General features: G+C 37.2%; 4 protein-coding genes across 4 annotated transcripts; 1 reads left to right on the plus strand and 3 right to left on the minus strand.

Annotated features, from left to right (window-relative positions):
* Positions 1-413: 413 nt before the first annotated feature.
* LOC108987200 (probable pectate lyase 12) lies at positions 414-5,212 on the minus strand. Its single transcript, XM_018960079.2, has 5 exons — positions 5,010-5,212; positions 4,448-4,911; positions 2,406-2,848; positions 1,310-1,518; positions 414-638 (listed from the first exon to the last, which is right to left on the minus strand). Exons 1-5 carry the CDS (start codon positions 5,138-5,140, stop codon positions 449-451), a joined length of 1,437 nt encoding a protein of 478 aa, XP_018815624.2. The 5' UTR covers positions 5,141-5,212; the 3' UTR covers positions 414-448.
* A 13,432-nt stretch (positions 5,213-18,644) lies between these two features.
* Positions 18,645-22,221, minus strand: LOC109011995. Its single transcript, XM_018993412.2, has 4 exons — positions 21,895-22,221; positions 21,629-21,739; positions 19,368-19,436; positions 18,645-18,902 (listed from the first exon to the last, which is right to left on the minus strand). The coding sequence occupies exons 1-4, from the start codon at positions 22,063-22,065 to the stop codon at positions 18,852-18,854; spliced, it is 402 nt and encodes a 133-aa protein (XP_018848957.1). The 5' UTR covers positions 22,066-22,221; the 3' UTR covers positions 18,645-18,851.
* Positions 22,222-27,690: 5,469 nt separating this feature from the next.
* LOC118348020 lies at positions 27,691-35,198 on the plus strand. Its single transcript, XM_035688743.1, has 3 exons — positions 27,691-28,089; positions 28,201-31,073; positions 34,967-35,198. Exons 1-3 carry the CDS (start codon positions 27,691-27,693, stop codon positions 35,196-35,198), a joined length of 3,504 nt encoding a protein of 1,167 aa, XP_035544636.1.
* A 1,929-nt stretch (positions 35,199-37,127) lies between these two features.
* LOC109011996 (serine/threonine protein phosphatase 2A 57 kDa regulatory subunit B' beta isoform-like) lies at positions 37,128-41,962 on the minus strand. The gene is made up of 3 exons (XM_018993415.2): positions 41,812-41,962; positions 40,344-41,717; positions 37,128-37,692 (listed from the first exon to the last, which is right to left on the minus strand). Exons 2-3 carry the CDS (start codon positions 41,520-41,522, stop codon positions 37,369-37,371), a joined length of 1,503 nt encoding a protein of 500 aa, XP_018848960.2. The 5' UTR covers positions 41,523-41,717; positions 41,812-41,962; the 3' UTR covers positions 37,128-37,368.
* Positions 41,963-72,089: the final 30,127 nt, after the last annotated feature.

Here is a 72,089-nt window from a genome sequence, read left to right on the forward strand (position 1 = left end):
CTTAGAGTAATTATATTGGAGTAGTTTTGAACCAATAAGATATATGTTTTATAGAGACTTTAGGTATATATATTATGTTCTTGGGAGATTATTTTTAAATAATAGGAAGTAACTCTTTGAACCTCTGAGTATGGGGCATTACAGCCATACTTATATTAGCATGATGTATTATCTCAATTATTAGCACCATATTGTGCCATTGGGTCTTGAAACTTCTGCCCGCATTTTTGTTTTCAATCAATATCACCTTTCATTTTTTCTAACTAATTCTATTTATGAATTCACCATGAGTTTTTATTCTTTCTTTGTAAACCATGAGTTGTTGGATATATTATTCAGGTCTTTTTGGTGGTGCGAGGGGCTATTTCTTTTTCCTTTTCCTTTCCTTACTTCTTTTCTAAGGGATATATATATCAAGAAAAGAAAATCACTGCGTAATTTTTCATTATTACAAAAATGATGGATGTACTTTATAAAATAACAAGCATGAAAATGCAATCAAAGGAGATACGAGAACAAAAGTAAAAGGTGACAATAGCACGCTGCTCCTTGAAAAATCATCTGTATAATCTGGGTCTGACCCAAAACCGTTGCCACCACCCTCGCTTCCTTTGGTCCACATTCCCAAATTGTTCTCCCTGCATCAACCATATACTACACATTTGATAAGAAAAAAAAAATTATGTGTGGTATGTGATGTGAGGACGATAAGTATAATTTTTCTATATAAACTATTTGTTAGCTTCTGCATCGTATGCATTTTATCACATACCATAACTAGGTCTACCCAAGTTCAAGATTGTGAACAACATGAAAAAAAAAACATGTATGCAGGCTAGCCCAAACTTGAGTTTGGAAATAGCATTGTAATTCACACACGGTTCCGTTTGGATTCGAAACTTACCTCAACTCATTTTATTTTATCATTATAATTTTCTTAAATTTTTACATAAAATATAATAAAAAATTTAATTTTTTTAAATTTTAAAATAATAATAATATTAAAAATAATATTTTATTTAACTCATTTAAAATTATTTAACTCACCTTAATTCTTCTTATGAATCCAAAAGGGCACCTAAATCTTAAAAGTTCAATAAGTGGTAAAAGGGACCGCTATTTGTGACAATTTAATAGTCAAGGGAGCCCACAAAAAAAATGATTATAAAAGTAAAAGGAAACGGGTAAAACAGAGACAAAAAGAAAAGAGAGGGAACAAAAAAGGAAATATAACAAAATAGATGAAATAGATAAATAAATAACATAAAGAAATCAAGGAAAGGATAAGGAAGGAAATTGACAAATTAACCTGCCACCAACGCCAAGTACACCGGCGTGCATGATGAGCTGATCAATGAGAACAGCAGATTTGGGCTCAACGCTATAGGCCTTCTCGTACTTAACCTCAACACCCTCACCCGACGCCACAAAGAATGCTCCATTTACCATTATATCCCCTTCAGACCTCCAATTCCATCCCCTCCATTCCCCTTCAGCTGTATCAACTCGCTTCGTTACCTGGCCATGTGAAGCAACACACCATCATTGCACACTAAGGAGTTATTGAGATTTAAAAATGAGTTTAGATGGTTTGAAATGATTTATAAATAGTAAAATAAAAATTAAATTATTTATTATATTTTATGTAAAAAGTTAAAAAAATTATTTTGAAATTTAAAAAAATTGAATTGTTTATTATATTTTGTGTGAGAATTTGAAAAAGTTATAATGATGAGATGAGATGAGTTGAGATGGGTTGAGATGTGTTACGAATACAAACGAGGCCTAAGGACATGTTTGAAAGGTGAGATGAGAATTTTATATTTTGTTTGAGAGTTTAAAATATTGTATTTTAATATTATTATTATTTTAAGATTTAAAAAATGTGAATTAAGATTTGAAAAAATTAAATTATTTATTATATTTTATATAGGAATTTGAAAAATGTATAATGATGAAATGATATGAGAATTTTGTATCTCATCCCACCTCACAAACCTACACTAATAATTACTTGCCAAGTCCTATGTTTGGAGATTTCGTTCTGAGCAATGTGTAAGTATTTTACAGTTATTTTAAAAAATAAAACTTATTATTAAAAAATTAATTTTTTTATACGAATTTTATATTTTTTTATCTTTTTTAAAATGATTGCGTGTAAAAACACGTGTATGTATTTTATGTAGAAAAAATCTACACAATCTCTTATTAAAATATACAACCTCTACACATTATATTTTTTTAAAATTTTATTATATTTTTTTATCAAATATTTAATATATGAATAATGAATAAAAGAATTGAATTAATTTAGAAAAAATAAATTCAAAAAAAATTTTAAAAAAATATAATGTGTAGAGATTGAGAAGTAGTCTAATATTACTATTTTATGTAAGCTTAATTACCTCTTTGGCATTGTGGTTGGAAGGAGCAGTGTAGCGGTTGCCTTGGCTATTGATGGTTGGGTTACCGCTACCACCAATAGCATACATCTCCCACTGCGTGAAATCGTTGTTGACGACGTGGATATAGCCGCGCCTGCACCTGGGCATCCTCTGCACCAGCTTCTCACCAAAATGATTGAAGGCAATAGTCACCTGCATTCCCGAGTCAGGCAAGTAGTCGTCGCTGGCGCCCAGCAGCATCACCTCGTCGTGATTCGAGAAATAGTTATTCGATATCGTGATCCCAGTGGACCCCTCCACAGCGTCAATCAAGCCGTCCTTGCAGTGCGACAGAGAGCAATGGTCTATCCATATGTCTTTCGACCCAAATATCGATATCCCATCACCGTCGGATTTTGTGCGCCAACCATAGTGGGTTGGACTCGACCGCACATTAGTCTCACCTGGACATTATTGGAACAACAATTTCAAACTTTGGATTCTGCTTTCTGAATAATTAATATTGATACCCAAAAATCAAATTTAAAGATAAAAACATCTAATGATTCCTTTATCACTTTGTTGACGAATTGAGAAGTTGCTTTAATGCCTGTATCAGACTTCTTCTAATGGGACCCAGCTTGCGCATCACAGGCCCCAATGTTTGATTATGTGCACAAGCGTGGTGATGTTATTATGACATACGAATAAAACCTCTTCTTTTCCCCGGCAATACACTCGGATTACGGGCTCTTTCCACACTCTCAAACCTGTGACTTTTAAATAAAACCCTTAATGGCGTCCCAGTCATTAAATTACTACTTAATAATAAAAAAAAAAGTTATTTTTAATTGTTTCCTTTAACTTTTGATTTAATTTTGATATATTTAAATTTTTAGAAAATATTATTTTATTGCAAAGTAGTAGAATAATTGTGAGCCAGTTTTTAGTGTATCAGTTCTCTATTGATAGTACTTCTCATCAATTACTACTTATCACTCTAAACTTTATATTCTATAAAAAATACATTCACGATCTATAAAAAACACTCACATACTTTAAGAAAAAATTATAAATATAGAGTATAAGAATAAATAATGACTAATACATAACATTTCTCATATATATATATATTATATATAAGCAGTGCTAGGCTACCACCTAGCATTGACCGTTCGGCGTGCCGTCTAACATAAATTTATCTTCTATTTTTTTCTAATTTTTGTATTCATATTTTTTTTTAAACATTTTTAAAAAATATAAAAATATATTAATACACTAATAATTACTTACTTAGCTATTAAATAAAGAAAAAAAATTAAAAAAAAATTAAAATATATGAGGTGTCAAAGTAATATATTCCATATTATATATATAATATATGAGAAATAATTTGTACAAGTCTCAAATAGACAAGTCTCATACAAGCCATTATAAAAAGTGAACCCCACTTTTAAAAAATGTAAAAAAAAATTATTATTTATTAGTGAGACCTATTTTTTTACAAAATGCTTGTATGTGATTTCTCTATTTAAGTTTGTATATAGCATTACTTATAATATATATGTTGGGTAAAAATCAAAAGTTCACCATTTTCGTAAATTTTTAAATTTAGAGATATCACATTTTACTCAAACTTAATTTGCAGTAACATTGAAATATTTGAATCCAAAACCATCAAAAATTGATAATTTAAAGTAATTATTGTTACGATTATATAATTATGAAGATACGATTATATAATTATGAAGATTGTATCACATGATATCCTTTTTAGTTAATATTAACAACTAGATCTTAATCAATGGTACTGAAATTATTAAAATTTAGTATTTTAAGGTATAAATTGACATTCAAATTAATTTACAATAGAAATTAGAAAAACAATGGATATTTTGGGTAGTTATTGATACTAATTAATTAAGGACATAAGATTTTATGTGAGCGCTTGTAACAGAATCAATACAAAATGTGGATATTGTAGATCAACATTTTATTTTTCATACTCAAAAAAAAAAGAAAAAAAAAGAAAAGAAAAGAAAAGTTAGAATATTCTTTCTCACCTGAGGGATGACAATGGTGGATATGTATGTTGTGAATGATGACATTGCTTATGAACTGAAGAGTAATGCAGCCTCCACCCACGATGTGAACATTAGCCCCACGCCCGTCGAGAGTTTTATAGCTATTAAAGATGAGCTCCTGGGAGAGTTTTATGAGCATGTTGCTGGGGAACACGATCCACAAAGGTTCAGTTTGGATCACAGCATAACGTAGAGTCCCTGGCCTAGGATTGACAGGATCATCGTCTGTGGAGTCGGTGACAATATAGAATTCTCCATTTTTGCCCCCCATAGAGTACTGTCCGAACCCAATGGCGCAATCTGCTAGTCTCTGTCGGTTGTTGGGCCAGTCTGGGTCACATTTCCAGCAGTCATCTATGGGGTTTCCAGTTAGGCATGAAGACTGGTCTTGCTGGGATACTTGTAGCATGCTCCTTCTATAATTTACAGAAGCATTTACCCTCCTGCAACAAAAGAAATAAATTAAGGTACAGACCAACCCCAAAAAATGCAAAATGAGCCGGATTAGGGTAATAAAAATAGGTCGTGAAAATGTAGGTACCTGTGAACTTCTTGGACAACAGCTTCGGGGTTGGGATGCTGGCCGGGAAGAGTGAAGTTGAGCTTCGCTCTACCAAACCGAGAAAATGTGCACATAAGAGAGATCAGGACAATGCAGGTACTTTGCAGCATTGTTTGATGAAGAACAAAGTGGGATCGATTCACTCTCACCAAGTTTTAAACGATTTCGGTCCTAAAATTTGATCTGTTAAGTGTTAGTAAAAGGTACATTATTGATATGGAAAATATATTAATAATTTAATTAATTTATAAAAATTCTTTTCGTCAGTCACTATTCACTACTCCATACTCCATATACGCTTTATGAAAAACATCATCATATCCTATAAAAATACCCTCACACTCTATGAAAAAGTTGTTGGTACGAAGTGTGAGAGTGAACAGTAGTGATGCATAGTAAATCTCAATTAATTATATCTAATAGTTACTAATTACTAATTATGATGTATCTTCTGCCTGGCCTTCTCTGTCTCACAGTATCCATTATATTCCCATTTGAGCGGCCTCCTTTTATAATGGCTGCCTGGAGTTCACTCATGGAGGTAAAAGTGAAAGAAACGTTAGGAGCGTCTATTTCCAATTCAGGAAGTAGTAATTTATATTTTAATTATTTGAAAGGAGAAATGATAGATAAAATTGCAAATGTGCAAATGTCATGTAATTATTTAAAAAAAAAAAAATAAATACGAGATTTATATAAAAAAAATTAATTTTTTAATATTAAATTTTTTTTTTTAAAACGACTGTATAATATTTATACATTTTACGATTAGATATAATATTACTAATTTGAAAGATAGATCTTTTAATATATATCTTTTGACAACAAAAGGAGAGATCATGATTGAAAGTAGAGAAATGCTGGGCATCAGCCGGAAGCCGCAGCAGACCCTTAAGAATTTTTCTTTTTTTTTTTTTTTTTTGTTTCAACTCAACACGGTGTGTTGAGGATGTAGGCTGATATTTTTCATTTCTCTTGAAAGTAAATGAATACTAGGGACTAGGGAAGCGGCACGGTGGCATGCACCTGTCTTGCTCACTCACTTAACTTGAATAAAATCCGTCTTTATAATGTTGATCACATGGAATGAGGGACGTATAAATGCATAAAGATAAAAGGGGAAAAAAAAAAAAAAAAAAAAAGAGACAACCAGACAACACATATATATAGAAAGAAATACATCTAAATTAATTATAATTAAGCGAATAAACGTACTGTCACGTACATTCTAATCAAATGAATAAGAAATAGAACTTCATCTTATGAGCTATGTTGAGAGTAGTGTACAACATATTTTAAAAAAAAACTTACATGAAATGCACTAACAGGAGATGGCTCATACAACATATTTTTCCAATTGTACAAGCAAAATATCTTATACATATCCAATCTTTTGTTTAGATATTATCACACCATCGTTTGATTGCTTTTTTCATTAAGTATCATCGCATTATTAATTATTTGTTTGGTGTTTGCATTAGTTGGAACTTAATATTGTTATAATGAACTCAAGTCTTTTTTCTTTTTTCTTTTTTTATTTTTTTATTTAATGAACTCAAGTCTTATACATACATGAGATTGGTTAATCTATTTGAATAATGCTAGAGCTCTCGTTAAGAATTTTTGTTAAAATTATAGCATATGTTTTTATACGTATTTTTTTAATAATTTTAAATATTTTAAAAAAATAAAAAATATTTTTTTAATCATAAAATAAAATAAAAAATATTTTTAACTTTTTATATACTGTAAGGTTGACGCACCAGGCTTTTTGACTTTTTGGACGTAGCAGGCTTTTTGTATACTGCAAGGTGGATGCACCAGGCTTTTTGACCTTTTGGACGACACCCCGCTGGAAAACAATAATTTGATTTTGGTCATAATGGTTTAGTGTTTCCATTTAATATTTCGGGTAAATAACAAATTGGTACATCTTTTGTATTTTGCATTTTTCTAAGAACAATCTAAATTTCACAAAATATCATAAATGGTATTGAAATTTTACAATTTTATCAAAATAACCTTCCCTTTATTTGTCAACCAAAAAAATCAATATTTTGCCACCCATTAAAACTTGGAAAATTTTCCTCAATCAAGCAACTTTATAGCCCACAATTGAGTATGGTAACGTTGTATTTCAATACGCTTGAAGAAGTACTGCAACAAATCTAAGTTTTTGGGACAAAATTATTTAGCAACGAATAAAATTTTATCCCTAAAAATCATTTTTTGGGATGAAATTTATATTGATAACTTCACAAAATCATTTGAATGGTAAAATAATTGTTTAAACAGTATTTTCTGTGACGAATTAAATCGTCTCAAAAATTTTTTTCCATTCAAACAGAAAAAAAATACATTCGAACAGTAAAATCTTAGCAGAGAAGTAATTTATTATGGTAAGAAAAGTTCAAAATCGTTCAAATGGAAAATATTTGGTGGCAAAACCTAGCGGAAATGTTTCTAAACCGTTCGAACGGAATATATTTAGTTTGAACATATATAAACACCACATTTATACATTCGAAGGTATAATATTAATCTCGGTACGAAACTCAAAATATAAAAAATATATATCATATATACAAATTCATTAATTAATTTTATGTCATTAATTTAAAAATATTTTAATGATTTCTTTTATGTTAAATAAAATTTTTAGTTAAATAAATATTATCAACCATATACCACATAATATAAATCAATAATTACTCCAGAAAAGACAAAATATTTAATTTACAACTTAAGCAAATTATCAAAACACCATATATATTGTTCATAACTATAACAAAAAAAAAATATAAATAAAAAATAGAAACTACTGTGTTGCGATGTCTCTACACACATCTTCGACTGCAGCTAATTGTCTCTCTACCTATGTCAGTCGAGTACTGAGCATGACCTGATTTGCATTATTGGTATTAATCTTTGTACGTAACTCATTAACCTCTGTACGTAACCCAGAGACGCTAGCCAAAATCTCTGTATGCAACTCAGACATGGCAGTATGCACTACATCGATCACTGCTGATGTGTGTATGCCGATCTCAGCATGCATTATGTCGGCCATCTCCTCGCGAGTAGATGTGCGTGATGCCTCGGCCTATGTAGATGTTTCACCAGCCGATACTCCAGTATCTCTTAGCTGTGCATCTTTCTGAATATCAACCCTGTCAGGAACAGCTCCACAAAAACGAAATCTCGAGTGTCCCGTGCTCTGTGACAGGTTGGTGCTATTGATCGGTCTCATCGGCTACCGGGAACGCTCGGCAGCTTCTGGCACGACCTCGGCATGTAGAAAAAATCGAGTGATGAGAATTCCAAATGGCAGTATATCTGTCGTAATGAACTGAGCCTTTGATCGAATCCTCTTAAATTTATAACCCACGAGGTCGATCGGAATGCCATGAGCGACCCGTATCATAAATCTCACTTGATCCATGCCTACCTAGGTCTTGTGCTGCTGAGAGTCAATATGGTTGGCCGCTGAGAGTCAATATTGTTGGCCATGATCAAATTCATGATTTTGAAGAAAGAAGATAAACATGACTGCCTAATACTCTTCGTCCCATCATACACTGGAGCATCTAGACCAACAATCAAGTCTCTGACCTTATGATCAGCAAGTGTATCGATCTCATTTGCGTAAACTGGTCCCTCGTCCTGAGACATCTCTGCATCACCTGAATGATTAGACTCTCTAGGCAGCAGGTTCAGATAGGCATCGACAAGTCTAGGAATACCGAGATATGAAGCGAGTTCATCTTCTGAAAATATAACAACAGCTCCTTGGACACAGATCCTGTATGCCCCTCCATCGTCCAAGCTAGCACCACCGAGCTTTTTATAGAACTCAGTAACGATCTCAATGTAGGAAATGAGCTATATTCATTCTTCTCGCTGATCTAAGATTGTGTCCAGCCACGATCATTGAATACTGATCGGAGGGAATGACCCTTCTATATAAGAGCCACAAAATCAGACAGTTTTACCTATCGCTCAAGTAAAACAGTCGGCTCTCAAACTGTTTGGATGGAAGGTTCCCTAGATCTATCACGTTTACGGCCCCTATAAGACATTATTATAAACCTGAAATTTTAAAAATAAAATATATATTCAAAATTAGTGATAAAATCTAATTACGACGAAAAGATTTACAAAATTATATACTAATAGCAATTTAATAAATTAATTGATAAAAAAATTCAATGAAACGATGAAAACAATTTAATAAGCTAATACAAAGTAAATAGTTCAAACGTAATATAACGCGTTTGAACGATAAAATATATGGTCGAACGAAAAACTGCAAACCTTTCGAACGTTTTAAAACTGTTCGAAGGTCAAGGTTAAATCGTTCGAACGCGTTTGAACGAAAACTAGATCGAGCTCGGCCATGGCTGAGTTAACTCAGCGGCCATGAAAACACCAAAAAATGCATCGATTTCGTGGTTTCTTCGACAAAACACATACTACTCTTCATTTCTAAACATCCTACAGTGGATTTGTGGTGTTCTACGGTCATTATTGATGAAAAAATATAATTTTTCTAAAAAAACAAATGAAATCATAAAATCATAAAATAAACGACAAAATAACTTTTAAAATGCATACCTTCACTTGGGAGGAAGAGTGTTTGATGTAGGTGTTGATTACGGCGGCAGACGACGGCGATTGATGGGTGTTCAAACGTTTTCTGTCGTTTTCAAACGATGGGGACGGCGGCATGAGTGACAGTTCTGCCTGCGATAACTTATATATGCATAACTGTTCAAACACTATATTTGACCATTCAAATGGTTTTAAATAACGGTTCGAACGTTAATATTTACCGTTTGAACGGTATTTGGTTTATGTTTAGTAAAAATTTATATTAAATGTATATTATATTTATAATCCTATAATTTAATATAATATATATACTATTATAGTAGATTATATATACTGTTATATTATAATATATATATTATGATAGTATAATACTTTAAATGAAAACATAATAACTTATATATATATATATATATTTTTTATTATAGTATAATAGTAATATATCATAATACTTTACTATCAAGGTGTTATATATGATAATATATATATATATATATGATAGTATATAGTACTATATATTATGAGTTTATACTTAACTAATATATATCATATTATATATTCTATTATACTTTACTATATATATTATGAGTAATGCTATATACCATACTATCATCCCACTTTCATCCTATTAAGTATGATGTGGCACATTCATCACCATTAGATGATAAAGAAGCATGTAATAAATGATCATTTAATGGTAATAAATATGTCACATCATATTTAATAGGATGAAAGTGAGATAATAATATGATGTATAGAATTTTCCTTTTATATATGATACTATATAACATATATATAGAGTATAGATTACTAATACATATGGTCTTATATCATACTTTACTATGTGATCTTAATATATATGAGGCTATATATATATATATATATATGAGTATATATTACTAATACATATGATTTTATATTTTCCACTCTACTTTAGTATAGTATAATATATATGATACTAAATATATGATATATAGTATAGATTACTATATATCATATAGTATATATTACTAATATATATGATACTAAATATATGATATATAATATAGATTACTATATATATGATACTATGTATTACTACTATATATGATAGTATATATTACTAATAGATATCATCTTACATTTTTAGAGTATACTTTAGTATAGTATAATATATACTATACTATATCTATGATATTTAGTATAGATTACTATATATATATGATAGTATATATTACTAATAGATATCATCTTACATTTTTATAGTATCTTTTAGTATAGTATAATATATACTATACTATATCTATGATATTTAGTATAGATTACTATATATATATGATAATATATCTTACTAATACATATGATCTTATGGTACTTTTCAGTTAATGATGAAAACAAATATATTTAAACATTAAGGTGATGTGTTCGAACGATATTAGTAAACCGTTCGAAGGCTTTATTTGAGTTTGAACTTATGAAAAAAAAATTCGAACGGTTTATTGCAGTGGTGGGAAAATATTCTGTCAATTAATGACTCTGGATTATCGTTCTAATGTTCTTTGTCATCATTCGAATAGATTATTGCAGTGGTGGGAAAATACCCCTCCAATTAATGACTCTGGATTACCATTCGAATGTCCTTTGTCAGAGTTTGAACGGTTTATTGCAGTGGTGGAAAAATATCCCGCCAATTAAAGACTCCTGGATTACCGTTCGAACGACATTTTTCGTTGATCGAACGGCCTTGAAGAAAATTGTGCGGGCAGGAAAATTGCCGCGCTGAAATTATTTCGCGTTCGACCGCACTTTATTTACGTTCAAACGGTTGGTTAGAACTTATAATCTTCCCGCACGCCGTCAGTCCCTCATTTTTCACTCATTTTTTTTCTCTCTTCTCCGTTTTCTCTCCAAAATCTTTCATTTTCTTCAACAATCCTTCATTCTATCATCTTACAAAGAGGATTGCTTAGTATATTTTGCTTAAAGGTATGACTTTCTTTATCATTTTACTTCTAAATCTATCATTTTTTTATTGACTTTGTAGTTTATATATATATATATATATATATATTGTGTAGGTGTTTGTTAGATTAAACACAAAATATGTTTGTTAGAGGGTTGTTATTTGAAGTATATATGTTGTATGTTTGTAGTGTTTTCTGAATATGAGTTTGTGATGTTATGTGAGATTGTGTCTTGTTTGAACTGGTTCGTGTTTGGAATCTGGATTGAGATCGTTCGAACCCGGTAATATACCATTCGAATGGATAAACATATTCGAATAGTATATTACCGTGTTCGAACAATTGTAAAAATTATCTTAAACTATCATATAAATATGTAATATTATAATAGATTATATATAGTATATATATATAAGAATTAATAATACTTAAATTCATATTAATATTTAAAAGATAATAGTTGTAAAAACTATCTTATAACTAACTTAAAAGGGGCTAAAATTATATTATAAAAACATAAGAATTAATAATACTTAAAGTCATATTAATATTTAAAAGATAATAATTGTAAAAACTATCTTATAACTAACTTAAAAGGGGCTAAAATTATATTATAAAAACATAATGTATAATTAATACTTAAACTCATATTAATAGTTAAAAGATAATAGTTGTAAAACTATCTTACAACTATCTTACAAGGGCTTAAAATTATATTATAAAAACCTAAGAATTATTAATACTTAAACTCATATTAATACTTAAAATATAATAGTTGTAAAATCTATTTTCGAACTAACTTAAAAAATAATAAAATTAAATTATAAATAACTTAAAAATAATAAACATAAGAATTAATAATACTTAAATTCATATAAATAACTCGCATTTTTTATTATTGTTGTGTTTTAATATCGTATCTTTTACTTAGTATTGAAATAAAGGTTGAAAAGTGATGCCCGATACAATTAGGAATTATCCCAATTCAAAATCCCTTGAGCGTTATTCTCCCAAAAGTCCTCATCTTGAACTTGCATTTGGGCCTTTAAAATCTAGAGGTTGTCCATGGCTTTGCATCTTTCTTCTAATGGGCTTTGGTTCTCATTTGACTAGGCTATGGCCTCCTCTCTTATGGATTTTAAAATTAAACATAAAAATGTGTTTAAGAATATCTCAAAGTAAATAGAAACTAAATTCATGAATATAAAATAATTCATATGATTTCTATTCACATTTTAACATTCTAGTCCAATAATAGGGTATGTAGAGTGCACTTTCCTACACTCATAAGATATCGACCTCTTGTGCTTCCCTATGAGGGATTTCTTTGTATCTTGTTACAACTTCTACCATTCCAGGTGGGGACACTGCCACAATTAGATTTTAAGAAATCTCAGCAAGTAAACACACAACATACAACAGATAACATAAGTATACAATGATAAACCATGAGATGAATGCATGGACATGTACTTGACATAAGACTTGACTTATGCAACTTGACCTTTTTCAAAACATGAGACAGAGATCCTTATACGTTTTAGAAAAACATCTTTCGACGTCATTTACACGTTGATCATTACACATTCATATCATATCATATCATATCATATCATATGAGCTCATGGCCTTATTCGTTTCATATAACACATGGATGGACACATCATGACTCCCTATGCATTGTGTGTTCCTGATAGTTACCTCATCGCCAACGGTCCGTACACCGTGGTGAATATGTCATGTTCATTTCATTATAACACGACAATACTTTGTCGAGTTATTTGCCTTATTCTTGGCACCCCACTAGCATTAGGTGTTACCTTACCTCAGCACTCTCTCCCAAAAGATCCATTGGAGGTACGCCAATGCTTTGTCGACCCCAGGGTTACCACTCTATTCTTATGCACTCCAGAGTGGACAGAAGAGTTCCACCAAGACATTCTCTCATCCTAGCATTTAGGGTCGTGATAAAAGCATGTACTGACTTCTCTTTTAAAAAATATCATTTACCCAAATGCATGTGACATGAGATATGACACATTCTTTTCTTATCATAAAACATGTAACATATGACACGCCGTGTATGCATGGAAACAAGCATAGAACATTTCAGGTTATTGCTTGACCACAATAGAACTTTCATATTCATAACATGTTAGGTAGGAAAACATTTAAAACATATCAGAAACGAAACAACAATGACCAATCCATATGCACATAGACATGGCCGAAACTTCCAAGGTTCACAAAGCATGTAAAAATCTTCTTTTGACATTAGCAAATCCGAATCACTTATAGACTATAGATCATGGCAAAACTATCATACAAACCAAAGCAATATATATTCATGACAAGTATATACAATAGCAACCAAGATGCAAAGTTTATGCAACCATATACAAATATTAACCGAGTAGGTTGAGAGTCTACTAACCACAAATCCGTCATAAGTTAATATAAGCAAGCCGAAATAGAGTTGATGTAATTCATTAGAACAAAGGACCAAACCCTAATCCAACATGTGTGTGGGTGTAGTTGTTAGGGTTCGTCGTTTTGCTCATGGTGGTGCTTCAAACAATCGGTCTAGAGGTTTTAGAAAATAAAACCATTGAGTTCATTCCTTAGCTAGGTCATGAACAAGTGGGTGGTGTAAATGTGATATGGCCGAATGGCTTGAAGAAGAAATTAGGATTTGGGTCCTCAAACTTTCGGTCACCCCCTTGCCTAGAGTATTTCAATGTTTGAAACAACCCTTCATGTGTGTATGTTCTTGGTGATCTCAAATCCCTTTGAGATTCCCATCACATTTGAGTCAGGAGTGTATGGGTGTTTGGGGAAAAGAGATGATGAAAGTGTGATTCTCACCGTGGGATTCTTCCTTGCTTGGAGTCGTGACTTCTTGCTTGTGGGAAGAAATTAGTGTTTGTTTTCTTGAGGAGAAAGTGTAAGAAAATGGTGTTTGAATCTTGGAAGAGAGAAATCTACTAAGAGGCATGTAGGGGTGTGTGGAGAGGAAGAGAGGCAAGAGCAAGGAGATCCAAAAATGACAAAGGAAAGCCTTTGAGCGTGGCCTCTTCCCTTTTTATATACCTCTTCAACTCCCAACTAATTTTTCCCCATTGGATGCTAGACCACCTATGCATGTGTGCCATGTGGCAGATTCTTCTCCCCTTGGCCAAAACTCTCCCACTTCCTTGTGCATCATTGCCTTGCTTTGAGAAGACCAAGAGTCCCTTGGATAAGTGGCGTGAGCCTTGCCCAAACCGAAACCCTAATGTCCTTTGGAGTCCCTTTAATGAGTCCAGGTTCAATGAACCTTAGGTGCAAAGGTGTCTGTTCATAAAAAACCCTTCCATCTCTGTAGAGCGTTGGCGTGTGCATGCATGCCAAGTGGCATAGGCTTGTGGGTGTGTGTGTGCCACCCCTATCTTTTCCTATAAGGATTCTTCACCTTCTTGTGTTGCCCCTTCCCTAGGTGATCCTTCCACTGCCTAAGGCCTTCTTGAAACCCTAAAGAGTGACAAGTGGCGTGTGAGCATGTGTGTGTGTGTGTGTGTGAGTATGGTGGCTGAAAACCCTAGGGTTAGAGTTGCCTTCTCCTAGGTGCCTCTTCCACTTCCAAGTCATTGCCCTTTTCTAGAATGGAGGCCCCATCCATTGCATGAGTGACACTTGGCGATACCTAGGTAGGTGTGTGTGTTCCCTAGGCGTGTGGCACGTGGCATGTGGGTCTTGCCCTAGCCATCCACTCCTTCCTCTTCCTCTCACAAAAATCCTTCTAGAACCTAGGTACTTGTGTGGCGTGCAAGTCCCCATGCAACTCTTCCAATTCCCAAGAAAGTCTTCTTCTAGAATCCCTCATGCACTCACTACATGTGTGACAAGTGGCAAAAGTAGGTTGAAACCCTATGATGGGCGTGCAAGTCCCCATGGCCAAAACCCTAAAAGTCTCTTGGAGACTTGTGCCTTTGATTTGTAGGATTCCCATGTGTCCCTTCTTCTTCTTCAAATCATTGCAAGCCTTAGAACTCACCAAAATCCTAAGGTGGCGTGTGGGGCTCTTAGGGTTACAAGATCCTAAGGTCTCTCACCCCCTTTCCCCATATTGCATCTAGATTCATAATGTTTTTGCATGTGTGACAAGTGTCAATGAGTAAATGGGTTGGGTGTGCCCCTTGGTCCTTGAGACAGTTGGGCTGGCTGAAATTCTAAGGCTTAGGTGGCCTATCTCATTGGCTAGGGTGTGCCTAGTGCACTGAAGAAATAATGAGGGTCAAGCCTTCTAAACATTCTATACCTAATTCATGGCCCAAAATAAATAATAAATTGGCGACGAAATAAAGACGAAGACTTGGCTAAGTCTGGGTTATCACACAAGGCCAAATAGAGAAGGCCTTGTAGGGTTTTTATGATTTACCTTTGGAGATCCCTATTGTTTTTGGGATATTTTACAATATTTTCTATTTTGAAGTAATTTGAACAGAATGAAATCTTTTGGGATAATTAGTTCATGGTACCATGCTATTTTACAAATTGCTTTAAATCTTACTTAGATTTACATGAATTTTCGCTACGATTTATTGCATACTGCTAGAATATAATAGGTGCATTACATCTTAACTATCATGTATGGGGGTATGTAGCCTTGAGTTATATGTCTCGATGCTTTAGTCACCGTCTAATTCCAAACGGGAGCTGCGGGCGTCACAGAAACCAACCTTGGTTATTTTATGCACTACTCTTTGTTTATGAAAAATAAAAATGTGACATTTTTTCATGACTGGTGTAGACATGAACAATTTTTTGTACTCTATTTCTCTATTGTATAAGATTGAATTTGAAGTTTGAAATTTTATTTGATTACGATATTATTTGTAAGTATACTCTTTTATTATTGCATTGTATCTAAAAAACTTGAAGTATAAGATTCTGTTCTGTTTTGGTTACGCGCCCAACCATAAGTTATAATTGTGGCCTACGTTCTAACCTTATCACAAGTGTAAAATTGTGGCCTCTGTTCTGATCTTGCCACGAGTATAAAATTGTGACATCTATTATAGCCTTGTTGCAGGTATATAATCTAGTCTCTATTCTGACCTTGCCACGATTGTAAAATTGCTGTCTTTATTTTGAGTACACTCACTTTGGAGACAAAGTGGTATATGTTCTACTTGGCTAACTGCAATTATGCACAACCTTGCCATAAGGTAAACATGGTCTATGTTTTAATTTTTTATTTTATTCTAGTTCACTTGTACGTGAGGTCTTTTGGTCTATATTATTATTATAATAAAATGCTTCTTAAATACCACTATTATTTTTATACTATTTTGTTTTGCATTCTGTATGTTATTCATATTTACACATTAGTATATTATTAGTTACTTACTGAGTTGGACTCACCCGTTTATCTCAAATATTTTTTTCAAAGGAATTTGATAGTTGTGATAGTTAAAACAGATTACAAGTGACAGTATTAGATGAGGAAGGTGAGTTTAAGTACAGGTGGCATAAGTGAATTTATGAGATTTTAGAGAATATACAGTAGCATTGAGTTCACTCTTTTCTTAAGAATTTGATTTTTTGGAAGGATTATTGTATCTAAATTGTATATTTTGTAAATTTCAAATTAAAAGGTACACACCCGATCCGGGGTGTGACAGTTATATTCCAGGAGTTTGACATCCACTAAATATTTGGGTTAAGGAGGAAAAGCAACAGGACAAGGATGCTGTTTTGCAAGCTAGCAATGAAAACCAAATATCATCCTGGAGATGGGAAAGATACGGACTCGAACTGGCTCCAAGAAATGCTAGCTTGGACTGTATCTACCAACTCATGTATTGAGCCATGGGACCATATTTAAGGAAGTCCATTTTACTGCTGCATCAGGAGCAACAACAGATTTTCCCACACACACACACAAGCATGCGCACGCAGCTTTGGTACTTCTATATTTTTCTTGTCTATCATCCAGATCAAGTATGGTGAAATGAGAGGTCACGAGGCACTTTCAAGTCGAGCAGAGAGCAATAAATCAATGATCTTACTGTTTGAAGATAGGCGGGGAAACGTCATGTATCAGGTTACTCGATGAGACAGGATTATGGGCTCCAACACTTTACATAACTAATGATTTTCATCTACTACAGGCGTAAAAGTTTTAATTTTTAAAGGGCAGTGGGTTCACAAAAGGAAGAAAGAGATGCGAAAACCAGGGTGGAACATAAGTCTGGGCTGCTTGAAACGGGACACCGTGTTTTGTCCATTTTGAATGAAAATGTTCGTTTCATTTTTGTCTACATGGGCACCGACTACGCAGCGGTTCCCCACCCGACTGCAATAAGAGTTTCTCATGGGTTAAAAAGGAAAAGCAACAGGACAAGGATGTTGTTTTGAAAGCTAGCAATGAAAACCCCACACACACACACACACACACACACACACACACACACACACAAGCATGCGCACGCAGCTTTGGTACTTCTATATTTTTCTTGTCTATCATCCAGATCATACTTCCAGATCAAGTATGGTGAAATGAGCAACAATAGCTGAAGGTCACAAGGCACTTCAAGTCGAGCAAAGATCGAATCAATGATCTTACTGTTTGAAGATGGGAGGGGCAACGTAATGTATCAGGTTACTCGATGAGACGGGATTACGGGCTCCAACACTTGACATAACTAGAACTGCACTTTCGTTATGGAATGCTTAGAATATTGCTCTTCCGTATTCAGAATGAAACATTTTCATAGACTATACGTTGCCCATAAATGAAATGGAAAGCATAGTTTTAAAAATTAACCAAGACACTTTTAAGGCTTTCAAAAATAATAAAACTAAATAAATACTACACACCAAAATAAACTATATACGAATTTCAGAAAAAACTAGTTGCATCAAGTGGTTTGGATTCGAAGATGAGTTGAGATAGGTTGTGAATAGTAGTGAGATGAGTTGTGAATAGTAGTGAGATTTGTGAATTAAATTTGTTGAATAGTAGTGAATAGTAGTGAGATGAGTTGAGATGAATTGAGATGGGCTATGAATACAAAGGTAATATCAGACCAAGGAAAAAAATCCTGCAAGTTATATAGCCAAGAAAACATTGAACAATAAAAAATTCTCCGGCTTCTGACATACAAATTATTTGAGATCTTATTTTACAGTCACATTACCTGGCTAAGCCTCTGGCTCATTGCAACAATTAGTACAAAAAACATTCAAGCGAAAAATTGCAGCTAACTGTGGTTTGAATCAAATGCTACTAGCGATCTATAAATGATTTGTTCATGAGGTTGACAGCATCATCCAGGAACTGCATCAAAGAAACCGGCAACCAGATCAATCATGATAAAGTTATAAGCCATAAATGAAGATTTTCATGTTTGATGTGTGAAAGCTTAATAATATTCCTTCTCCTGATAGACTACTGCTTCAAACTAGAATAAAAGCAGAAACAACAAAAAATTAAAGCCCACACTATAACTGTAACAACGGATTATTTTCCGAGTATCTGTTGCACTTATCCACCTACCACCGAATCAAGGAACAAATAACTGCAATAAAGGCTGCTAGTAGTGTGGAACTATTGACCCTTCACAGCAGATCTAAAGTAATTTCAGTTTTGACATCCTTCATTGAAATGTCCTCATAGGGTAGTCACCAACTATTCAATATCCGAATGGTTTGTCAACATGTGCACATTATAACAGGTACCTAACACACACAAAGATAAGTTGGAGAATATAAATAAACTACTTCTCAAAACATGAAGTTTTACCTTTCCAAGTGACTTGAGTTCTCGTCCAACTGGTTCTAAAAATTTTATGTTAACATTTATAGGCCATACCTGTCCATATGCAAAAGCAGATCAACAAAAGGGAATATAACCAATATTGCAATGTCATTGAGAACAATATCAGAAATAAAACTCAAATGAAATATATAAAAATTAAGAAACAAAGTCCACAAAAAAGCAAACCCTAATCAACAACTATACCAATTAATTAACGACTTTGAATGCTCTCTCTTAGAGATTATCCTTGTTAGGTTAGCATCACAAAATCAGAATAAGCAAGTACGTTTAAATGCCACAAAATAATTCACAATTTAATCTAGAGATAGATAAAGGGTGAGAGAGAGAGCATCTACCAGTAGCCACAAGCAATGCGTAGCTAGTTCAGATGTGCCACCTAGCTTGGTAACAACATATAAATGAAATCATAGCCAGAAGTTTTATACAATGGCAAAAACTAATGAAATCGAGGGGTCCGTGTGCCTTGGCATTCAACTATTTTTAAATCCTCTAACATTACCAAACCAAATCATCCAAATCATTCTGAAAAAAAATAACACATCTTGTAGGAGACAAGCTTCTATTCCACACTAAGCACCTCTTAAATTCAGGATGGCACCAAATTTGGATGAAAATTGTGTTGGTTACACAATCTGGATAGCCTGTTATGTTTAATGTGTGGGATGTGCTGGTTTGAATATATTTAACAGCAAATAAATCAGACTAACAAAAAATAAAATTCTATATTACAATCAGTTCAGATCTATGATAGTTTTTTGTACGTGTATTTAAATTCTAGTTTCCATATCCAACATCTCATATCAGTCTTGAAACCAAAAACTTGTATCTGCTTCTAATATATAGTCTTTTACAGTAATAAGCTCACCAATAGCACCATTTGCACTTTTTAGTAAAGATTTCTTACAAAAATTTTAATAAGCTCACCTATAGCCTGTGGTGCTTTTTAATAAGTATTTCCTATATATAGAATAAATTAATAAGCTCACCAACACCTCACAAACAACTTGATCCTTGAGGTCAGGGCCAGAAGGGGGTCAGTCTTCTTGGTGCCCTCAAGATTTTGAAATAACTTTCTTAGCTTCCTAAAAAAAAATATTTATAATACACATCGTTTGTGTTTCAAAAATTTTAAAAATAATGTATTTTCGTTTTCCAAACCTCAAAATTTAGCCCAAAGCCTAAAATTATTTTTTTTTCCCAAACTTTGAAAGTTTGGATCCAAAATTTTCTAAAAGCTAAAGAATACCTATTCTTTCACTTTTAAACTCTTAAAGCACACAACTCTTTTCTTCCTCCATTACTCTCTTCAACCTCTTGCTTGTTCTAATTTTCTTCCTTTCTTTCCCAAAATCACAAGTTCAAAGGGAATGCAAAATATACTAAGTTTTCAGTTGAAGATGGAAAACCTTTATTTACATTTTGTAATCTTCCATTATCACATTCGTATGTTACTGTATATCAGAAAACATCCAAATAAAAAATTATTTCATTATTATAATATCAATTACACCCTCCAATAAAAAAGTTGTTGGCTCTTCCACTGCATGAGGTTGCAGTATGATTTCCTTTCACAAATTCCTGCCATGACAAAGGGAAGCAAATAGGACAAAACAACCAATAAATTCTTCACTGAAGAATTAACAAATGGGCTTTCCATTCATTTGTAGCCTTGAACTCCTTCTGCTTGATGCAATGTGTCTATGTGTGTTACATTAGTTAAGGTGACATTACCATACACCCGTGTTATAGATCCTTAACATATAAACATTTTGACGATTTGTTGTATCCTACGTATATAGTTTTTTGTACAATTATGAGTAGCAGAATTCAGCTTTAAAAAATATTTCATTATTATAATATCAGTTAGCTCCCAAAGAAATTTTTTTCACTCCGCCACTGCTTGGCGTTGTAGTATGATATACCTTCCACAAATTCCATCGCAACTCCTACCCTTAACAAGATAAAGCTGCCACACCTAAAGGAATCTAGTAGGACAAAACAATCGATGAATTGTCCACTGAAGACATAACAAGTAGATTTTCCATTCATTTGTAACACTGAAGCACTACTACTGTATGTCACACAGATGCCCATCGAAATCTCCAAAAGATAAATATGATAACGATAGGTCGACTAACAATTCCTCGAATTTACAATTCAAACATTAAAAATAATAAAATAAAATATGACTCTTTCTGATAATAATGAAGATAGAAAAGAAGAACCTTGACACCGAGTAATTTGATGGGTGTAATCTGTCCTGGGACAATGCATTCTGGCCCTGCCACTTCCACTATTGCTTCCATTGCCATCCCACTTCCTATCGGATTCTGATGCTGCGCCCAAAACCCAGAAACATGAGAATCAATTTGAGTCTTGACAAATAGTATAACTAACCGTACAATTATATACATGTAAACAAACCAGTATTACAACGTGTCTAGTGTCACAGAGAGAGAGAGAGAGAGAGAGAGAGAGAGAGAGCGCTAACCTTCATGACGTGGAGGGCGTAACTGGAAGTGGGAGTTTGGGGAAGACGGAGCGAAGGGGACTGGTGAATTTTGGGTATAGGCTTTGCAGAGGGTGCTGCCCTCCATGGGGCGTCCTTTTGAAGAGAAGCAGCTGGTGTTCCCTTTCTGGACATACTGTTATTTTGTGGCATGAGAGTGTGATGCTAATGAATATGGAGGGGAAGTGATGAGTGAGTGTTTCGTGTACCAAGGACGGGATGGGAACGCAGAGGAGGAAGAGGAGCTGGAGCTGTGGAAGGAGGGTTTCGGATTTCCTGACTTTTGGTAAGAGGAAGATCATGTTAAATGTTGTCTTGTAGCCGGGGGGTTGGTTTTGCGAACACCCACGTTATAGTAAGGGCATGTTTGGAATTTCATCTTATCTCAAAATTTTTATTTCATCTATTTCATTTTATTCCATGTCATTTCCAAAAAAATAATTTAAATTCAAAATTTTCAAACTAATCAATACAATTTTTTTTTAAAAAAATCATTACAATTTTTTATCCCAATTAACCGAACACCACGACTTCTCAAAAAGTTCGTATGCACATTAGAGCTCTTTTAATCACACCTTTGAGTAAAGTTTATCGATGTGACTTCAACTCAAGAATACTTAAGACTTTACGGAACATCCTTCATCCTAGATATTCTCTAGCCTCCACCAGCAAGAGGCAACCTTACATTTCGTGACTCTTACTTTCTTGTTCGAGATCATTGATTGTTCATCATCAATCCAGAAGATACCACTTTATTATTAAATACTTCAGAATTGACAAAAGAGTTCCACTAAAATAGTTTCACATTCTAACTTGGGGTCGTGACACTTTTCTTATGACTATTCTTTATAAAACAATGATATGTTCATAAAACATGTTACATGTAAACAATGACAGATAACATAGGTGCAATTAAATAAAGCAGTCCATGGATCATATAAGGCGTAAACTTTCATGATGTAACTATTAATATATAATCATAAATCATATGATCAATGAGTATGGTTAGAGGGTAACTTAATAACTTATTTTCCCTTACACACGTTATTTACCTTGTTTTTTGCGTAATATATAACTGTGTTAGAACTTGGTATAAAAGAGCTTTTGCTTAAAAATCTTGCTAAAATGACCAACAATAATCGTTGTAACAACCAGGCCCAACACCAAGCCTAAGCCAATTGCAGGTTCTATAAACTTCTTTTTATGGTTAATATGTATGAAAGCTCACTCGAGGTTTAACGAGTAATTTTGGAATAGGCTAAAAGTCCAAAATTATTTTGATAGATTATGAATTTTATTGGGCTTGATAATTAGGTTAAAATCTTTTGATAGACTATGTGCGAATTGGCCCGAAAGTTTATGGGACAAGTTGGATTATTTTTGGAAGTTGAGTCGAGGTCCATAACTCACGGAAAGGCCCAAGCCACATACGCCCAAAATCCAAGCCCATGAGAACCAAGTCTAGACTCCACGCCATGCACGTCTCCCTCCCACTATGTTCATGGCAACAGTCCGTATATATATTCACGTATAAGTTGGATGTTCATTTTTTTCCCAAACTAGGGTTGCCGCACATAATTTTTCAACAACCAAACCCTAGGACGCCACCACCTTAACACACTGCTGCTTAGCCACCGTGAACCATGACCACCATGTTACTGGCTGGAGACTTCACAGTGCTGCCCCTACACGCACCAATAGCCCTTCATTCCACGCTCCAGGAGTAGATTAGCCACCACCAACACTTCCTTCACATCCAACAACCAGCCCTTGGCTCGCCTAGCCGTGACCACCAAACCGCAGCACTTGGACAGGTTGAGAGAAAGGAAACTAGCCCACGTCTCAATCCCACGTCGCAACTTCTCATCACGGCCAAAGAAGTTTGCATGTCTCAGTCCCACATCTCCACGTCCAGGAAGCAATCGTAACCATATTAATAACCAATAGCTTCCCCCTCGGCCCCCGTCGCATGAAACAACAGCAAGCCGCTGCATCACGATAAGATGCCACTATCATAGTCCATCTAGGGTAGAACCTCCACACCGAGAGTCCTTCCTCCACATAAAACCGATGTCATTGCTCGAGCACGAGCCACCCAATCACTGCCTTGCACCACCACAACCCAATTGTCATCCACACTTCCAACCCACAGGGCAAGCTCTATTTTATAAAACAAAAACAAAACAAGGCTCTCCCATTAAGCACTTCTCCGCTGCAAGCTGCCAAGCCACTTGCCGCCAGTGCACCGTAGTCCAGCCATGAGACACTGCCCCAGCTCGATCACTATTACACCGTAAGCCTCTATCTCTTCCTCTCTCAATCTCTCTTTCTCTCACTACGTTCGCTCTCTCTCTCTCTCTCTCTCTCTCTCTCTCTCTTTCTCTCTCTCTTTATGATGTGAGTAATGGTTTCCTCTTTCTCCCTCTTCTAGTGCTCTGCCACTGCGCCCAACCACCTACTTGACGCTTGTTGCTTCTCACACGGTGAGTTTGTCGCATGGCCATGGAGTCCACGATTGTCATGTTGCTCTTTCTTTTTGTTTTGTTTGTTTTTATTTTCAGCCTTTCCACTTCTGCTCCTCATAAATTGTGTTAATACCAATATGATTCTAAACTTTTATGCTAGTGGGCTCTTTGGTTTAATTTGGGCCAGGCTTGGTGAAAGTTTTGGCTTGTGTTTGAGTTGGGATTATGTTGAGTGAATATTAAGTGGAGATTTATTTTATGTGGGCTTAGTTTTACACTTTATTTTATAGAAATAATTTAGAATTTTATGTAAGTCGGAAGAACTAAGTAGATATCGATGAATTTGGGAAGTGATGGTATTTTATTGTTACGAGAATTTTAGGTTTTTAGATAAAAAAAAAAAAGAAAAAAAAAGGAAAAAAAAAAGAAGAAGAGAAAAGGTTATTGTAGTGCTTAAATATCAAGATATGTGTGTAATTGGAGATTTAAGTAAGTTACGTGTTTATGTTATAGGTGACAATTGATATTTGTTCGGCACTGTTGTGGAAAAATTTTAAAAAGTTAAAAGCCCATGTAAGCGAGATTCTTATGCTAAACTTTGTATAAAAAGAAATGGATTGAGGTTGATTTATGAAAAGTATGCATATTTTGTTATGAAAAAAATACTTGAAACAACCTTGGTTACTTGATCTGCATTATTCATGAAATCTGTATGAAAGTATTTTTTGTCATGACTGGTGTAGACATGAGCATATTTTTGGCATTTTGTTTCTTAACTGTGCAAAAAGAATGAGTATGAAATCTGAAAATTTGTGCATGTTATGTGAAGATGCTCTGAATCTATTTTGAATATGTGAAAATGATCTAAATCTGTCCAGTACTCTATTATGATATGATTTGGTATTTGAAAACCTTTGGCATGATATTCTGATTTTGTATCTGATTTTGTTTGTAGTTATGATCTGATGTTCTGAATCCACATCGTGACGTTACTATCTAGTTGACCGCCTGCAGTCGATCATCTGCCACGTCTCCTTATCTTGGCACATGATCTACCATTCCAAGGGGAATGCTTGTAACACCTATCCTTATGGTGGGACTTTAGAAAATAGTTTTAGAAATTGAGACAGGAATTACAGACCCTTTTAAAACCTTTTCTCTTTCCTTCTCAGGATATAAAAGACTATATGTTTTAAATTAAAACATACTTTATAAATCTAAGAGAGAGTTTTGCAGGCTCTGCAGGTAGTTGATAATTCTTCTCTCTATTCTCGGGAGGGAGTATGAGGTGAAGCTAAGGGGGGACCACTTAGAGTTCCTAACGGCTAGATAGTGGGTGGCAGGCGGTACGTAGCTGTGGTGTAACAAATAGTACGATGGTCACGGTGGCTGTAGCAGGAGGAAAGGTACGGGGATAGCTCTGCAACTAGAAACGAGGTGGAAGAAAGGAAAATATCGGAGGCTCTGACAGTAGTGTATCGGAGGAGCAGGGTGGAAATGGATGAGGTAGAGGAGAAATGGGAGAGACTCTGTTTGACGGAAGAGGAAGGGATAGAAATAGCCATTGATGAATCGGTTACAGAGGAAATACAATATAGAGGGGCATGTAGTTTGGTTGGTAAAATCTGTATGGAGCGAAGCATTAGGAAGGATGTGGTTGAATCAACAATGATGAAAGTATGGAGAATCAGCAAACCAACAAAGTTCACTGAGGTGGGGAATAACTTGTTCACCCTCACGTTTGCAAATCAGGCAGATAAGCAAAGAGTATGGAGTGGGAGACCGTGGTTATTTGATTCGCACCTACTTGTACTGAAGACGTTCGAGGAATTTACACCACCACAGAGCCTGAAGTTTGAGCAAGAAAGCTTTTGGGTACAAATGCATGATATGCCTCTTGGCTGTATGAATGAGGATCATGGGAAGAAAATAGGGAAAACTATTGGTGAGGTGGAGGGAATGGATGTGAATTCAGATGGCAGTGGTTGGGGCAGATTCCTGAGAGTTCAAATCAGGTTAGATATATACAAACCTTTGGCTCGAGGTAGATTTATTAATGTTAAAGGAGAAAAAATGTGGATTCCTTTAAAGTATGAAAAACTGCCTAGAATATGTCTAGCTTGTGGATGTATGGTTCATGGTAAATTAGGATGTGGAGGAGAAGGGAAACAAAAGGAGCAATATGGGTCGTGGCTGAGGGCTGAGATTAAATCTAGTTCTAGAGTGAAGGACAGAGAAGATTGGCAGGACAGAAGGAGGGGGGAAAGTAGTGCTAATTCAAATGTGGGAGACGAGGGGCTTGGGAAGGAATATAGAAAAGATAGAGGGGAGGAAGTCAATGAGGATCTGCTACCTGGGTTGGGAGAAGGGGATATAGGTGTAAGGAATGGGAGAGAGGGTAGTGTAGGAGAAGAGATAGAAGTGGTAAAAGAAACTCAGGTGGTAGAGGGGGAAATAGAGCAGGGGCTAAAAGTTGTGGGGGTCGGGGGTGGACCAAAACTGTTAGCTGGGAAACCATTGACAAAAGGAGGGTGGAAGAGGAAAGCTAGAGAGAAGAAACTGGTAGTTGATAAAAAGGATGTTGTTATAACTAGAAAAAGATCAAAAGTAGAGATAGAAGCTGGAGAAGGGGAGAGTGGGAACCATAAGAAAGGCAGAATAGACCTTGAAGGAAGAGGAATGGAACTTTACCATGAGTTGGCAGAGGCTGTTCAACAGCCCTGCCAATCCCAATGAAAATCTTAAGTTGGAACTGTCGAGGGCTTGGGAACCCTCGGACAGTTCAGGACCTTTACCACTTGGTGGAGGATAAGAGACCCGATTTAGTCTTTTTGATGGAGACTAAACTAAGAGCAGCAAGATTTGATCATCTGAAGGGTGTTTTGTTGTGGAGTCAGTAGGAAGAAAGGGGGGTTTAGCTTTATTATGGAACAATGTGGTTAAGGTTGAAGTCATTAACTACACACAAAGACATATAAATGTGAAGATAGTTGAGGAAAAAGATAAGGATAGTTGGATTCTCACTTGTTATCATGGGCAGCCAGAAGCTTTTAAAAGAGCCGAAGCATGGGATTTTTTTGAGTCCTTAAAGCCTAAGGATAACCAAGGATGGTGTGTAATTAGGGACTTTAATGAAATTGTGACTAATGATGAGAAGGTGGGGGGAAATCCAAGACAGGAAAAACTGATGGAGAGATTTAGGTTAGCCTTAGAGAGAGGAAATCTTTCTGATCTTGGGTGGAAGGGGAACAAGTTCACATGGAGTAATAAACATGAGGATGACACCTTTACAAAAGAAAGGTTGGATAGGGCAATGGCAAATCCAAGGTGGGCACACTTGTACAAAGAATACTGGGTGGAGGTATTAGTAGGGAGATGCTCAGATCATAGGCCTTTGCTACTGGTTTTGAGTAAGAAAGACAGAAATATTTGGAGAGGCAAGAAAGTATTTAGATACGAAGCTGGTTGGGCCAAAGATGAAGAATGTGAAGGGGTTATTAGAAGAGAGTGGGATAAAGGGGAGGAGAGGGGTGAGAAGTCCTTAAACTTTATGAATCTGTTGGATAATTGCAGCAAGGCTCTCGGGCAGTGGAATAACCAGAACAAGTTTAACAGGGTGAGAGCTATTAAGGAAAAAACAGAAGTCCTTAAGAAGCTACAAGAAGATGAGGGGAGGCATAACTCAGCAGAGATTAAAAGGGTGCAAAGAGAGGTTGGGAGTTTGTTGGAAAAGGAAGACCTGAAGTGGAGGCAAAGGGCCAAAAGGAATTGGTATGCCTCGGGTGATAGGAATACAAAGTTTTTTCATGCTTGTGCAAACCAGAGAAGAAGAAAAAATAGCATTAGCCAAGTGTTGGATGATCGAGGTAGAGTTTTTAGGGGTCAGGTGGAAGTTGATGAAGCCTTTAGATCCTATTTTGAGAGGTTGTTTTCTACCTCAAATCCTAACACAGCTGCTATGGAGAAGTGCCTACAGAATATAGTACCTCGGGTGACAAGTGAGATGAATGAAAAATTAAGTAGACCTTTTAGCAAGTTGGAAATTGAAGTTGTTATCAAAAGTATGGCCCCTTTGAAGTCTCCAGGCCCTGATGGTTTTGGTGCTTGTTTCTACCAAAATCATTGGGCAACAGTGGGGGATAAGGTATGCTCGACAGTCTTAGATTTGCTAAATGGTAAAACCTCTTTCTCTTCAGTTAACCACACGTACATTGTCTTGATTCCCAAGTCTAAGGACCCTAAGTTGGTAACTGAATATAGGCCTATTAGCCTATGTAATGTGATTTACAAAGTGGCGTCCAAAGTGATAGCAAACAGACTCAAAGAAGTGTTGTCTGCATCTATTTCAGCCAATCAAAGTGCCTTTATTCCTGGGAGGATTATAACGGATAATGTTATGGTAGCTTATGAGGTATTACATTCGATGAAGGTGAGCAAGAAAGGTAAAAAAGGTAGCATGGCTATCAAACTTGATATGTCTAAGGCCTACGACAGAATTGAGTGGCCTTATGTGATTGCTGTTATGAAAAGGCTGGGGTTCTGTGAGGGGTGGACAAGTTTAATTTTGAAATGTATTAGTTCAGTCTCCTTTTCTGTGTTAATTAATGGTACACCAGGTGAGGTGTTACTGCCCTCAAGGGGTCTTAGACAAGGGGATCCTCTATCCCCTTATCTATTCATCTTGTGTGCAGAGGGTTTGAGTTCTTTACTCAACAACTCAGATCTAAGGGGGAACACAAAGGGTATTTCAGTAGCTAGACACGGCTTAAGAGTAAATCATCTGCTCTTTGCAGATGATTGTATTCTGTTCTGTAGAGCCTCGGTGGAAGAATGGAGGAAGATGCAGGATTTGTTGCTCATTTATGAAAAAGCCTCGGGTCAATTTCTTAATAAGGAGAAGACAGCAGTGTTTTTCAGTTCTAATACCTCTGTGGAAGTTAAAAGGAAGATTCTTGTGGAAGGTGGAGCTATTGTGCAAGGCAGTTATGATAAGTACTTGGGTCTACCCACTATGGTAGGTAGATCAAAGTATAACACTTTTAGAAGCTTAAAAGAAAGAGTTTGGCAAAAGATTAGCAATTGGAAGAATTTCTTTCTGTCTGGGGCAGGAAAGGAAGTCATGATAAAAGCTGTCCTACAAGCAATTCCATCTTATACTATGAGTGTCTTCATGCTGCCTAAAAGGTTGTGTAAAGAGATCAATGTGATGTTGTCCAGATTTTGGTGGAAAAGTCAGAAAAATTCCAGTGGTATTATCTGGAGGAGTTGGGAGAGAATGAGTCAGTCAAAAGAGGGTGGAGGTCTGGGCTTTAGAAATCTGTCCAGTTTTAATTCAGCACTTCTAGCTAAGCAAGCAAGGAGAATACTTCAAAACCCTTCCTCTATGGTTGCCACCATATTCAAACAAAAATATTTTAGAAGCTCATCCCTGCTGGAAGCTAAGTTAAGGAGAGCTCCATCTCAAATTTGGAGAAGCATATGGAGTTCTTTGGATCTGCTAAAGGAAGGACTAAGGTGGAGGGTGGGGGATGGCCAAAATATTAATATCTGGGGCCAGAGGTGGTTGCCAACACCATCTTCTTTCAGGGTGCAATCTCCTAATCCTTTACTGAATACTTGTGTTTTAGTTAAGGACCTAATGTTTGAGGGAAGGAAGGTATGGAATGAGGGTTTCATAAAATCTATTTTTTCTGAGGAAGAGGCTGATTTGATAATCAGTATCCCTTTAAGTAAGAGGGACGTGGATGATAGAATGATTTGGGGACCCTCTAAGAAAGGTATTTTTAGTGTCAAATCTGCCTACCACTTGGAGGAATCTAGATCAAGAGTCTCAAAAGGAGAATCCTCGGAACAGAATGGCTTAGGAAAGCTTTGGAAGAGTATTTGGAGACTAAACATTCCTGGCAGCACAAAAAATTTCCTTTGGAAGGCAGGGAATAATCTATTAGCTACCAGGAAAAATCTGAGGTCTAAGAGGATTGTGGAAGACTCTAGATGCCCTATTTGTTTGCAAGAGGAAGAAACAGTCATGCATGTTCTTTGGCAATGTCCTGCTGCAAATGATGTATGGTCAGGATCTGTCATTTCAGTTCAGAAATGGAGGGTGGGAGAAGGGGATCTACTTGGTTTGCTGGAAGAACTAACAGAGAAGCTCTCAATTGGTGATATGGAGGAAGTTGCTGTAGTGTTGAGAGGGTTATGGCTTCGGAGAAATACCTTTGTGTTTGATAGCAAGCTTCTAAGTCACACTTATGTGATTAGTACAGCTAGAGAGAGCCTAGAAGAGTATCAGTCTTCATGTGGGAAGATAACTGAAATCAGACAGCAAGCAAACACAGGGGGTTTGGTTCATAGTTGGAATCCACTTGATGTGGATTGGTTTAAGGCCAATTGGGATGCAGCTTTAGATGTGAAACAAAGGAAGGTGGGTTTAGGGGTGGTAATCAGAAATGATAAGGGGGAGGTGATGGCAGCTTGCTGTGAGTCGAAAAGCTTTGTGGATCAACCTGCTATAGCTGAGGGCTGGGCATTAAGGAAAGCAATGGAGTTATGTGAAGATCTAAGATTCAACAAAGTGATAATGGAAGGAGATGCACAGGTCGTTGTTAATGCAGTAAACAGCCAGATTGAAGATTTATCTTATTTTGGCAGCATTATTGAAGATTTGAAGGTTCAGATGAAAGAATGGCCTAACTGGTCAGTGAAGTTTGCAAATAGAAATACAAATACAGTAGCACATACTCTTGCTAAAGAAGCATTACACATAGAATTAGAAAAGATATGGATAGAAGATATACCAGTTTGTATTTCAGATTGTTTACTGAGAGATTATTGCATTGTAAACACTGATATTTGAATGAATGAGGAGGTTTTATTTCAAAAAAAAAAGAGAGTTTTGCAGCGGAAATCATCAAGTTAAATTTATAAGTCCTTTTGCAAATAAATTTATAAGTCATTTTACAAAACTTACTTTCATACATTACGTAAAACCGCCTAGACTTCTGTCACACTTCCCTTGGGCCATGTCTCTCATGACGCTTCTTCCTCGTTCTGTCCCTGAGAGGGGGAGGGACATACATAAAAACTAAAGTGTGTCAAATACTCAGTAAGCATTACTTTATACTGTAAAACTATACTAACATAGGTTTTCATTCTTCATAAAATAAAATAAAATAAAATAACATAGGTTTTCATTCATGCATTTATCATTTATCTACATACTTTACTTGAAGCATTCATTTCCTTTAAAAACATTACAAGGTAGAGTTTTTCTTTAAAAATATTTTCCTTTCTCATGAAACATTCCCACACCTTGTATATCTTTCATAAAAAGTTAAATGATTACACAACGTTCAACTTAACCGTTTTCACTTTTCCTCTAGCCAGTACACACTATTACGTCTCGTGTATTGGGGTTAGCTATCTTTTGGACCTGGATTCCGCCTGTAACCACAAGTTGGGAATCCTTTTCAGTCAGGGGTAGCACTAGGTGTACTACTAGTACTACTTACCCGTCATTACAATCTACTCAGTCCTTTGGTACAATCATTCATTCAGTCATGGTCGTTACGTATTTTCATACATTAAAACATTCATTCATTTCCTTTCATTCATTCAGTCATTTCAGTCATTTCCTTTTTCATTCATTCCTTTCATCAGACCATTTCATTTCATAAATACCATTTAAAAGCACAAGCATAAACATTATCAGTAAACATCATTTCATAGCATGCCCTAAACATTCTTTTCATAGCATCATTTAAAAACTCAGTTCACAGACCCATTTAAATATCAGTTCATAGCGTCATTTAAAAACACTTTCATTGCATCATTTAAATACCAGTTCAAAACATCAAGCATAAACCTCAACAATTCATTTCGTAGAACATAAAGACTATAGTTACTACATATAACACTCATTCACATGCATACAACTATTACTTTGGGTATATAAATAGGGGCTACCAAAGAAGGCATTTACATACATATACCTTTAAACATTTATACTTAACATACTTTCATAAACATCCTTTCATTTGATTTCATAAAACATCATAAAGAGAAACATTTCTTTTTTTATTTCATATCATTTAGATAACTCTAAAAGAATATAAACATAATACTTACCTGGACTCCATGCTATTTACATTTCATGCAGTCCATTCATATGCGTGTCAGATGGCAACCTACATGCATACATAACATTAACATCATTCCCTTTTCAAGTGGGGAAGAGCAAAGGATGGGTGGAAACTAGGCACTAGCACACATCCCTACACACCACTTGCCACTTGGCAAGCATACACACTTCTAAAAAACCCTAGGTCTAAGATTAGGGTTTTGTCAAATGACCAACATGCCCTAAAGGTCCAATGAACCTAAACTACTTTGTGTCGCACGCCTAAGGGCACTTAGGAATTTGATTTTTCTTAAGCAAGAAGATGAGCCACTTGTCATTCAAACAATAGAAGTCACTTGGACTTCCCAAGAGAGGAAGATGATGGGTTTTGGACAAGCCATATGACACATGGCATACAATGTTTGAGATTCCCTATCTCTTAGGAGTGTGAGAACTTGAGAGTCTATATAAGGGGAAGACCAAGGGCTGGTGCCCAAGAAAGGCACACACCAAGGGGACACTCTGCCCATAGGATTTTCAAATTCTCTCTCTCTCTCTCTGACAACCACCCTGGGAAGAAGTTCATATCTTCACTTTCTCACCAACTAAACACTGTGTACATATCCTCCACCTTCATCCAATCAATCTCATGAGCGAAGAAGGAAGTGAAGACGTGTCAATTGAACATTGGAGAGAGATGGAAGAACGAGCTAATGCATACTATGACTCAGAGGAGGATACCTTCTTCTATCACACTCAGGAGGAGGTATCGAATGATGAAGATGTCGCTGAGGATTCCTCATCCAGTTCGAGACCTTAGAATCTTTGGTAAGTGTGTGTGTGTGTGTGTTGCATACATTACTCATTCGCACTAGCTAATACCTCAATTTCGAATACGAAATCTTCTTTTTAAGGGGGAAGGATGTAACACCCTATTTAAAAAACCCTTAGGCCTTGACCTTAGTAGTCATAATCCTAGCTAAGTAGAAGTTGAGATACTTGAGAAAGAGAAAATTTTTGGGAGTTTGAGTTGGCAAAGAAGTTACATTGTCAATTTAGTTGGTATATTTAGATTTTCAGTGCTTTATTAATTTTAAGGAAAATAAGCCAAGAGGCCAATAGGAGAATGACACATGGCATATTGGAAGTTTGCCACATTAATGAGCCAAGTGATTTGGTATTTACTACAAGGACTTGGAAAGGCCCAAGAGATTGGTTTACTAAGGGCACTAGCTCATTAGGTTAGAGAGCTAAGGAGAGACACCAAGACTTAAGCCCAACTTGTTGACACAAGATTGTGGACCTAAGTTATTAGACATAAGGTTATTAGGCCCAACCTAGTAAGCATAAGATTATTGAGCCCAACTTAGTAAGATTCGAGGCTATTGGCCCAATTGAGGAAATACCCAAAGTTGGGACCGAACCTAGTGGACTATTGTTGCCAAGGAAAGGCCCAATAAATCTAGACATGAGGCCCATAAAAAGGTTCACTTCCAAACCCTCACATAGAGAAGTAAATGGATGGCCCAATAAAGCCCAACACTTAAAGCTCAAACCTTTTATTTCATTTAATTATCTCAAATGGGGCCCACATATACCATACCATTGGTTTCCATCTTACCCAAGCCCCAAACACATGCCCCTAGGGTTCCACTTCAACCTTGGTAAAGTTTCTAATTTGAGTTAAGATCACTATTCACCTCACCTAGGAATAGTAACTCAAGTATCATGAATTTGCATAGTTTTCTTGAAACCATTTTCTTCATGATTTAGGATCTGAAATTTTTTCTTTTATACTTGTTTTGGATTACTCATAGACAATCCTTGAAGGTTAGAATTAACCTAACCTATGTAACTTGAAACAAAGACATGTCGATGCCACTATAACTCACCAATCGGCCATGGCCTGCTTCTTTGTGAGTTTTGGATTTAAACCACAACTATTTGCATGGTTTTTATTTGGTGTTATTCAATGCCTAAGTGTTGGGATGAACTCGTGTGCCATTTTTATAAGTTGTAAACATGTTCCAAGATCGGTGTTATGGATTTATGTTTGATGGAAATTGATCATACATGCATGCATAAAAGCTATAGACTTGAAATCACAAATAAACCCACATTGATGCATGCCACAGGTTGATGAGTTTTGGCATAGTTGTGATTTAATTTTTGAAATTCTAAGATCATATATGGATTTAGAATATAAAAAATATGAGGTTTGTGAAGTTTGGTAAATTTTAAGGTAAAAAATATAAATAATAAAAATTTAGGGCCTTGGTAGAATTTCGGGTTGAAGTTGGACAGATTGAGTGTCATGGTTGAAGATTTCACTGCTCGGCTTTATGAGATCCATAAGCAATCGTCTAGCAATTAGAGGCATAGAATGCAAGGAAAAGTGGTTGTAGGCAAGAAGCGTAGAGCTATAGAGTTTGGAGTCGGAGACTGTGCGGGTTGTGTTGACTAAATACAGGTTTCTGGTGGATGACTACAAGCTAGCTATTTGGCCCGTGGAGATCGCCGAGAAGATCAATCCTAATGGCTATAGTCTGAAGCATCCTAGTCAAATTTGGACCTCTAATGTATTCAATGCTAAGCACTTAGTGACCTATGTTGGTGATTCATTGGAGGATGACGCTAATTCGAGGGACAATTCTCACCAACCCGAAAATGATGATAGATCACATGACCCTCATGTACATTGAAACCTTCCAAGATGTCAAGAAGGATTCAAGCAAAAAGAAAATCGGATAACAGTGTAAAATCACCACTTGTTCTAAAAGCTTAATCTGATGAGAATATATAGATTTTTATTATTTATTTTATAGCTTAACACTCTCCCTCACGTATGAGCCAGACTCTTCAATGAGGGGGGCAACATGTGAAAAATTGGATAAAATATAGAGTCAAAGTTCAAACTCAAAACCTCTACTCTAATACTATATGAAATCACCACTTATCACAAAAATTTAAATTGATGAAAATATGTAAATTTTTATTAATTTTTTTTATATCTTAACAAGGGGACAAGAGGATATACTGACCATGATTTTGCTCGAGCTTTACTCAAGTCTCAGTCAAGTGGAGTACTGATACAAGAGTTGCAAGTTACGACACTGAGTAGTGGAAGAGTTTGCGCGATACCCTGCTTGATGTTTGGTCAAGCGAGACCCACCTAGAGAGTTCATACCAGGACTTGCTCGAGATTCGGTCAAGCAGCAACTACTATTAGAGCTCACTCAACGCGCGTGCAACTCGATCAAACAAAAACACTTTTTTTTGTTGGTTTATGAATTTTAGTAGGTTTAGACTTGTGCTTTGATTCTAACCAAGCCGAATGAATAGACCTTCTGCTTTGGACATCCATCATTGTTAGGGTTAGGGGTGTAAAACGGTCGGTCCCGATCGGAGAAACCGACCGGTTCAGTCCGAACCAAAAAAATACATGGTTGGTTTCGGTCCAATAAGTAGGAAAATTTCAGTCTTCGGTCTGATCTCGGGGTGGAGATTTCTCGGACCGGACTGATCGAATAAAAAATAAAAATAAAAAATATTTTATATATATTATTTATATAATAATTATACAATTAACAATATAAAATTTTAAATATGTTATTAATACTTATTAATATTCTATAAATTAACAATATTTTATATATATCTTCATCTAACATATCACTATTAATAATATAAAATTTTAAATATGTTATTAACACTTGTTAATATTCTATGAATTAACTAATATATAATATCAATTAGTTAATTATATAGTAATTATATAAATTAATAATATAATTTTTATCTAATTTATTATCATTGACCATATAAAATATTTTTTTATTGAGTTTGTTACATAATCTATATTAATAAGTCACTTAATTTAATTGATTATTTTGAATAAAAAATTTTTATTAATTGATTTAAAAAAAAAAATTAGGCCGAACCGAATGGACTAACCAGACTGATAACTACCGGTCCAATCCTGTCCCTATAGGGTGTTCGGTCCTGTCTGGTCCGGACCGGACCATTTGCACCCCTAGTTAGGGTTTTGTTTATTCAATCTTTGGACTCTTTTGACAAGTTATTATTCTATTTCCTATTATTTTAGAGTGATGAGTTAGAATTACTTATTACAGAAAACTATAGTCGTCTTGGTGAAGCAAATATGCGTTGTCTATTTTGCTGTGTTCGTTGCGCCAGATCTAGTCTATACGCTGCATCAAATAGGTTGATTTAGATCGATTTCAACAATTCAAGCCAATTCAAACTTATTCAAAATTGTATAATTTTTTTTTTTTTTGTGTTTGAAAATAAGCTTTTTTCCTTTGCTGTTTTTGTTAAATAAAATATAATAGAACTAAGAATACATTAGCTTTTTTTATCTCTACGTTTGGTGAAAATGGTAAAAATATGAAAAGTAAAATGTTGAATCCTATAATTTACTCTTATTTTTATGAAAAAAAAAAAAAAACCATGGTAAACCGAACCACCCAAAATATGAGGACTTTCAAATAACTAATATGAAAGAAAAAAATAAGCTCTATTCATGGAAGCACGAACCAAAAAAGAAAAAAAAAAATCATCCTTCTCTTTCTAGAAGAACCAGAAAGAGGTAAAAAAAAAGAATACAAATATATTTCAAAACTCAGTGTTAACAACATCATATACCTAACAAATTCCATGCACTTAAATTACATTTTTATCGCTGTTCCTTACGCTATTTCAATAATCGAACCGATCAAAAATAAAATACGAAAATTTTCTTAAAAAAGAATAGCAGGAGGAAATGGAGAGTAGATTCAATATCTTATCTTCTTCCATCCACCAAATCTCTTTTTGATTGTTTCCACCCCGACCCCGAGTAATCCAGCTCCCCTACACTGTAACCATATCCTCTCCCGTGCTCTGTGCTGCAAAGTCTGCAAGTTTTTTCCACGTCAGCTCCCGTTGTTCTTCCACCTCTCTGGCCCTGCCCTCATTCTCTACATACTGCCTCTGGCACTCTTCAAACAATTCAGCATCCATTTCTAAGAACATTTTCCGAACATTGACAGTCAGTCCATGAACTGCCTGGTTCCAGTGACTCTGAATATTCTTCTCCAATGCCTCGAAGATAATTGGAAGTATAACACCCCGATTCTGGGCAATTAAGCTCACTATATGCTCATTATTCCAAAAAAAGAGTGCTCGTTCTGCAACCTGCAATGCAAATATACCTAAGCCAAAACTTCCAAGGAAGTGAAGCTTTTTATTTTAACAAAGTGAAAAGCTAAGGCCTAGTTTGCTTACACAAGTTCTCTAAATTTTTAATTTTCTTTTCTTTTTTTTTTTCAAATCAAACCAAACATCTTCAACTCTCGAAAAAATTCTATGTCAACTTTTCAGCTTTTCATCAAAATAATGACAATTATAGAACTTTCCAACTCTACCTATTTATATTTACTACCTGGAAAAATTACAGAAAATCTACGTAAAGTTAGTTTAATATTCTTACCAATGCATTATGCAGTCGTCATATATAGGAAAACAAAATATTTGATGATAAAAGATGGCTGAAAGGTATTACTCAATCTTCAACAAGATAAGTTAATATTAAGTAATGACCATAAGCAGCAGAGACCAGCCACTGAGTGCTTCATCTGAACTAAGAGACTCCAAAAGCATAGAAAAACGAGAAAGACAAAAAGACATGGAGTGTTCAAGCTTGAAAAGACACAATCGCCTACTGGGGGAAAAAGAAAACAACTCTATATATCTGCATTTCAGACTCAGTTCTTGACTTGTGTTGATAAAGAAAGTGCAGGAATGGATAAATTGAAAAACTGTGAACCTCTCCTAAAGACCTTACAACACTGATCACTAAAGCTGTTAAAATACAATAAGAACAGGATAGAAGAATCATACATACCATAAGTAAAGTTCCAAATAGGCAACCATTGGTGATCATGTTTCGAAAGATGATGTAAACTAACTAAGATCAGATCACCCATTTACTCATAACTCGCCAACCAACACTTCAAACTGGACATGATTTCCCTCAAGCAGGTTGTTTCCTTTTAACCTCTTACTTTGTTTTTGATAAGTTCCTTTTAACCTCTTACTTTAAACATAAATAAGGATCATCTTCTCTAACACACGAGTGTGTGCATGCACATACATATGTCCATTTGATACTAGACAAAATAAAGTATATGGAACGTCTTCTCTAACACGTGAGTGTGTGCACACACATACATATGTCTATTTGAAGACTGTCTAGCATTGACAAAATAAAGTATTCTGACATGAGACATACTAAGGACAAACAGTATGTTTGCCAGTAGTGGCTTGTGGATGGTAATTTGTGGATCTGCGGTTAAGAATTTAGAAGAAAGCTTGGGTTTGTACAATGTATTAATTTTTTTGATAGGTAGGGTTTTGTACAATGTATTATGGATTCAAATAGTTGAATTTTGATGGATGAAAGAAGCAGGAAACAAGGGCAATCAACTGGCTACAGTTTTCTGGCCGCAATAAAAGGCTGTACTTTTAGAATGCTTGGGCATCTTTGGGTAACAAAACCCTCTTTGAATGGAGAGGGGCTTTTGAAAATTTAGAGAGCTTTCGTTACCAAACATAAAATATCAAGAGTGTAAAAACTCCCTAAGATTTTCAAAAAGACCAAAACTCAACAAAAATCTCCCAAACCTAATTTTAAAAAAACAAACACCACACAATGGGCCCGAAGATCCAGCCGCCCTTGGTGGCCAAAGGAGTCACTACCACCATGAGGCAATCGAATCTGGGCCGCCATAGTGGCCAAACTTACAAGCAGCCCAATCTGGGCAGCTTGTGGTGGCCAGAGTCTCTAGGCACTAAGAGCAGCCCAATCTGGGCTGCCTCTGGCTACCAAGGGTGGCCCAATTTGGCCGCCTTTGGCTATAGTTTTCAGGCCAACCCATGGCGGCAGCCACCACAGGGTGTAATTTTGTATACAAATCTGAATTCATAAAATTTCAGGAAGTAGATTGATGAATCACATTAAAAGTTATCTTGACCCTAGATTCCTAATGATTTGACCTTCAAGACCGTATGAGCATAATCTAATGTCTACAACATCTCTCTAAATCAATAACCAAGGAGCACTTCCCCAACAAGGCCATTGACCCTCGTTTAAACACATTTCAAAATTGTACTTCTCCAATACATTAAAAGAAAGCATGAAATAAGCCTAAGCAAACAAAAACTTTTGTAGCTGGGCAATCTAAGATGAAGCAATTAAGAAGTGCAAAAGGAAATTAGCATGCGGATACTGCAGAAAAAGGTAAAAGAAAAATGGGAGAATTGAGCCTAAACAGAGTTGAGACAGTTTCTTTTGTGGGATATAGAAGGGCACGGGTGAGAGAAATGGTAGTTATAGCGTTCCAAAAAAGAGAAATTATACGGAAAAAAAAAATCCACAGATTTCCGAAGATGAATGCCCTCATGGACGAGCTCAAAAGATTCTTCTACAGCACCTTATTTTTCTGGGCTACTGTTATTGACTTCAATGGGATTAGTTTTCATGATTTTCTTGTATCCATTTCTAGTTCCTAAATTGTAGATAGGTGTTCTCCTTGTATACCTACACTATTCTATTAATAAAATTTTATTTTACCTATAAAAAAATGAATGTCCACATCAAACAACAACATTGCCCTAAAATTCTATATAATAATGCCATTCAACATGCAAAGATTCAAGACTACATGACAAGTTCCACAAAAGCAAAAAGAAAGAAGAAATATGTATGAATGAAAGTATAAAAAGGGCAGAACTCACTAACTAGTCAGCAGAAACAAAATCTTAGGCAATATTTTCAATTATGAAACCTGAAAATGAAAGCTATTGAGGCAGCGGGCAATCTGTCTGAAAAGAGGAACCATGCAGCGCTGAAATTCGGCAGATTGTGTAGCTTCCAGCACTTCCTCAAGTTCTCCAAGGAAGAGAACTTCCTTCTGGCAGTTGGTGACGGGCCAGTACTTCAACAAACCCCTGATAACAGTATCAGCCAGCTTGTAATCTTTCTCGACGAATTGCGTAATGCAATACGAGAGCTGCTGATGGTACAATGCAATGGGCTTAGGCTTATGCAACGGTATAAGAGCACGAACCAGAAACAACTTATGCTCCTCTTTCATCGGCAGGGCAAACCCGTTAATTATACTTCCCAGAATCTCCAAAAGCTCCCCGATACCACTGTGCCTGTCCGTTTCATAAATGAACCGATAAAATATATTATTGATCGCCTTACGAATAAACGGGCGATGCACCATGAACTTCCCATAGATACGGTGCAGAATTGTCTTCAAATACTCCCTCTCCCGAGGATCCTCCGAGTCAAACAAATCCAGGAGTTTTAGCACGAACCAATGATCAATGTACCGTTTGGCTACCTTCGTATCGGTATCAGAAGACACCACGTATCTCAACAGCAGCTCATATACTAGTTGCAAATGCGGCCACGACGGCTCCAAATACGGTTCCTCCTCTTCGGGATCGGTAGTTTCCTGGCCGGTATTCTCATGGGATGCCGGGGGCAGGCACCGGAAAATGTTAACCGATACCATTTTTATCATCTCCTCCTGACACGTCTCGGTGATTTTCCCCGAACCGGATTGTATGAAATCAACCAACTCTAAGAGGTTTTGCCGCTTGATTTCTTTCTCTCGGACCGACTTCAAGGTATCCGAGAAATCGAACTGGAAGCAACATATCTGTAGTTTTCGGATAAACAAGCTCTGGCGTTCCGAGACGGGTACGTCACGGAACAACGGGAGGGGATCAACGGTGCCCGACGGCGGGGCCATAGGCGGAATCGCGGTGGGACCGCCCGAATTGGGGCCCAATGTCGCCGGGCCAGCCCGGGACGCGTGGTTCACGACCACATTGGGGGTAGAAACCGACCCGGAGTTGCGGCCCCCGGGCGGGCCGTACCCGTATGCATAGGGGTCGTTCGCGTCTGACTTAGAGGGCTTCCGGTGGCCGGCTTTTATGATTTTCTTGAACATGTTTCCCTGGATGCAGCAAACCCTAACCCTAAGGCTAATAAGCCAACCCCCCAAGATCGCGCTGGATTGTGGAGCTTCAGGATCAAATAAAAGCGAGCTCGTGATTGGACGGTGATCGTGGAAAATGATGAACCGGCATGCATCGAATCATTGCCCTAGGCTCCTTTGTCATGATCAATACGCGAGACTTCTTCCCTGTAGCCGCCGTGAATGAAATGAAAAGGGGATGGATCTGATAGAGGAATTGTACCGAGCTTTTGTATTGAATCGGACAGGAGTTTGAACTTACCAGATCGATGTGACGAGACACCCGAGTAGGAATGCCGGCGCGTTGATCGGACGTGCGGCGGGTCCCGGCGTTCCAATGAGAGAATTCAGAATTGAGAGTGAGAGGAGAAAAGTTGGGGCTATAACGAAACGAAAGAGAGCACAAAACAAGAAAAAAAAAAATATGAAAATGAATGATTGCATATAAATGCTTTTATAAACTGTATATTTTTAGAGTAACGAACCCTTTTTTTTTTTATTTTATCCCAATAAACTTGACTTTTCCTTGCACACGCACCATATTTTTGTTATATTATCTCCTTTTTAGATAATTATATTTTAAATTATCCAAACAAATAATTTAAGGTGTAAATTAGCTAATGTTTCTAATAAATTATGCTATATAGTTTATACTACAATATGTCACAACTTTCCATATTTTTATATCTCTAATGCCATTTTAATTTAATATTTTTTCATATCATCCATATCATTTGTTAGAAACGTGAAATTAATAATAAATAAAATACAATGTTCTAACTTCTGTCCATGCCAAATCTTAGAATCTTATCCACCTACTGCATGCTACCGTTGTAACCTTGCAATAAGGTACAAAGACAATGCAATAAATTATAACGTTCAGCCTCCTTATTTTTGGCCTATTTGTAAGTTATTATATATAACCTTTAATGATAAAAGTTACTTACGCACATTATGGGCCTGTTTAGGGTTTTCTTAAAAGAGTAATATTAAGTATAGTTTTTAAACGAGGACTGTATTGTAAGTTTAGTTAATTTTTTTAAAGTTTTTTTAAAATTATAATAATATTCTTATTAAAATAGTACTTTTTTTTTCATTTAATGAAGGACTTGCACGTGCAGTCTCCAAATAGGGACTGTAAATAGAATTTATCTATCTTAAAAGTTTTAAAAGTGTTTAAATAGTTTTATAAATTTTTTAATGAAAAAATTAGTATCTGGTGTTACGTATTAAAGTACTTTTTAATCTCAAATAAACTAAATATTATGTTTTCCTCAAACGTACTTTTCCGGATTATCCGAAATGTAGTTTAAATTTTAAAAAAATTGTCAATAGGTGAAAATATCTATACAACTTTCAGATAATTAAAACTTTCAAACTTTTAAACATATAGTCATAATTTTTAAAAGATCAAATGATCTTCATTTCTACCTCAGAATAACTTTTTTAATTTGTTTACAACAAGTGTAATAATACGTTTAAAAATGCTTTAAATATATAATTATCAAACAGTAAATAACTTTTTAATAATAGAACTTATTACTTAAATTATAAGTTATAAGCTCTAAAACTATAAATAATATTTCATATATTTCTTACCGTAATCACAAACATGCACTATATTAAGAGCCCTAAATCTTTTTCACCATTCAAGCGAAGCTTGTTAGATTTTTTATTTTTTATTTTTAACATGAAAATGAATTCTGTTACTTTTTTTTTTTTTTAAGTAGTTTGGACTTTTAAGATAAAAATGAACTGTGTTACTTACAAGTCTATATAAAAACACTACTTATTGTTAAATAAGATTTCTATTCTCAAGTTGGTATGTAAAACATACTTAATAAAAAACTTATATGGCCAGGGACAGAGTCAGAATTTATGTAGTGGCAGAGCCATAGGATATATAAAAGTTTGTATATAATAAAAAATAAAAGATTACTTAAAAGAATGCATAAGTATATAAGAAGTTTTAAATTTGAATGTAAAATAAAGTAAAAATATTTAACATTCCAATTGATCTCAATGTTCTTTTAACAAATAAAGATAATTAATTATCACAGTCCTTATGATCAATATATCCTTCATTTATTTTATTTCGAAACTTTATCTCAAAAATATTAAAATCTAAAAAATTTCATTTTATTTCAAAACCTGATCTTAACAATATTTATGATTTAAAGTTTTTGGCTTGTCTTCAATTTAAGTTTTCAAAATAAAGGCAATGAAAATGACTGATCATGAAAAGTCTTATCATGATATTCAGAACTAATTTAAGCATACATACAACATAATAAATCAAATTCAAATTATTTTATTTACATGGTGAATCAATGAGCATATATATGATTTATGGAAAATAAAACATATTTAGGATTAAAAAAAAATGAACATTTAATAGTATTTTATTTTTATTGTTACATAAATTTATTTTAGATTAATAAAAAAAAAAAAAAAGTGGAGCCATGGCCCCCCACCCCCAAAATTCTTCCTGTATGGCATAATTTGATTTGGAAACTAAATCTTAACATCTGATCTTATAATTTAAATGATACAGATGGTATATTCTGCACTCCGAATTGAGAATGATTACCATCAAGAGTTAAGACTCAAATACTTTTTTTTATTCAAGCTAGTTCAACATCAATAGGGTTTTGTATATCAATAAGCAAGCTTCCAAATAGATTTTTTTTTTTTTCCCATAAAAAAAAAGAAATAAGAGCAAGGGAAGCACATTATATCAACTCAAATTCTTATATAAACTTGAGGATTTTAAGTGGTTGAGAAACAGATACGTAAAATGAGTTACAAGAAACTACAACATTTATTGCTACTTCTATGAATTTTTGGATAACATTAAATACTCAATAAATGTTGTAGACGATTATGCCTCACCTCATGTGTCTACCTCTACCTGAGTGAAGACTCTCAAGCTCAGTCATTCAAATTTTGAAAATTATAAAAACTCAAAATCAAGTAGCTAATCTTGATATTCTTTTTAAACATTTTATTTTATTTAATATGCTAATTCCATTAAATCTAGTATTGTTTTTGTTGATCTGTGATATACACAGAGAAATTACACAGGAAAAAAGATGGAGGGCAAAACTAATGTATTATTAATGTAAGAGTATGACTATTTTGCCGTCCAGATTAGCTCGCTCAATTTGACTGCTAGGCCAAATGTGTGTTTTTATTTTTTTCTCATTTTTCTTTTGATATTTTTTTAACATATTTAAATATTTTTTAAAAATAAAAAAATACATCAATACACTAAAAATTACTTTCTTAATCATTAAGTAAAAGCAAATTTAAAAAAAAAAATTAAATACACAAGCGGTCAAAGTGAGGGGGCAAAGTGGGGGCAAACTAGCATTTTCCACTAATGTAAATTAGTTTTGCCATTTTTCTGTCCGACGTTTTTTATTTTGGTTTAATAAATTTAGTTCCACAAGTCTTAGGAATAATAGCATCAATCATCGAGGCCGGCCTTTACATTGCTAATTCATAAGACACTAATAACTTGTGTTTTGAAAAAAGAAAAGATAAGGTAGATTTCGGATGATACATTAAACAAATGTGTTTTGAGTTCATTTATCATTAGTTAGAAAAGTTGTAGTGTTAATGTTGTGTTTCGTATGCCTAGACAAAACTCTAGCAATTCGGGTTGGGATCTTCACATGCGAACACAAAGAAGAAGGTGGGCTTGGGGTGGTCCGGGAAACCTCCAATGCCTAAATTAGCCGGAGTGTTTAGAGCCTTGTCCTTTTAATCATAGAGTTCAGAAAGTGTTCTTTGTACCTAGGATGTAGCTTTTATACGAGGTTGAGAGGGAACATTTTGTTCCTCGTGTCAAGGTTAAGTCGTCCCACCCACGTCTATCTTAGTTTGGGTATTTGATGCGACGTGATCTTCTGAGGTAAAGATTTCAACGTGGCATGACTCCTAAGATGATGCACTTAATGCGGCATGGCTTCCAGAGTGTGTCGTGGCGGTGGGGGAACGGCACGGTCACTTCTGGTCCCCTCCATCAGAGAATGAAGGGTCATCCGCGTCCTCCAATTACCTATTGACGTAAGTCCTTTAATGCTAGGTGCAACAGGGGATATCAGAGTCAGCGTGTCCCATCTGTCCCCCTTATCTAGCTTCCCGTGCTACACATCCTCCTTCCTCTGATGCAACCTTGAGGGCTGGACCTTGTTGGAAATTCTAGGGCCTCAGAAGGGTGAGACCTGAGCTGTAACGGGTCCTAGCTTTGGGCCCAGGCCCAATTTGAATGGGCCTTGGGGAATATCCCTCCGAGTTACCTCAACAATCCTTGTTTCAGTAGGAATTCCATTGTTGTTGTTTACTTTTCTTCTTCTTTTTCTTTTGTTTTTTTTTTTTTTGCGGCACACTTTTGACGGACCTGGTGTGCACTTGATTGCACCCGTTGGGCTCCCATTGCATGGGCTAATCGAATGACAATTCCTCTCCCACGTTGCTTTATGTAGCGTGTATAACGGGCTTGCACATCGCTTCTTGCACATTACCTGGGACAGCTCAACTGACGTGGGGGGCTATTTAAGCCCCCATTTCCCATTTATGGTTTGTTTGCCTCTATTCTCTTTCGGTGTCTTAAAACTTGCTTTATTGCTTCCTTTCTTCTCCATTCCCTTTTCTCCTTCTTTCGTGACCCTAACCAGGTCTATTCTCTCCTTCTTTTGTGACCCTGATGTTCGACGCCCTGGTGACGACGACCCATCACTAGCTCGTGAGGCGTCTTAATCCTTGGAAGGTTCCAACTAGAGATCGATGGTGACTTCTGTGACTCTACGGTCATTGAAGGCCTCCGATGATTTCCCAAACTCCATTGTCCTGGAGAGTCTCTGGGCCCATGGAGGGGCCGTGGATCTCGAGCGCTATACCCTGGTATGTTTACTAGTGGATTGCGGCTCCCTTTCTGTAGACCGGTCTGCGAAGTTCTAGACTTCCTTGGCCTGGCCCCTACGCAGCTCCACCCCAATGCGTGGAGAATCTTGGTGTGTTGCTGCATCGTCTGGCATAGGGCATTGGAGGAGGTCAACCCTGAGCATCCTAACCTCATCGCTTGGGAGTTCCTCTTGACCATAATATCCTGAAGCACAAGGGGAACATCTGTAGCTTCCGTTAGCACCCCCAGTAGGCTGTGGCCTGGTTAGAGCAACAATAGAACCGAATTGGAATGGGAATTCCCTACCAGGTAGACTATACGAAGGGAGTATCATGTGCTGGCCATATGGGGGTCGTGCCTGAGGACAAAGAAGTCAGACCAAAGGTGACTCCCACAAAGGCGAGTAGGCTAGAGATTGTGCGAGCCTGGGCCAAGGCACACACGGATGAAGTTCTCTTTTAAGCCTTATTAACCGAAGCCAACATAAGGCTATATTTGCCGCCACCCCCCCCCCCCCAACCCCCCCCCCGACACAAGCCGTCGCACGTAAAAATCGCAAGTGCCCCTCGAGCTCGTTGCTAGAGGGGAAAGGGAAAAAACCTAGGGTGAGGGATCCATGGATAGTAGTTTTGACTCTGCTCCATTGCCTCCTTCTGGACAGTCTTCCCTCTCCATCTTACTCAGTCACCCCAAGCCTTCTGCTCCGTATTGAAGATTGTTGCTCTCGTCCCGACACCTCTGGTTTCTAAGACCGTACTGCTTCCCACCCTGCCGAGCAAGGCGGGGGCTACTAACGCACCCCAGGAAGTCCATGCAACTCTCGAGACCGCCAAGGTCCCTATTCAGGCCGTGGTCCCCCCATAGGTTCCTCCAATTACATCTTCTTTCGTCCCTCTTGGCAAAGTGAGGGTAGTCGAGACCCTTATGCTAGACCAGGAGAGGCTTTCGCTGTACTTCTACGGGGCTCTCTTGAATCCCGCCCTAAGAGAGTTTATAGTTTGCATCTTGTTGCCCGAAGTTAACATTGATACGATTTTCTACTTGAAGGTTGTCGAGGTGAGTGGTGTGAGGTTTCTAGTTGCCAGGGACTAGGAGAGGGCTGATGATCTTGGCAAGGGAAGGGTTTCTATCCCTGAGTCCCCATTTGAATACTCTTCCAAATACGAGGTTGCCTCTGCGAAAGCCCCCTAGAGGTCGAGTTCGAGGCTACGATGATTGGAGGGAAAATTGAAGGGAGGTGGAGAGTGAGGCTGGGAGGGTTTGACCGTCTAACCCTGACCTGGGGCCAGGACGGTTTTGATAGGGGCTAGTGAAATCTCACCCGCTCTGCTAGAGACTGAGGCCAGGATGGCATTAATGCAGGCTGGGGAAGATCTGGTCATTACGCCTGAGTTGGAGGTTGAGATTCGGTTGGTGGAGATTATTGAAGTCTCGCCCACGCCACTTAAGACTGAGGCAGTAATGTTAGGCTCATGTGGGAGTAAACCTCCCACTGGCGACGACTTGGGGTGGGTGCTGGAGCAAGTCCCATCCGCTAGTCCAAGGGGAGGTTATGCCCACGAGGAGCCGGCATCCGAAGTGGCCAGGGACCAGGTCAATGAGCCCATATCAGAACCTGAATGTTGTGTCGAGGCCCACCCTCACCCTGAGGGGCAGGGGGTCCGGTCTTGGATTCCCTTTCACCTCACCATCAGTCGTGATCAGGGAGGGTGAGAGAGGAGTCTATTTGAGAAATTGCTAAGTCGCTTGGGGACCTCTTCTTCAGGGTATGTTTTTTCGTGCCGCTTTCGCTTTCTCTTTCTTTCTCCTTAGTTCACCTTAAATGACCTAACCTCGTTTTTCTTTTGTGGTAGGTGGCAGAGCAGCTAGTAGCTTTCATTGTTGATGGCCAGGGAGCTCTGGAGGAAGAGAATCGGGTGCTCCATTCTTTGGAAAGTCTAGCCTTGCGACACACCAAGTGGGAGAGGGAGGAGAATGAGGATTTGGAGGAGGCAAAAGAGGATGGCCCAACTTCTTCTGCAGAAGGCCACGCTCAAATTCGATCTCGCCAAGTCACGGGAGGAGACCAGGCTGCATCGACTTGAGGCTGTGCTTTGAAGGTAGGCGCTGGAGACCCTGTAGGAGTCACTGGACATCCAGGTAGTGGAGCTGGAGAAGTTGTGGGAGGAGGACTTATAGTTGGGCGAGAAATGCGACTCTGACACTCGGTCATACAATTGGCTTAATAGGGAGTATGAATCCTTCTCCGACTCCTTGAAAAAGAAAAAGGAGTCCCTCAAGTCTAAGTCGTAGCAAGTGAAGGACTTAAAGGTCGAGGTTGTTCTGGCCCGCACCAAACAAGAGAAGACTCAGGCGGTAGCCAAACTGGCCGAGGTGGAGCGTCGGCTAGCCGCCAACAACATTATTGTCAAATAGTTGCTGAGTGACTTGGCAGATGTGAATGACGTGATCCCTCACCTGGAGGCTCAATTGAAGTAGGCACTGTTCGTCCGAGACGAGGCCTGGACTTAAGGTTACATAAAGGGCTTGAAGAGGATGCGGAATCTTGTGCTAGAGAATCGGTAGGATGACTTAAGGTCTCTTGACCTGGAGACCTTACCATCGGACCCACAGGCGCTGGCGCATATCATCTTTATAGGCCCAGATTTGATGTCTAGCACCTTCCCAAACAACCTTGTCGGCTGACTTTCCATTTCCTTGTAGCCCTTTTTGTACCATACTTTTTTTCTTTGTACTTTGTATTTATTCGCACTTTTTTTTTGCGCCATGTATTTGTTTGCGCCCATACTGTGTATGTTAATGACATTTAGCTTCTTCTCGTTTCATATTCTTTATTTTCTTCTCTCCCTTTATCACTTTTTCTTTCCTCTCTTAGTGTGTAAAACAACTCGAATTAACCGTCACCATTAACCTGACCTTAGATTTACAAATAAACAAATCAAGCCTAGAAATTTACAACTTGGGAACTTGTAAATTTGTAGGCTTGATGGTTAGATTCATAAGACTCGAGCTATGTGTAGGATTTATAAACTTGATGGCCTTGCCTTGCAAAATTTTAAACCGGATGGAGGTCGAGCAGTACGTCAGACTAGACTTGCATCATTGGCCCTCGCAGGCACGATGGGAGTCGAGCAGTACGTTAGGCTGGACTTGCCCTATGTCTTTTAAAGTGGATACAGGTTGAGCAGTAAGTCAAACTGGACTCGCCTTGTTGACCCTCGCAGGCACAAGGGGGGTCGAGTAGTACGTTAAACTAGACTCACCCTCTACCTTATAAACTGGATGGAGGTCGAGCAGTACATCAGACTGGACTCGCCCTGTAAATGTGTAAACTAGATGGAGGTTGAGCAACACATCAGACTGAACCCGCCTCATTGACCCTCGCAGGCACGAGGGGGGTCAAGTAGTAGGTTAGATCGAACTCATCTTATAAACTTGTAAACTGGATGGAGGTCGAGCAATACGTCAGACTGGCCTTGCCTCGTTGACCCTTGTAGGCGCCCGAGGGGGGGGGGGGGGCGGGCAGTACATTAGAATGGACTCGCCATATGCCTCGAAAACTATATGGAGGTCGAGCAATACATCAAATTGAAGTCGCCTCGTCGACCCTCGCAGGCGTGGAGGAGGGTCAACTAATACGTTAGACTAGACTCGCCCTCTGACTTGTAAGCTGGATGGAGGTCGAGCAGTACGTTAGATTGGGGTCTCCTCGTTGACCCTCGCAAGCGCGAGGGGGGTCGAGCAGTACATTAGACTGGACTCACCCTGTAAACTTGTAAACTAGATGGAGGTCGTGCAGTATGTCAGATTGGACTCGCCTCGTTGACCCTCGAATGTGTGAGGGGGGTCGAGCAATATGTAGATTGGACTCGCCTCGTTGACCCTCGAAGGTGTGAGGGGGGTCGAGCAATATGTAGATTGGACTCGCCCTATGCTTTGAAAACTGGATGGAGGTCGAGTGGTACATCATATTGGACTCGCCTTGTTGACCCTCGCAGGTGCGAGGGGGTTGAGCAGTACGTTACAATGGACTCACCCTATGCCTTTAAAACTGGATGGAGGTCGAGCAATACATCAAACTGAACTCGCCTCGTTGACCCTCGTAGGTGCAAAGGGGGTTAATCAGAATGTTAGACTAGACTCACCTTGTAAACTTGTAAACTGGATGGAGGTCGAGCAGTATGTCAGACTGAAGTTGCCTCGTTGACCCTTGTAGGCGTGAGGGAGGATCAAGCAGTACATTAGATTGGACTCGCCCTATAAACTTGTAAACTGGATGGAGGTCGAGTAGTACGTCAGAATGGACTCGCCTCATTGACCTATGTAGGCGTGGGGGTTGCGATGATTAGACTGGACTCGCCCTGTGGCTCGAAACTGGATGGAGGTCGAGCAATAGTTCAGACTGGTTTGGACGGGAATAAACATATTCATGGGAGACAAACACAATTTTATTTATTGTTTATACACTATTGTAATAAATATAGCTTACACTTTCAACAAAAGAACTTTCGCAGGTGTTCGACGTTCCATGGGTGTGGTAGGTCCTTTCCTTGTGCATCTTTGAGCCTATACGAGTTCCGAGTGGTTGTTGGTTGTTACTTCGTCCTGGGTTGTTACCCCAGCTTACCTTAACACTAGGTCTTCGACTTTGAACGATTGGCCAGAATCGTTGGTTGAAGCAGCCTTCAACCCTTCTTTTGTTGACTGATGTCCTTACCTTTACTTCTAACATTCTTTCTTCTAACAAGTCGAGCTCTTCCTCTAATCTCGTGTTGTTGGAGTCTTGATCGAGTGTTGGATCCTGTAGGTGGACATTCTTACTTCAACCAGTGGTATTGCCTCGTTTGCATACGTGAGGGTGAAGGGGGTTTTGCCTGTTGTAGTCCTGACCGTGGTCTGGTAAGCCCACAACACCCTTGGGAGTTCTTCTACCTATGTTCCATTCTTGTTGTCAAGCTTCTTAAGGATTCTGAGTAATGTTTTGCATGTCGCATTGATTCTTAGATCCTTGCACCAGTCATGGTAATGGTCCGAGTCAAACTGCATTATGTTGTCCGATATGATAAAATGGGGGATGCCAAATCTACAGACGATCGCCATCCACAAGAATCAAGTGATATTGCTCACTATTATAGTCACTAGGGTCTTAGATTCAATGCAATTAGTAAAGTAGTCGACAACCACCACTACGAATTTTACCCCTCATTTGCCCAGAGGAAGGGGGCCGACCAGGTCGACACCCTATTGTACAAAGGGCCATGGTGACGTGATTAACAGCAGCTCTTCTAGGGGGAAATGAGATACCGGGGAGAAACTCCTCCGCATCTCTATGGGCGTTTGGCCAGCAGTGTCCCGCTCTCATTAGTTTACCAGCTAGTGCTTTCCCTCCCGAGTGGTTACAACATATTGCTTCATGTACTTTTACCAAGATGTATTGTGCTTGCTCCAATGAGACACATCTTAAGAGGGGCATGGAATAACCCCGTATGTACAGGAACCCATCAGTCAGGATGAAGCAAGCATCCCTATTCTTGATTTTCCACGCTTCCCACTTATCGTTGGGTAGCTCGTCGGCATTGCGATACTTGATTATTTCCATAGCCCATTCCAGAGCTCTTAGCCTCACCTCTGAGATCTCGACCCCTATTATAGGCATCTCTATTGTGCTGATTATTGTTTCCTTTGTGATATGAACCCGCGGGAATGAAATCCCTTGAACCCACAGTCAATTTGAAAACTCCCCAAGAAAGCCAAAATCAAGTCAATGGATGGAGAACCTAGACCCGATGAGAACTCGTTTCAAGAACCTAGATTATATTAAAATCTAGACCCGTTGAAGAACCCGTCTCAAGAAACCAGATTACAAAGGAGGAACGCAACAAGGGTTGTGATTTACCTTTGATAAGTTCAAAAGTTCAATTAAGAACAAGAGGAGTAAAACTCAACTCACACTGAATAAATTCATAAACTTCTGAAAATGAGGCTATAAAGAGTATTTAAACTAAAACCTTATTAAAACCCTAGATAAAATAAAACCCCATCTTCCAAAAATACCCCTGAGTGAACAGTGCATCGGCTACAGTACGGCGCTACAGTAACTCGGCTACAGTAACCTTAACCCTAGTTCAATAAAATAATAATTTTTCCAACATACCCTTACATAGGCATAAACCCAATTATTCTAAACAAATAAAATAGGTCATTGAAATTAATTAAATAAGTTGAAAGCCTTCAAGTGTCCAAAGCCTATAAGTCATGTTGTTGTCATTTCCATAGCTTATGAAATGAATCAAAGCATAATTTTCATCGTTTAAGCCCTTGAACTTGTATTTGCCCCATCTGGAACTTGCAACATATCTTTAAGACTAGGCCCACCTTGGTTCCCATCACTTTGGCAGGGGCGAGTCTTCCTGCACGAACGTAGCTCGTGCCAGTTTGTCAGCCTTTTGGTCTTGCCCCTTGATATTTGTTGAATCTGAAAAACATTTGAAGTGGCCTTGCTTGATTCCCACTAGCATCAAGTATTTTTTCAAATTTTCACGCTTCGTAATGAACTCCCCCCGAACCTGGTTGAGGACTACCTAGGAGTCAGATTTCACCTCTATTTCATTGGCACCTAACAACTTCGCGACAACCAAACCGGCTAGCAGCGTTTCGTACTCTCCTTCATTGTTGATGGTATTGAACACCAATATGATGGCGTAGTTGTGCTCTTCTCCGGGGCATCTATAATTATATGCACCTCCACTCCCCCTCCAGCTCAGAAGTATGAGCCATCGATGAAGATCTACCAGGGCATCATAGGAGGTGCATCTCGGATCTCTTCCAGAAAGCTAATGAAACTGCGATGAAGTGTGCCAGTACATGTCCCTTAATAGAGCTTATGTCAAACTCACTCTGCTCCATTGCCCAATTCATTAGCCGACCCGAGACATCTGGTCATTGTATGATCCTCTTCAGGGGGCTTCAGTCAGGACCCGGATCAGGTTTGATTATGCCCAAACTAGTACATGGTGTTATAGTATAGTTCAGGGTGTCGATCCATGGAGAGTTGGAAGAAACACAACAAGACACAAACTTAAAAAGAAAGATCAAATTACAATATAACAAGAATCTAAAAATTCTACCTAAAGCATGTAATTAAAATGAGATTAGGACACATATAAGAAGGCAAGTAAAGTTTTAGGCTTCCATCAACCAAATCCAATACTCTGATTTTTTCAATCCAAACTATATACACAATTAAGAATTATAGCACCAAATTCCTAATTGGAAGATATGACATTATATTTATTTACTTTCTTAAATTTAATTCTAGAATCTTTTTTCCTTTTACAAACCACATTTTTCATATATAAAAATGAATATCAAATCTAAAGATGACACTATGTTCTCAAACAATAATACAGTAAAAGATCACATCAATGGCATGAAAAACCTGTTTAAGTCACAGTCATATATTCATAATCCTATAGTTCAACAAAATCAAATCATAGCAAGATTTAATATAATTGTCTCAAACTTATAATATCCAAAAAAACAAAAAAAATAGAGAATTGAATTCTAGAATCTTAAACAATAAAGCTTAATCTATGAATTGAAATAAAGTCAAAGTATTTTCACCGATCAATCTCCGCCCTAGGCTTTACCCAAGATTTAGTTCTCCATGGAAGAACTAAAAATAAATAAAAATAGTATTTTTTTCTCCTCTCTTCAGAACTGAGCCGTATCCCTTTTTAAAAGCTCTTCAATTTCGTGCTAATGATATGCTTATATAGGGTAGAAAAAAAACCCTAGTGTCTTCATGATTCCTGCATACAAAATCGCCTAAATTTTAGGACTCAGCTTGGCAGCAATGTATGCGCTTTAGGATTTCGAATTTAGAAATCTTTATTAGAGAAAAATTTGTAACCCTTTAATATAGCTTTTTAACGCATCAAGAATCGCATCAAGTATCTCTTTTTCTCTTGATTCAAATTACTTTCAAACCCCATTATTATCCTTATTTGAAGAGTCATATACTCGTTGAAAGTTCTTAAGTTGTTCTAATAACTTGCCAACTTAAAAGTTCTCATTTGAATTTGACTGGGCTTTGACTTGCTCTTTTATAAACCCTAAAATTAAACATAAAAATCTACTTTGGAGTATCCTAAAGTAAATAGAAATTCAATTCAAGAATACACATTAATTCTTATGATTTATATTCACATTTTAGCATCTTAGTCCAATAATAGGGTATTCAGAATGTACTTTCGTATGCTCATCAGGTGTGCTTGGAAGTATGGTTTGACTTGGCGGGCAGTCGTTATAAGGGCAAAGGCAAGTTGGTCCACGCGAGGGTATCTTGCTTCCGCACCTCGAAAAGCACAACTGGTGTAGTACACCGGCTTTTAGGAGTCTTTCAAATCCCACACTAGAGTTGCAGAGACTGCATATGGGGAGACGAACAAATATTCAAGACTTCTCCTAGGTCAGCTTGACTATGCAGGGGAGGGCTGGCGAGGTATTGCTTAAGGTTCTTGAAAGCCCAATCACATTAATCATTCCAAGTCTGTGCCTTTCATTGCAATTTGAAAAATGACAAGCACTTGTCCGTTCATTGGAATACAAATAGATTAAGAGCCACCACTCAGTCGACAAGCTTTTGCAAATCGTTGATGCTTCGAGGTGGGGCCATGTTGAGTATGGCCTCCACCATTTTCCGGTTGGCCTCTACTCCCCTCTCTGAGATCTTGAAACCCAAGAACTTTCCAGACTCTACACCGAATGTGCACTTTGTCGAGTTAAGTTTCATCTAGTAGCGCCTTAGTATCGCGAAGGTCTCGCACATATTGACTAAGTGTTATCCAGGGGCCTTGTTCTTCACAAGCAAGTCATCCACGTAAACCTCCATGCTCTACTCTATTTGTTCTTTGAACATACGGTTGACTAACTACTGGTAGGTGGCCCCGCATTTTTCAGGCCAAAGGGCATGGCCATGTAGTAGTATAGCCCCTATCTGTGATGAACGATGTTTTCTCCTCTTCGTCGGGGTTCATGCGAATCTGATTGTACCCTGAGTAGTATCTATGAAACTAAGCATGCGATATACTGTGGTGGAGTCCACTATCAGGTCGATCCAGGAAAGAGGGAAGCTATCTTTGGGGCAAACCTTGTTCAGATCTATGAAATCAATGCACATTCTCCACTTGTCGTTGGCCTTCCTCACAAGCACGACATTGGATAGCTAGTCCGAGTAGCATGCTTCGCATATGAACCCTATCGCTAAGAGGCGGTAGACCTTCTCCATGATGGCTATGCATTTCTCGACGTTGAAGCTTCACCTTTTCTGCCTGACCTTCTTAGGTTCTGGGCTCACACACAGGTGATGTTGAATGATGTCTGAGTCAATCTCGTGCATGTCTTCGTGGCTCCAAGCAAACACATCCTGATGCTTTGTGAGGAGTTGCATCATAGCTTGTTGCATGTTGGGTGCTATCCTTCTACCAAGTCTGATGTGGCCTTAGGAAGGTTCGGGTCCAAGGGAGCCAACTCGAGTGGCTCATTTGGCTCTACTTGTCCGAGAGCTTGCTCGTCCCTGATTCCCCCTATGATGAACTCGAGAGGGGGCGGTGGGGCACAGTCGTCGCCCAGGGGCTCTGTCACGTTGACCCCGCCTTCCGTCTGCGTCAATTCTTGCATGTCTTTTGGTAAGGTTTCTGGCCCTCGAGTTGCTTGAGAAAAGGTTGTTGGTAGCATACGAAGAGCATGTAATGCCTATAGGAAAGATCTCATAGACGGCGTCACTGTCAACATCGTGTTTCGTATGCCTGGGCAAGGCTCTAGCAACTCAAGCTGAGGTCTTCACCAGTGAACACAAAGAAGGAAAGTGGGCTTGGGGTGGTCTAGAGAACCTCTAATGCCTATGTTAGTCTCTAGTGTTTAGAGTCTTATCCTTTTAATCATAAAGTTCAAAGAGCGTACTTTATACCTGTGATGTAGCTTTTATATGAGGTTGCGAGGGAACATTATGTTCTCCGTGTTAGGGCTAAGTCGTCCCGCCTGCATCTATCATAGTCTGGGTATTTGATGTGAGGTGGTCTTCTGAGGCAGATCTTTCAATGCGGCATGGCTCTTGAGACGACGCATTTAATACGGCGCGGCTTTCAGGGTGGCTCTCGGCGGTGGGTGAATGATGCAGTCACTTCTGGTCTCCTCCATTAGGGAATCAAGGGTTATTTGCGTCCTCCATTTACCTGCTAACATAAGTCCTTTAATGCTAGGTGCAACCGGGGACATCAGAGTCAGTATGTCCCATCTCTCCCCACTTATCTAGCTTCTCGTATTTCGCATTCTCCTTTCTCTGATACAACTTTGAGGACTCGACCCTGTTGGTAATTCTGGAGCCTCGGAAGGGTGAGACCCAAGCTTAAACGGGCCCAGTGTTGGGTCAGGCCCAATTTGGAAGGGCCGTAGATTACGAGATTGCGGCTTAAAAGCTTCGCGTGTGGAGGTACCTCTATAATCATAAAGAACTTGCTCGCATTCTATTGCAGTATTGCTGTAATTAACGAACAACATGCATGTCTTCCCTTAGAATCATTTTCAATGAAAATCTGGTCCGTTTTATTATTGAGTTTGAAAATGACAAGTGCCCCCCTCATGGCCTTCCTCTCCTTAGTTTATCTATAATATATCTCGTTGTTTGGTTAGGTGGAAAAAAGACATTATGAAAATCCTGAGACAAATCGAAACAAGACACAACACTGAATGATTTACCCAGTTTGAATATAAGAAATTTTTTATCTTATTTTATTATTATAATTTATTTAAATTTTTATAAAAAATATAATAAATAATTTTATTTTTTTAAATTTTAAAATAATAATAATATTAAAAAAATAATATTTTAATAATATTTTATTTAACTTTCATATCAAATCATCTCATTTTAATTCACTATCTAAACGACACTTAGGGTGAGTTTGGATCACAAACTCATCTCAACTCATCATTACAATTTTTTCAAATCTCAACACAACATATAATAAACAATTCAATTTTTTCAAATCCTAAAATAATAATAATATTAAAAAATAATATTCTAACAATATTTTATTATCTCAACTCAACTCAACTCAACTCACTTCAATATCCAAACACATCCTTAATTATATTTTCAAGAAAATGAATAAGTTTTAGAGTGCTACTTACTTGTCTACGTTTTTGTCTCTTCAAAGTTATCTACAGTACAAACTGTACTTTTTTAAAAAAATATTTTTTAAGCATTATTAATCATTATGAAAAATAAATAAATAAATCACAATGTCACTAACATTTATTTTCTTAACTATTAAAAAAAAAATTCAACAGTAAGGAAGGGCAAAAATATAAAACGTCTCGTTTGCTTTCACAGATGAGATGAGATGAGATGAGTTAGATTAAAGTTAAAAGTTGAATAAAATATTATTAGAATATATTTTTTTAATATTATTTTTCTTTTAAGAATTGAAAAATTGAATTATTTATTTTATTTTATATAAAAATTTTAAAAATTTATAATATTGAGATAAAAATAAATTAAAAATAATTATAAAAATAAATCAGACATTACTATCATTTGCCTAAGTTTTGTTATGGATGGATGTATCAACAGAACTCCTAATTGCAAAGTCATATAAATGAAAGAGTTTTCTTCTTTAGTACTGGTGTGGACCCATTACTTGATTGGATGTGATGTCATTTGAAAATTATCTTTTATTTTTTATTTTTTTTTAAGATTAGATGAGGTAGGACCCTTGGAGTATAAGATTCAATTTCGTTGAAAAAAGTGTCACCAAAGGAGTGACCGATCGTGTCCATCTCCCACTGATGCAGTCCGGGCTATAGCACTACCACCAAAAGAACTGATGGAAAATGCTTGTGCCACCTACATTTTGAAACTATCTCTATTTTTTTTTTTTCAGGATTTGTGTTTCTTTATATTTTAATATTGTATTATTTTTATTTTTATTTTTATTTTTTAATTTTTTATAATACATTAAAAAATGCTTTAAAAAGAAAAGAATTTTACACAGTCGATGGAGATCCTCCATGGATTTTCTTGGTGGCTCTAGCAACTCTAAAAAATGATTGATTTGATATTATTTTAATTTAATTTTTATAATTATTAAATTATTTTGATTTAATAATTATCTTGAATTAGATTTTGTAATGATTATTTACCTTATCTTATTTATATAATTTTTTTTTTTATAAATAAAGACCAATATTTTGTATTTAATGACATTTTAAGAATAAAAAAGATGTAACCATTAAAATCACTCTCCCACCTTCTCTCTTCTCCGTCTCCATCTCTATTTTATTTACCTTTCTATCATGCTATATATCACAGGCTACAGAAGGTTACGGAAGAAAAAAAAATTAGAATTACCAATCATCATTTATAGTAATAGTAATTAAATAATATTTGCTAATTTTTTTATTTAAACATACGTCCAACTCATATTGTAAGATATGAGCACTCATAGTGGACATTCATTTCCCTTCTTTTAGGGGTTATAAAATAACTCTTAAACCACTTCATGAGTATTGATGGCTGACCCTTAATGGCCAATTAGGGGTAACACTTAGAGGGACCCTCTCCCCTTTGGATGAGGCACTTGCATTACAAACAAGTTTTTCTCTCTCAAATGGTTCTCTCTAGTCCCAACATCTAGACTATGAAATATGTGGATGTTGTTCTGGTATATTACCACGTAGCACAATCCACCATTGATGAGAGTAGGGCTGTGCAGAAAAGGTCCAGATCCGATCCGTTCGTGAGACCCTATTCCATCCGACCCGAAAAAACGGGTTGAAGTAACTAGCAGGTTGAACCCACTGAAACCGACTACACCATTTTAACTTCTCACTCCTCTGTAAGTCTGCATGTGCCATTAAAAAACATAGCAAAAGAAAAGAAGAACTCCCTGTCAACAACGTAAGCCTCCAGAAAATCATAAAAAATAAAAAAATAAAAACACCCTCTGATTAGTGCAAGACCCACTACACAATCACAAAGTCGAATTCAAGTGATATTTTGCCTCTGGATTGCTTACGGCTAAATAAATGTCGTCACAAGTGGTCGAAATTTAATCCTTAGAGATCTCATTGTCGGTAGCAATATTTATCGGCGAGGGAAACTTGTCAATCTTGTTCTTGTTGTCTTCATCGTCTCCGTCTTCGTCTTCGTCATTATCTTTGACTTCGTTGAACATAGGCTTAGTAGCAGTAGATTGGAAACCTAAAGGTTGAGGAGGCTTGGGCTTCGGGGCTTCGGGGTTTCGGACAGTACTTCCTTGATGGTTTCTTCCTCAGCTGAAGGAGGGGGTGCTCTACTCATTTGCATCAGATCTCGGTCTTGGTGGTTGAGTTCGCACCAAAGAATGTTGTTGCTTTAGTAAATCAGATGACTTTCCACCACACAGCAACCCATTGAAGATTTTTTGACAAAAAGTTGTTCGGGACAGCACTACAACCTAAGCCATTACTGGTTTGAGCTCAAGAATGGAACGGACAAATTTAATCCAGAACTTACAAATAGAGAGGACGACGTTGTCTACCCGATTCGTCGTCATCAAGGGCAAGGGCGTTTTGTTCTGATTTGGGTTTGTTTTATTCTCCAACTGATTTGCAGTTTTATCTCTTTCAATCTCGGGTCGGGTCGGTCCATATCTGTTTGTTGGCTTCTAAATACGGGTCGGGTCGGGTCGGGTCGGACCAAAACACAAACCGGGTTGGTCGGGTTGCAGCCCTAGATGAGAGATTATGGATGGAAAAAAAGGATGACGGAGAATTCGTAAAACAGCCACATTAGATCTAAGATATTTTTGACGAGGTATTATCGCTTTCACTATGTACTTTGATCTAGTATTTCTAACAAAAATTTATATCATCAGATTATAATTATAATTTTGAGTAATGGTAAATACTATATTCTCATGTCATTTTCATCTCACTATTAAAAAATGTGATACTTTAATCGCTATTGGATCATCCATTATTTTTTGAAGGAAGAATTCAAAAGTTAATGGACAATATCAAGTTATAATAACAAGATGAAAATGTGTGACGTAGAGTTTTCTTATAAATTATGTTCACAAGTGGCATATTTAATTTTCAAGCAAATTCGAATTTGTTATCGGGCTATTCAATTTTGAAATAAATAAGTTATTTATATTATATCTTATAACTTTATTTATAATTTTTTGACAAATAAACTTTTTGTTTTAGTATATATCTCATATATATATATATATATATATATCAACGAGTATATTGTAAGGCTTTGAATAATGACATGTGTAATGTTAAAAAAGTAATGCTACATACAGTTGTGGAGTGCATAAATATAGTGCAGTCGTTTTGAAAAAGAGTGAGATCTACTATTAAAAAATTAAATTTTTTTTTCACGTGAGTCCTATATTTATTCACTTTTTTCAAAATAATTGCGTGGCGCTTGCACACTCACGACTGCAACTATCATTTCTCAAGTTTAAAAACACAATTTCCTATTTTTTTTAGTATTTAAAATATTCTTATTTCTATTGAAATGAGTCACTGTTTAACTTTATATAACTTGTATCATATAATAATCAATTATAATCTTATATTCAATAATAATTAGTTTTATAATTAGATCGACCCGAATGCAAGTTTTGTCAATTGGTCTAAATTGACTTATCGAATAATCTTTGTAGTCCTAGTTGGGAGTTTCAAATGGACCGAGGCATATATATATAATTTGTGTAAGGGGATTTTTCTCCCTCTGTCTCAGCGGGTTTGAGAATGACAACTAAGGGAACAAGAACCAAAGGCTTAGCCCAAAACAAGCAGAGTCTTCAACCCGGCCCATGGGTAGGCTCCTCTTGACGCAACCTGCATGAGGGAACATGTTGCTAGGGATGAGACTCGCCGACTCGGAGACCCTTTGAATAATGTCCAGCTTTTGAGTGCTTGTCCGCGTAGTGGGCATAAAGCACGAGGGACCCTCGATCCTCTATCCTCTGATAAGAGGGTCATCAATGGACCACCAAGGATGCTAGCAGGGTGGGAAAAATTGGAGAACCACACAAAATTAATAGCACAACTACCCGAGCTACACGCCACATTAATTACGCTGTCCCAGAGCCATGTCGCATTAAAGGACTCTGACAAAATGAACAGTATGAAGGACTCAGACTCCATGGGAGTAGACATGATATATCCCCCCAGATTCATGGTATAAATAACAACTCCCAGGTACGAGAAATTTCTCTCTGATCCCTAGATTCTCTCACTAAGAGAAATCTCTCTTTGATTCTTAGACTTTTTCACTTATTTACAAACTTCCAAGAGAATTTACTGACTTTGGCACGGAGACTCCTCGGCCCCAAGGCCACCCTTTCCCAGTTGCCTCCTTCTTTATCTTACGCAGGCCCAAGTTCTGAAGACATGAGGAACCTGGCTCAGAGGCGTGCGAAACACGACGTTAATAATTGTGTCGTTTGTGGGATCGTTATAGATCTTACATGTATTTTGTATGCATGCGACAACCCATTCTGGACAGCCCAGAAGAGACACAGAGGAAGCCATGGAAGCAAGGCTAAAAACCATAGAGGAGTGGGTGATGAAGCAGACCGAAGAGGTGCAAACGCTACGCAAGGAAAACGAGGAACTCAGAAAACATCAACAGGAGCAGGATGAGGAAGTAAAGCCCAGTGATAACGAGCACATGGGGTCTCGAAACACATAGGCTGGAGCAAATAGGGAAGAGGGGCAAAAGAACATTCAGGATGAGCTCCGCAGTCTCAAAGGAAAGTATGAGAAGATTGCAAGGAAAGTGGGTATGTCGTCGTCGATGGACCAACTACTCATGAACACTAGTCTGCCTTACACGAAGGAAGTGATGGATGTGCTTTTACCACCAAAATTTAGGGTCCTAGCCATAGAAATGTACAACGGATGAAGGGACCCCCTTAAGCACTTTGAAACTTTCAGGGCTCACATGACATTGCATGGCTTCCCAGGCGAGGTGGCATGTAGAGCATTCCCACTAACCCTGAAAGGGCCAGCACGAGTATGGTTCGGGTCTCTGGCGCCCAGATCTGTAGACAATTTTGGCGAGCTAGTCAGGTTGTTTTTGACTCAGTTCATGTCGAGTCGGAGAAGGCAGCGCCCAGCAATGAATCTCCTCACCATCAAACAGGGGGAGGAAGAGAGCCTAAAGTCCTACCTAACTCATTTTAGGAGCGCATGACAACTGACGACCAGAACGAGAAAATAACATTGGCGGAGCTTCTAGGAGGGGTCTGGCCGCGATCCCAATTTATGGCTAAACTGGCGAGGACGACCCTCATGACATTGCCGGAGTTCATGGATCAGGATGACAACTTCATCAACGTTGAGGACACTCTTCAAGCCTTGATAAAGCCAAGAAAGAAGGAGCTGGAACAAGCAGAGAGGAAGTTGAGGGCCCCAGCTAGGGATAAGGCCCAAGAAAAGTCGGAGAAGAGCTCCTAAGACAAGAGAAAGGAGGAAGCTCTAATGAGGGGACCGAGACATCGGTTCGACCGGCCTACATTCACCATCCAGGAGGCCGACACCACTGACGTCCGTGAAGATGAATACCGGGGTGTTTCATGTCGCTACCACACATAGCACAGGTCCACCTCACATAATACCGAAGATTTCTTCTCTCAGCAAGGGCAAAGGGAGCATGCGGAGTGGACAAGACAATGCTATCCCCCAGTCTGGAGACTGGAGCAAGAAAGAAGGGAAAGGTTGAGGGAAAGGAGCATGGACTGAGTAGACAAACGTAGGAGGGAAGAAATCCCCTAGCAATGACCACCAGTGTGGGGGCCACAGCAAGATTGTCCCTGTTCACCACCACGGGGGGACCCCCACTTGGGAAAATCCGAACCATAGGGGAGGATTCGTGAGTGGGGGCGCTTCCTCCTTAAGTAGAAAAGCACATGCCAGGCAGGCCTGGTACCATGAGGTGTACTCGGTCAAGTACCATCCCACCAAGTATCGAAGGAGTGAGCCTACCCCAGTCATCTCCTTCATAGAGGCTGACGAAGAAAGGGTCCTATACCCCCGTGACGATGTGTTGGTGGTGATTATGCTGGTCGCCAACTTCACCACCCGCAGAAACTTCATTGACAACGAGAGTTCTACGGACATCCTGTTCTGGGAGGCCTTCACCAGGATGAGAATAGATGCTACCTGGCTGCATCCGGCCTCCATGCCATTGAAGGGATTCTCCAGGAGTATGGTTCAACATGTGGAAACCAACACGTTGTCGGTCCTTGTTGGCAGCACCCCTTGCATGGCCTCAATCATTGTCCTAGAACGGCATCATTGGGAGGCCCACCCTCAACAGATTGTGGGCCGTCACAGCGACCAACCACCTCAAGATGAAATTTTCGACCCTCACGGAACCTCCGGGAGAGAGTAAGCCATGCACTGCTTGGAGAGCCCTGGCAAGCCTTAGTCTACGACTCGCCCTACTAGGCTAAAGGGGAGTGAGAGGGTGCATTATGAGGCCCACAGATTCCGCTTGGGATCAGACAGACATCTAAAGCGTCGGAACATGCAACACAAGGTTACCTGCCCCTGTTCATGACATATAAGATGCAATGTTCCTAACATGTATCTAGCATTATGCAATATTCGCAGCGGATAATTTTTTTTTTTAACAATACTATGCACCAAACTTATAATATCCCAAATACTTAAAACATACTTCATACATAAAAATATACTAAACAACTGAGATCACAACACTAATCCAAAATGGTTGTGAACAAAAGAGTGCTGGAGATTGAACTCCACAAAATACAAGTAGTAACCTAAGGTAACTACATCTAAGTCGCACCGTCGCTTAGTCGACCATTTCTAGTTGGTCGATTCCTGGTTCTCCTTCAGATCTTGTAACAAGATCTACCATTCGGGGGGAATGGTAGTTGGGACTATCACAGTGAGATTTGATTATAAGTCTCAGCAAGTTAACAAAAACCTTCACACAGGTTAATGATGCATGCATGACAATAAAGACATGAATGTACAATCAAAGTCAATAGTAAACATAATATAACCTGACATAACATGGCATGAAATAATAAGTATAACATGACATGAAATAATAAGCATAACGTGACTTGACATAATATGACATGAGCTAACATAACTTGAACTGAAACTTAGCTTGACGTGACATAAACTTGAAACTTGACATGAACGTCAACTTGAACATAACATAACATGAAACATGACTTGAACGTGAAATACATGAATTTGGAATCTTGCTCATGAAACTTAATTAAAAAAGTGACCATATGGGTCCCATTGAGCCGTGTATCCCTACCGATTATAGCATCACAACACAGGTGTTTATACCAGCTGTCAGTGCATTAATACGTACTCCACAATTGTTATGGCCCCACGTATTCTACGTGTCACAATTGCTGTGTCTCACGTAGTGTATGCTCCACAATTGTTGTGGTTCCATATTTCATGCTCCATAGTTATTGTGGCCCCATGATTTGTTTGTGCCACACTTGCTGTGGACAACCTAAAATAAAGTGGCTCCATCGGCATTAGTGTCTGGCGCGCTCCGATAAACAGCTAGTTAGGTTCCATTCGCAACCTATTGACTGTACTTCGTCAACCCAAGGAATTTCACACCTATTTAGACACTCCAGGGTGAACAAAGGAGTTCAACTAGGATATTACCCTATCCTAGCACTTAGGGTCGTGATTGATATGAATAACTTAACAAGACTGTTCTCGAGGTACACAAATTGTATTCAAGACGGAATGACATGAATACAAAAAGACAGAAGTCCTGAAATAGCATAACGTGACATGGACGTAAGACGACAAACATGACAGACGTCAAGATATAAATGAAACAGACAACATTTTAAAACATGACATGCATGTAACAGACAAAATTTTGTAACATGAAATAACATGTAACAGACAATATTTCATAACATGGCATAATATGTAACAGTGAATATGTCATACATGTAACAGATGGTATACGTAATGCGACATATTTGCAACAGATAGTAACATGAGACAGAATATATTATGTAACATATAAATATTTCGTGATAGAATAATTCATGTAAAAGATAAACATGGGATAACATAGCATGACATGACATATAAAACAACATATGAACATAAACTGTAGTTCCCTTACCCATCACACATACACAGTAACTTAATAGTAAGTTAAGAGCTAACTTACCTCGATAGTCGCGTTCTACAAGAATAAACGCGAAACACAAGGAACTGTAAGAGGGTATTCTAAAAGTTAGAAATTAATTACTAACAATTAGAAATGTAAAAAGAGGCAACTTAGAGTAAAATGATCATTTTACCCTCTACATTTGGAAAAATGACAATTTTACCCCTAACTTAAGGATTTCAAATCCTAACTCTAAAAATTACCAAAATTTACATTCCTCATGTAAATTTTTTCCTAAACTCAAATATCAACTTAGAAAAATTTAAAATCATTCACAACTATAGAAAACTCACTATGGCCGAAACCTACATAATCCATTTCTCTTGATTTTGGTTCAATTCTTTCAAAATTCAAAACTCATGATTAAACCAAAACTTTTTAACAAAGATCTTCCTATCCTAAGTTTAAAAACACACTTAAAATATCCATTAAGAAAAATCTAATTATCAACACCAAACTTTTTGTAAAAAGACCCAAACGTTTTAACAAAAGTAAACCCTTAAATCACAAGTTTTGACTTTAATAAAAACATCTCCAAGAATTCAAAAACAAACAAATCTTACTTCTAACATATTTATAACATCATCCTAAGATCAACCATGCTTTAATTCTTAAAAAAAAGTCACCAAAAATCACAAAACAACACTTGAAGTTCTTGGTTTTAAATTTAGTCCAAAACATAAACTTTCTCTCAACTAATTTTGATCAATCTCTTGATCCATGGCTTAAAGACATATGATTTTTAAAATAAAACATCACATGGTTTAAAAATGTGTCCTAAAGAAGATCCAACCATCAAACTTAAAATCACATGCTTAAAATTCAATAGAAATTCGTAAAATGTTATGGGGATTTCATGAGGTTCCTAAGGTCAATAGAAATTCTACCAGTGAATTTCTTGTGGACTGTTACATGCATGGCCCTAGAGGTAAAGATAGAATGAATAAAAGCTCCCCGATCGAAGGCTCCATTTCCCTTTATTTTGTAATGCATGATTTAATTATTGTAAATTTTTGCTATTTAATGAAAATCGTTATATTCCAGGACAGTACAATACATCTACTACGAACTTTCATGTTATCAATAAAACGCTGACAAGACAATCTATGATTAATGAAATCTGCAATGATAAAATCATCACCAAATTAATGTTTACCTTCCCTGTGATGTCGATAGGCGGGAGCGGGTCCAGTCTGTGACGCCCCCAAATTTCGCTTGAGATTGGAAGGACATTTGAAGCGTCGAGATATGGAACACAAGGTTACATGCCCCCATTCATGACATATAAGATGCAATGTTCCTAACATGCATCTAGTATTATCCAATATTCACAGCGGATAATTTTTTTTTTAGCAATACTATGCACCAAACTGAAATATCCCAAATAGTTAAAACATACTTCATACATAATGACATACTAAAGAACTAATATCACAATACTAGTCCAAAATGGTTGTGATCAAAAGAGTGCTGGAGATTGAACTCCACAAATACAAGTAGTAATCTGAGGTAACTACTGTACTATCACCTACATCGCATCGTCGCTTAGTAGATCGTTTCCAGTTGGTCGATTTCTAATTTTCCTTCAGATCCTGTAATAAGATCTACCATTTGGGGAGAATGGTAGTTGGGACTACCACAGTAAGATTTGATTATAAATCTCAGTAAGTTAACAAAAAACCTTTACACAGGTTAATGATGCATGCATGACAGTAAAAGCATGAGTGCATAATCAAATTCGTAAGTAAGCATAGCATAACTTGACATATAGCATGACATAAATGACATAACTTGAACTGAAACTGAAACTTAAGCTTGACGTGATATGACATGTACGTGGCATGAACGTGAACATGTATAATTTTAACATGAACTTGAACATAACATGAACCTGAGCATGACATAACATAAATGTGAACTTGAAACATAACGTGAACGTTAACATAACATAACATGAACTTGAAACATATTCTTGTCTCATGGGGTCACCATGATAGAGTAGTCTTATCTCATGGGCTTACCATGATTGCTTAATCTTATCTCATGATATTACCATGATTGCGTGAACGTAAACTTGAACATAACATAACGTGAAACATGACTTGTACGTGAAATACATGAACTTGGAATATTATTCAATAGGATTAATTAATAAAGTGACCATACAGGTGCTACACGGATCCCCTTGAATCATGTGTCACTGCCGATTACTGCATCACAACATAGGTGTCTATACTAGCTGTGAGTGCGTTAATACATACTCCACAATTCTGTGGCCCCACGTATTCTATGTGTCACAATTGTTGTGTCTCACGTAGTATATGCTCCACAGTTGTTGTGGCCCCAAACTTCATGCTCCACAATTGTTGTGGCCCCATGACTTATTTGTTTGTGCCACACTTGTTGTGGACAGACGTAACATAAAGTGTGGCTCCATCGGTGTTAGTGTCTGACGAGCTCTGGTGACCAGCTAGTTAGGCCTCATTCGCAACCTGTTGATTGTATTTGGTCAACCCAGGAAATTTCACATCTATTTAGACACTCCAGTGTGAACAAAGGAGTTCCACTAGGATATTATCCTATCCTAGCGCTTAGGGTCGTGATTGATATGAATAACTTAACTGGCATACATGACATTTCATAACATGACGTGACATGAACGTGACATAAACGATAGAAGTCCTAATGTCGCGTAACGTGACATGAACGTAAGACGACAAACATGACATACTTTGAAACATAAATGTAACAGACAACATTTCATAACATGGCATACATGTAACAGATAATATTCCATAACATGGCATAACATGTAACAGACAATATTTTGTAACATGGCATAACATGTGACAGTCAATATTACGTGACATGCAATACATGTAAAAGATGACATACTTAACTTAACATGACACACTTGCAATGTATAGCAATACATGACAGAATATCCTGTGTAATAGATGAATAATTTGTGATAGAATAAATTTTGTGTAACAAATAAATATGTAATGATTTGGCATGACACATATGATAACATGCATACATAAAATTTAGTTCCCTTACTTATCACTCATACACATTAAACTGATAGTAAGTTAAAAACTAACTTACCTTAATCTTCGCGCTTTAAGACAAAACTCAAGTGCGATCACGAGAAACTGAAAGTAGTGATTTCTAAAAATTAGAACTTAATCACTAACAATTAGGAATACGGAAAAAATATATCAACTTAGAGTAAAATGACCATTTTACCCTATACATGTGGGAAAATAACCATTTCACCCATAACTTAAGGATTTTGCATCCTAACTCCAAAAATCACCAAACTCTACATACCTTATGTAGATTTTATCCTCAACTCAAATATCAACTCAGAAAAATTTAAAACTAAACACAATCATTAAAACTCTATAGGGCTAAAACTTACAAAGGCTATTTCCTTTGATTTTTTTGTTGTAATTCTTTCAAATTCCAAACTCATGATTAAACCAAAATTTTTCTTATACTATACTCATAACATATTCCTAAGAATAATCATGTTTTGAATCATGAACAAAAGTTATCAAAATCACTAAAACCATACTTGAACTTTTTGGTTTCTCTTCTAAACAGATTTTTGTTTCTAACTTGTTTTGATCAACCTCTTGATCCACGACTTATATAGATGTGATCTTCAAACCAAAACATCTCATGGTTTAAAAAGGTGTCCTAAAACATATCCAAGCTTCAAACTTGAGATCACATGGTTAAACATCACCCAAAATATAAATTTAGCGAAGAACATCATCATTTTGGCCTAACCGAATATCTCCTTGCCTAAAATTTCATATCTTCGAAACTAATATCAAATATCTTCGAAATAACATTCTAACATGTATATAAGAGGCTTAGGATCTTCCAATAACAATATCAAAGCTACTGGAATAAGATTAAACCATAAAATATTTAAACTTTCTCAAAACAGAAATTATTTTTCCTCTTCCATCTTCTAAGTTTCTAGATCTAAGAAAATATTTCACCAAAACTTTTAATCATGTAACAAATCCTCAACCAATAATCATATACACATGTTAACAGTACTCCATAAAAATTTTGGACAAAGATTTATTCATTAGCTTGGTCAAAAACTCTAAAATATAACACATTCTCCAGTTTATCACCAAGAATGAGCTTTCTGGGGTCTAAACAAATTTTGACCGATCAAATGATCTCCAAATGGAACAAATAAAGTATCCTCGTAAACTAGAATCCAAAAGGAACAACTTTTTCATGAATGTAACTTTGTGAGAAAATACTTACCAAAGCTTCGAAGCAGGTGTGCAAAAGCAATAAGAAAAACTGTCCGAGAGTGTCTTTTGTGTTCTATGAAGGAAAAGTATAAAGGAGGGTTGCTTTTCGTGGGAAGTGGACTGGAGAGCCTCTTACACAAGTTATGGAAAGTGATAGGACTGAAGGACAGCTTGAGTGTTGGCCTTTTCTTTTCATTATAATAAACAAAAATCAGTCCAAGATCTTTTCTCAAGGTGGAGTGTAAAAGTGAAAGAATGAGGTGGCCCTTTAGCTTTGTACTTCAAGAACCTTCTAGGCCCTTATTTGTAAAGATCTAGCCAGCCAAGTGGGGGTCCAAAACATATCCAAATAGCAATCCTATGGTGACCAAATTCGTGGGCCTTAATGGGCCTAAACCGAATGGGCCTAAACTTTGGGGTTTAAAGAGGGTTTGGGTTGCTATCAAGCTCAAATCCAATATCACTTGGCCCAATCAAATTTTCAAGGTTAAGAAAGTTGGATAATGATGTTCTAACAAAAATTTGAAGGATTAGTAGTATGTGGAAGTGATTTAATCAAGTGATTAAATACAATACTAGAAATCAGATTAGAAAGGGTTGAGGCCAACTTTAGGGTTTGGGGAAACCGTTTAGGGTTCCGATTTCAACCATGCTTTTGGGCTTTCAATTGAATTCTCACCATTTAGGGTTTCACTAGAATTGAAACCCTCTTTGGTCTGGCACAATTTGGTTGATCAGATGAAACAAAGTTTTACTTAGGTGGCATGATCTCACACCTTGATTCCTTCAAAGCCAACAAACGTTTCTCATGGTGCCAAGTGTTTAATATTATTCACAAAGTGTGGCTAAGATCTTGCCAAGTGTCCAATAAAACTTCTATAGTCTAATTTGGACATTCCACACTGTGATTTTTAAACACTGCAATTGGTGCGCTTACCGAGATTACTATTCACTCCGAAGAAGTGAATCATAAACTTAGTACTAAAAATTCCTAAATATTCATATTAACATGCAATGAAAATCGTTTAACGAAATTCAACCTCGAAGTGCTCCTAAAAATAATTTCATAGTTTTAAACAGACATTTCGTTCGAAAATATGAAAATAAACTTATTGCGCCATAAAATCATAAATAATAAACTGAGTCTAATGGCGTAGACCATATTACATTCTGACATTTCTAACTATCGCAAATAAATAAAACTCATATTTCTTGCACTATAGTGAGTGATAACACTGACTATGTTGACAGATTAAAACCTGTGCGATTGGTCGATTCGTAAAAACTTATGGAGTTTTCACGAGATTCCTAAAGTCAATAGAAATTCCACCAATGTATTTCTAGTGGGCTGTTACATAGTCTCAAACTGCCCGAACAACGTACCTCCCGTAGGGTCAAAGGGAAGGGCTATGCCGAAGGCCACCTATCCCTCTCGCGATGGAGAGTGGATCCTGCCCCCCCGGTGGCCCGAATAACTTACCCCGATCCCCATCGCAACAAAGAGCGGACCAGCCACATCGCTATCCCAATAAGTTACCTCTCCCGCTGGATACCAAAGGGAAAGTTAGGCCAAAAGGTTGCATTATCCTTAACGTGGTGGAGTGTAGGTAAACCCTTGGCGGCTCGAAGAAAAAAGCTTACATTTCTTGTGAGCGTCAACAGGCGGGATCGAGTCCAGTCTCAAACTGCCCAAACAACTTACCTCCCTGCGAGACCAAAGGGGAGAGCTAGGCTGAAGGCTGCTCAACCCCTCTAGAGATGGAGAGTAGGTCATGCCCCCCTGCGGCCCGAACAACTTACCCATACCTCCGCCACAACGAAGAGTGGGATCAATGCTAGTCTAACCCAACATTTACCTTCCTTGTGATATCAAAGAGCAAGAGTGGGTTAAGTCTCAAACTGCCTGAACAGCGTACCTCCCGAGGGACCAAAGGGGAGACTAGGCTGAAGGCCGTTCTAGCCCTCCCGCAATGGAGAGCGGGTCATGCCCCTCAACGGCCTGAACAACTTACCCAGACTAGACTCCTATCGCGGCAAAGAGCAGACCAGCTATATTGCTGTTCGAACTTACCTCTCTCAAGGGA

The sequence above is a fragment of the Juglans regia genome, chromosome 3, assembly GCF_001411555.2.
Source record: "Juglans regia cultivar Chandler chromosome 3, Walnut 2.0, whole genome shotgun sequence".
Lineage (NCBI taxonomy): Eukaryota > Viridiplantae > Streptophyta > Magnoliopsida > Fagales > Juglandaceae > Juglans > Juglans regia.

What these genes read in the sequence shown, in the direction of transcription:
- LOC109011995 (XM_018993412.2), bottom strand. Translation starts at nt 22,065, where the DNA reads ATGCCACAAAATAACAGTATGTCCAGAAAGGGAACACCAGCTGCTTCT. An exon ending in ACGCCCTCCACGTCATGAAG is followed by an intron (nt 21,740 to 21,894) that starts GTTAGCGCTCTC and finishes TTTTGGGCGCAG; the next exon opens with CATCAGAATCCGATAGGAAG. An exon ending in TCAAATTACTCGGTGTCAAG is followed by an intron (nt 19,437 to 21,628) that starts GTTCTTCTTTTC and finishes GCATATGGACAG; the next exon opens with GTATGGCCTATAAATGTTAA.
- LOC109011996 (XM_018993415.2), bottom strand. Translation starts at nt 41,522, where the DNA reads ATGTTCAAGAAAATCATAAAAGCCGGCCACCGGAAGCCCTCTAAGTCA. An exon ending in TCAATAGCTTTCATTTTCAG is followed by an intron (nt 37,693 to 40,343) that starts GTTTCATAATTG and finishes TTTGCATTGCAG; the next exon opens with GTTGCAGAACGAGCACTCTT.
- LOC118348020 (XM_035688743.1), top strand. Translation starts at nt 27,691, where the DNA reads ATGGCAAATCCAAGGTGGGCACACTTGTACAAAGAATACTGGGTGGAG. An exon ending in TTAAAAGGGTGCAAAGAGAG is followed by an intron (nt 28,090 to 28,200) that starts GTTGGGAGTTTG and finishes TGTGCAAACCAG; the next exon opens with AGAAGAAGAAAAAATAGCAT. An exon ending in ATGAAAGAATGGCCTAACTG is followed by an intron (nt 31,074 to 34,966) that starts GTCAGTGAAGTT and finishes GACTAAATACAG; the next exon opens with GTTTCTGGTGGATGACTACA.
- LOC108987200 (XM_018960079.2), bottom strand. Translation starts at nt 5,140, where the DNA reads ATGCTGCAAAGTACCTGCATTGTCCTGATCTCTCTTATGTGCACATTT. An exon ending in CCAACCACAATGCCAAAGAG is followed by an intron (nt 1,519 to 2,405) that starts GTAATTAAGCTT and finishes TCACATGGCCAG; the next exon opens with GTAACGAAGCGAGTTGATAC. An exon ending in GTACTTGGCGTTGGTGGCAG is followed by an intron (nt 639 to 1,309) that starts GTTAATTTGTCA and finishes TGGTTGATGCAG; the next exon opens with GGAGAACAATTTGGGAATGT.